The sequence below is a fragment of the Notolepis coatsorum genome, assembly GCF_963971535.1.
Source record: "Notolepis coatsorum genome assembly, contig: SCAFFOLD_1326, whole genome shotgun sequence".
Taxonomy (NCBI): Eukaryota; Metazoa; Chordata; class Actinopteri; order Aulopiformes; family Paralepididae; genus Notolepis; species Notolepis coatsorum.
Genome location: NW_028172999.1, coordinates 1 through 55,608, shown reverse-complemented (window position 1 = coordinate 55,608; position 55,608 = coordinate 1). Strand labels below are relative to the sequence as shown.

Sequence of the window (55,608 nt, the reverse complement as noted above, 5' to 3'; positions counted from 1 at the left end):
GTGTTTGCAATTTGTGGGAAATATATGTCTCTGATGTCTTGGTATAGTGGGCACTGGGCAGGTTGTTAAGAAGTGGAGCTCGAGGGCGGTCAGGTGGCGTAGCGGAGATTGCGTTCGTCACCAACACCGGAGACGCTGGATTCGCCTGTTCGAATCCAGCTCACAGCTCCGCCGTTGTCACCAGCTTGGCTGGCCGTTCACACTAATACAATTTACTGTATTAGAGGGTGGGAAAGCTGGCGGAGTGGGTCCGGGTCGTTGGGGCGCCTGCTCAGCGCGGATAGGATCTAAGGGGGGTAGTGTGATCCTTCCACACGTTACACCCTCTCAGTGAGAGTCCGCGCTGCCAGGTGAAAAGAAGCGGTTGATTGGCTAGACGTGTGTCGGAGGAAGCACGTGATAGCCTCCACTCTCCCAGACCGACTGTGGGGGGTAAGTGCGCAGCGACCAGGAAGGGGATTGGGAATTGGCATAACGACTAACATTGGGATGGGAGAAAATCGGAGGAAAAAGGAGGGGGAAAAAGATCAATAAAAAAAATAAAAATAAGTGGAGCTCTTCTTGTGTGCAGTGGGTGCATAGTCTGTCTTCTTTTGGGAGCCAGGTCTGCCTATGGCGGCCTTTCTCAATGGCTAGGCTGTGCTCGCTGAGTCTGTACCTAGTCAAGGATCTTCTTAGTTTTGGGTCAGTCACAGTGCTCAGGTATTCTGCCACTGTGTACTCTCTGTTTAGGGCCAAATAGCATTTCAATTTGCTCTGGTTTTGGGTTGATTCTTTCCAATGTGTCAGATAGTTTTCTTTTTGTTTTCTTATAATTTGGTTTAGTCCAGTGTGTTTTCTGTCTGGTGGCTCTGCTTGTGTTTGTGAGCAGAGTCCCAGAACCATCTGGCTGAGCGGGCATCTCTCTGTAGGCGAGGGCTTTGTTATGGAGTGTGTCTGAGTCTTTTTCTTTTAGGTGATTATAGAATTTAAATGCAATTTTTGGGGATTTAGATAATTAGTGGGTATCTTCCTAGTTCTGCTCTGCATGCATTATTTGGTGTTTTCCGTTGGGTGCGGAGAATGGATTTGCAAAATTCTGCATGCAGAGTCTCAATTGGGTGTTTGTTCCATTTTGTGAAGTCATGGTTTGCAAGTGGGCCCCAGACTTCGCAACCATACAGGGAAATGGGTTCTATGACGGAGTCTAATATTTTGAGCCAGATTTTGATTGGAATGTCTTGCTTGATGTTCCTTTTGATAGCATAAAAAGCCCTTCTTGCTTTGTCTCTCAGGTCGTTCACAGCTTGGTTGAAGTTCCCTGTAGCACTGATGTTTAGGCCGAGATAGGTGTAGTTTTTTGTGTGTTCTAGGGCAATTGTGTCTAGGAGGAATTTGTGTTTGTGTTGTTGTAGGCTGGGCCTTTTTTGGAATATCATACCTTTAGTTTTGGTTAGATTTACTGTCGGTGCCCATTTGTGCAGAAGTTGTTTGTTTTTATGGATTCCTCTATATCCTGTAGCTGGTTTCTAACGTGTTGGTCCCTTTTTTTCCTGACTGTGTTTTTGTAGTGTTTCAGTGTTCACTGTATTGAAGACATGTGTTTTGGCTGTCTTGGTCTCTGTGTTTTTGGTTTGATAGGTTCCTTCATTTCATCCTGAGATTTTTACAATCATTATCATACCATTTGTCATGCATATTTTTTATTTTTCCTCGCTTTCCTATTTGAGGCCTTTAGGTTGGATAAGGAGGCTGTAAGGTAAAATATGTTATTGAGGTTTTCTACCGCCCCGTTTACACTTTTGCTGTTGTGTTGGACGTTTTCTTCCAGGAATTGGTCTAATCGTGATTGGACCTTTTGTAGCTTGATAGCAGTTTGGAATGCTTCTATACTACTTTCTTTACATTTGTAGTGTTTTTTTAATAGTGTGTAGTTTGTTTGGTTTTGATATTTCCTGGTTGGGTGTTGATCTGTTCAGATAGACAGTGGTTTTGCTGTGATCTGACAGGGGTGTTAGCGGGCTGACTGTGAATGCTCTGAGAGACACTAGGCTGAGGTCAGTGATAAAGTAATCTAATGTACTGTTACCCAGAGATGAGCTGTATGATTGTGTACCTACCATAAGAGTCCCCTCGGAGCCTACCGTTGTCTCTCTATCTCTCTATGATAATGTTCCAAAATGATGTGAAAATGCAGTTTCTGTTAACCCTTTCACTACCACACTACAGAAGGTTAACCCTTTCACTACCACACTACCACACGAGGGTTAACCTTCTGTAGTGTGGTAGTGAAAGGGTTGACACTTTGTCATGGGGCAGTGAAAGGGTTAACCTTCTGTATTGTCGCAGTGCAAGGGTTAGCCCTTTGTCGTGTGGCAGTGAAAGGGTTAAAGTAACATCATTTTCTCAAATCCCCCCCCCCAGAGAGCGAGAGAGAGAACACCAGTTATTATGTTTGGCCCGCGGCCGCTGGTGTCATTAGCGGTGAATAGATTAGAGCTGCGTCCTGGATCTGATTGGCTTTATATAGCCGTCTCTGTCTCAGGGCATGTTTTCAGTATGAATCATGGTGATTCTGGGAGTTTTGAACGGGGATAAAAGGGGGTTAGATACCTCAAATTCCTCTACACTGACAGCATTGGGCGACTTAAAGTGTTTGTTTGAATGCAACAACCTTTGGTAACACGCTGAACACTGCTGAAGGCGGAACTACTGGGAACTGAATGAAATGCCTTGTGTTTAAAGGAACTTTTTGGGAAATTAGCTTATTTGCCATCAACCCTGGAGTTAGACAAGCAGATACTCTTTCTTCTCTGTGCATGCATTTGGCTTAGGGAACAGCCGCACTGTTAGCCTAGCTTAGCGTCATTCACTGGAAGTAGGTGTGCCAGTGTAGCCTAGTCCCCAACAGTCACAAAATACACTCCAAATACAACTCCAAAAGGTTCCTGTAAACATGTTGTGACCTGTGTATTTACCACGTGGAGAAATACAAAAAATTATAATAATTAGACATTTTAGTTTTCTAAGCAGATATATACTCTGAACAATTTGTTGCCGAACCACTGCTGCCTGGCCGCAGTGATTTCATCACCTCAAAAGCCCTGTTTTTTTTTTTTTTAAAACAACATACTAAATAAATTACATGTTTATAGAAATATTAGACTTGTTGAGTGATGACTAAAGCCTGTTGACATCTATCCCCCTGGATATCATCATCATCATCCTTTATTTCTACTCAAAGACAATTTAGGTCACCCATTTTCATTTCAATGCACACATTTCTATATAATAATAATAATAAATATGAATAACTATCTATATATTATAAAATGAACATAGGCATAAAATCAGCACACATATTGACAGAATAAAAAACAATGCATAAATTGCAGACATAAGAATAGGTATAAAAGACAATAAAAGTTGTGCAATGTAAACGTGCAGAATTAATAATGGCCTAAAATAAGTACAAAAGTACAATGCAGGTGTTATTTGAATGTCTTTGATATTTATGGAAAAATTTGCAATTTACTCAAACTACTTTGTACAGTTTGTATTACTACGGCCATTCTAATCCTATGTATCCTAGATGTCTTGGGACGTGTAGTCAAACACAGCTATTTCAAGAGTTGATATGAATCCCACATTATTATCTTTCAGGATTACTTGTTTACATGTAGGCTGTAGGCTAGCCCCTTTCGTGACTTTCGGTTTGCAAGCCTGTGGCTTTTGTGACCGGAGTCACTTGCCCACCCGCCCCGATCACCCAGTAGCGAAACGACCAAGCGTCGTCAAGGGGCTCGCGGTGTGTCAAGAATACATCAGATCTGAATTTCAAAGATACCCAGCGTACAATATGGGTCTAACACAGCTTCACGATGGGTCTGGAAGCTCGGAGTTGCTAATAAACAGTTTAAAACATTGTTACTCGACGAGTGGTATTTACAGACCGAACGTCCATCTCCGCCGTTGGTGTCACAGCGCATGCGCACCATGCCGCGTTCACGTTACTGGGAAGAAGCGGAAGAACCAGAGGACATCTCGTTGCTACAACTAGGAAGCCTTCACGCTTTGACTCTATATATATCTATGGATGAAACGCCCACATCCATACTTCCGCAATTCGTGACGCGAAGTGGGAGATATGGGGTCTATAAAAGAATCCCATATGTCCTAGTAGGAATTACCACTAGGAGGCTGACGTGAATGGTTTTTCCCAGTCGGAAACTGGTTCTTCCGCTTCTTCCCAGTAACGTGAACGCTGCTTGGTGCGCATGCGCTGTGACACCAACGGCGGAGATGGACGTTCGGTCTGTAAATACCACTCGTCGAGTAACAATGTTTTAAACTGTTTATTAGCAACTCCGAGCTTCCAGACCCCATCGTGAAGCTGTGTTAGACCCATATTGTACGCTGGGTATCTTTGAAATTCAGATCTGATGTATTCTTGACACACCGCGAGCCCCTTGACGACGCTTGGTCGTTTCGCTACTGGGTGATCGGGGCGGGTGGGCAAGTGACTCCGGTCACAAAAGCCACAGGCTTGCAAACCGAAAGTCACGAAAGGGGCTAGCTGTAGGCTTAATTAGCATTACAAACAAGTAGGGCTGGGCGATATGGCCTAAAAATGTAATCTCCGATTATTATTTTTTAAATCCGATTTACGATTTTAATCGATTTTTTTCTCTTGAAAACTAGAAATCATTCAAATAACCTTTGTTTTTATTTGACACAAAAAAAATAAAACCAAGATGAATTTCCCTATTGGGATTGAAGTGCAAACCTAGCTTTCACCAATCTTCACTTAAAAAAAAATAATAATAATTATATATAATAAAAGGTTACTCTTGATCAAACAAAGATGAATGTCCCTATTGGTATTAATAGTGCAATAACTTGCTTTTTCACCAAACTTCACTTAAAACAAATAAAAGGTGCCTCTTTATCATCGAACAAGAATGAATTTCCCTATTGGGATTAATAAAGTGCAAATCTAACTTTCACCAAACATAACCTTTTGTGAAATAAAAGGTGACTCTTAAAAAAAAGATTTTTTTTAAATCATTCATTCGAATTAATCGATTAAATCGATGAATCGCCCAGCCCTACAAACAGGTTCCATACAGTACACACTAGTAAGATATTGTAAGAGGGGGCAGCCCTACCCACTCAATGGTTTGAGTTGAAGGGACATCTAGAGGCCTTCTAGAAGAACATGGTTTCTGTTGTGTGCTGTTTGCCTTCTGTGTGTTCGCTTCCCTGGACAAGAGACTTAATTTCTTGTTTTAGTTTGTGTATTTTTATTCTTATTCTTATTTGTGACTTTTGACTAACTGAATGTTCATTGTGAGGATCTGTGGTGCTGAATTTCCCTCGGGATCAATAAAGTACTTATATTCTATTCTATTCTATCAAGTTTGATCACTTCCTCGTTTCTCCTGAAGAGGGTAGCATTTCCTTGTGCCATAGAGCCAGCTCTCTTCTCCTCTCTCTCTCTTCTCTTCTCTTCTCTTCTCTTCTCTTCTCTTCTCTTCTCTTCTCTTCTCTTCTCTTCTCTTCTCTTCTCTTCTCTTCTCTTCTCTTCTCTTCTCTTCTCTTCTCTTCTCTTCTCTTCTCTTCTCTCTCTCTCTCTCTCTCTCTCCTCTCTCCTCTCTCCTCTCTCCTCTCTCCTCTCTCCTCTCTCTCTTTCTCAAGTCTCAACCCATGCATTCTATGTCTTTTCCTTTTTTCAAGGTCGTTGTTGTAATGTTTCTCATGTGGCTGAGCCTGAGAATCCATCCTCATATATAAATGACACCGATTGATTTATGTTGTGAGACTATTAATTATGTTTGCCGTGGGTTTTTGAGCTACTATTGTTCATTATGTAGGAGAAAAGTAGAGGCACTGAACCCAGAAACATGACGTTCAAGCTGAACGCTGCCGCGTTGGAGAGGAACTGAACCCAGAGACGGAAAGGAAGGAAGGAGTAGGAAAGAAGGAAGAGGAAGGAAAGAAAGAAGGAAGGAAGGAAGGAAGGAAGGGAAAAATAAAATCAAACAATGGTATAATTTTCACAACTGAATAAACAAACAGATATCTGAAGCTACAGAGCTACCAAGTTATTGTTACTGTGTTGTTTACATGTTCTGGGCCTATAGTTCAGGTTACAATACATATTTTACTGTAAAAGGAAGTATCTTCTAGGCCAGTGGTTCTCAAACTACGAGTCGCGACCCCAAGGTGACAGTGGGGTGGCAAGAATTTTTTTTTATAAAATACATTTCTTTAATTTTTTATTTTTTTAATGTTGTGGCAACATATTCTGGCTAAATATGCCTTGTTTTATAAATGTGTATGATAACATAGTGCTGTAATAACATTTTCTAATAAATATGCATGATCAAGTTCAACAACGTGTGCTTTTATTTCGATATTCCTTAATTTCACGTTGAAATTACGCGACACATTAAGTGTGGGGTCGCCAAAGCAAATCCTAAATAAAATGGGGTCGTGGTATGAAAAAGTTTGAGAACCCCTGATCTAGGCTTATCTTTGGTGCACTCTATACCTCGACACCATTTAGTTGATTTGATTTGTGGACGCAAGAGAGGAATTCTACGTATTTTCAAATGGTTGTTCTGTGAGTCATTTCTCCGTCCCGGAATGACACCGTGCAGCCTAAACCTCATTGGCCGATATTGTCAGAATAGGATTCAGTGAATTCCATGATGTTTCCATTCTGTTTTTCACACGTTTCTGGAAGCTTGTTCTTCTTGGGGTTAAGTTGGCCCACTTAATCTTCCTCATGTAGAAGAACAAAGCAGAGATTAACCTCACTATTATTATTATTATTATTATTATTATTATTATTATTATTATTATTATTATTATTATTATTATTATTATTATTATATTATTATTATTATTATTATTATTATTATTATTATTGCCTTTATTTTTTTTCTGAAGAAATCATTGAGGACAGGCCTTCATTCACAATGACGTAGAGACCTAAGATGAACCTTTTTTAGGCTCATATGTCTCCATTATGTAGGGGGAAATAAGGACTGTTATGAATGAAGAAAGGGTATTGATTGATGCAGTAAGAACAGTCTCTTATACGTAGTTTTCAACAACTTGTTCTTTATTTTTTTTATAAACACCGTTTTTTATTCAAAGATTACATTTACATTCATATCTTGCATACAGATGTCATGTCCTTTGTTTTTTCCTTACTGAATATCCCTCCCTCCCGCCCCACCCAGAAAAATTAAAAAGACAGTACAAAAGTAAATAAATACATACAAAATAAAATAAGACAAATACAAAATGTGAAATTAGGATCCACTTAAACAGCATATGGTACTCTTAAAGGATAAGTCTATTTGCTATGGATATAATGAAACATAAGTGCAACTCCAGGTCCGATACACAAGCCAGGTCGTGTGACCCTAAATACGTGAGGTGGAAGATTAAATAAATACACGCCCACTGTCCCCAACAACCCCAATCAACAGGTAAGCCCACTCAGTGAAAATTGTCCCTCCCCTACATGGCACTCGACATAACTTCAGTCAGGAGGTAACGGATCTATTCTATCTACATATGAGATTAACGGTTGCCAATGTGTGTAGAATTTATCAGCTGATCCTCGAATTGTAAATTACATTTTTTCCAGTTTTAGGAATGACATCACATCATTCAGCCATAATCTGGATGATGGGGGAGGTTCTGCTTTCCAATGCAAGAGTATCCTCCTGCGGGCAACTTGTTCTTTTTGGTGTATTTATCTATCCATGTAAGGAAAATGCATGGACTGGGTAAAATAAAAAATTATAAAAAGACAATAAAACCATTGCTGATCGATATAGAATATTGTCCAGTTTATAATAACGTCACCGTCCTGTTTTTCCAGATGTTTCCAGCGGTGGACCCTGGTGAGGACGTGTCTCCGCTCCTCTGGTAGTGCTCCCTGGATCAGCTGAAGGGCCCTTAGAAGTGCATACTTGTCCGAACGGCACTTCTGGACCTTTTTTGTTTGTTTGGGAAGTAAAATTTGAGCATCCCAGAACCAGAATCCCAAGTTCTAGAACCCGAATTCTTGTTCTCCACAAGAAGCATTCTGTTCCCCATCTCCACTAAACAAACAGCATGAAAGTAACGGGTTATAATAAGCAATAGCCTGTATATTGTAGTCGGGACAAGAGAGGAGACGTTACGAAGAGGAGCTTCCGCCGAGAACACCGGGAGCATCGAGGAACTAGAAGTGTCGCGTCCTCCGGCCCCGAGATGAGCGTCTCTCAGCCCGGCGAGGGCCTCTCTGTCGGGGGGAAGAGCGTCTGTCGCATGAGGCTCCCCCTCCACGGCGCTGGAGACCCCAACGGGAACGCCTTCCCCGTCTCCTCCTCCTCCTCGTCTTCCTCTTCCTGTCCGGGAGAGTCCTCTCCTGATTCGTCGAGGAGCCTGAGCAGCCTCAGTGGAGGCGGGCGCACAGACAGCCCGCTGGACGTGGACATGTTTGAGATCACCACGACGGCAACGGACAAAATGGCGTACGTCGTCGTCGCCTCGAAATGGCCGCCGGGGGGAGGAGGGGAGAACGGCGCAGACGTTGTGGCCGGAAAAATCCAATCGGTGCCCGAGCCGTCGGAGTCCAACGATAACTCCCTGTCGGTTTATCTGGACGCCAACAGCGGCGACTACGGCGATGACACCTGGAACCTGACGCGGGCCGTCTCCGTGGCGACCACCAGCAGCAGCAGCGGCAGCACCCGCGCCCACAGAGACACGGTGGAGAGCGACGACCTCGGCAGCGGGCGAAGGAGGCGGGGTTCCTCCACGCCCGACTCGGAATCGACGGAAATCCCAGACGATGACGAGGATGACGAAGATGAGACGTTTCTGTCTGTGAGCTCCAACCTGAGGACAAGCACCAGCAGCGTGATCCTGACGGACCGTCGACCCCGCGAAGGCCTCTTGCTCCTGGGTGAGGCTGACGCCCGCACCCCGTCTTCTACCACCACCACCTCCATAATGACCCCTACCGAGGTCCTGATGCCTGCCTCACTATCGGACGCCTCTGTGGGGCGTGAAGGTTCCAACGACGGCGCGGAGCTCCAGAGGGGGCGCTGTAGGGCGGTGAAGACGCCCGCTGACGACCTGCGCGAAGAGCTGGATCTGTGGGAGCTGCCGGCGGAGACGCCAGACGGAGCCGCCTGCTCCGGAGGACCCAGCCACGAGGACCTTAGTGAACCCACCCAAAAGACATCCTCCACGTCCAGCAATCCGCTTCCAGAGCCCGAGGAGTCCACGGTGAAAGGTGCTCTCCCCCGAGAGGGGGACGGATCTGTGGGTGGGGGCGCTAACCCCCCCACCCTCCCAAGAACCAGACGGACCACCGGAGCGGCCAGGACCAGACCAGCCGCCGCGCATCCCGCTGTTAGCAAGCCGCCGGTCTCCACGGCGACCAGACCAGCCGATCCAGAGCCCAAGAGGGTTTCCAAACGGGATCCGAGGAATGTCAAGTTCAAGGTTGTGTCGAGGCCCGCCCCCTCCACACCTAGAGCAGCCAATCAGGTAGTGTACACTGTGACTGTGAAGATTCTTGATGTATTGTCTTATATTGATACTGTTTTTAACTTTTTTCTTGTGTTCTGTTCTGTTCTATTGTATTGTAGATTTGTCTGCTGTATTCTGTTCTGCTCTGTGGTGTTCTGCTCTCGTGTCGTGTTGTGTTGTGTTATCAAGTCAAGTCAAGTCAGTTTTATTTATATAGCACATTTCCAGGCAGCGGCAGCTGGCACCAAAGTGCTTCACAAGCAAGTTGATAAAAACAAAATAGTGTGATGCAAGGTATAAGATAAAAAAAAAACATAGCAAAGCAATGAAAGCAACAAAAACAAAACAATATGGTGCAAGATATAGGATTAAAAACATAATAAAGCAATGAAAGTAATAAAAACAGGTAGGACACAGTAAAACAAAGAGGATAGAAGGGCCAGGGGTCTAGTGGTGATAAAGTAGGGGGGAAGGCCAAGGAGAACAGGTAGGTTTTCAAAAGTGATTTAAAAGCATGCACGGTCTGGGCGGTCCGTACGCTGTTCCACAATCTAGGCGCTGCGGTGGAGAAAGCTCTGTCTCCCCTAGTTTTGAGCCTGGTTCTGGGTACCACCAATAGCAGCTGGTCAGCTGATCTGAGGGATCGTGGGGGGTGTGGCGGTGCAAGAGCTCGGACAGATGGGAGGGAGCCGTGCCATTTAATGATTTAAAAACATTTAGGGCTAATTTAAAATCGATCCTGAAGCTAACAGGCAGCCAGTGGAGCGAGGCCAAAACTGACCCCGAGGTTCCTGACAGAGGTGGAGAGGTTTGGACCCAGGGGACCAAGTGCGTCAGTGAGGGGGGCCGGGGGGGCACTATTAAAAACAATGACCTCGGTTTTCCCTTCGTTCAATGTCAGGGAGTTTTCGGACATCCAGCACTTGATTTCTGCCAGGCAGTCAAGCAGTGGTTCTATTGACGTCTTCCCTTGGGTGGGCTTTAAGGGGAGGTAAACCTGCACGTCATCGGTGAAGCAATAGAATGAGATATTGTGTTTTGCCAAGATCTGGCCTAGGGGGAGTATGTATAGGAGGAAGAGAGTGGGACCCAATATCGAGCCTTGGGGCACCCCGCAGGTGAGGGGGGCCACAGAGGAAGTGAGATCACCGAGTTGGACAGAGAAGGTCCTATTACTCAGGTAGGACCGGAACCAGTCTAAGACGGGGCCCCTAAGGCCTACGTAATGCTCGAGGCGAGCTATAAGGATGTGGTGATCTACCGTATCAAAGGCGGCTGAGAGGTCAAGGAGTAGTAGTAGGGATGAGTTTCCTGCATCAGCAGCTGAAATCAGGTCGTTTAAGACATGGAGGAGGGCCTTGTTCAAGGTTATGTTCTTGTGTTTTGTGGTGTTCTAATAATCTATTGTATTCTGTTCTGTGGTGTTGTGTTGTTGTGTTGTGTTCTTGTGTTGTGTTCTTGTGTTGTTGTGTTCTTGTGTTGTGTTGTGTTCGTGTTTTGTTGTGTTGTGTTCTTGTGTTGCGTTCTCGTGTTTTGTGTTGTGTTCTTGTGTTCTTGTGTTTTGTTCTTGTGTTTTGTTCTTGTGTTGTGTTCTTGTGTTGTGTTCTTGTGTTGTGTTCTTGTGTGTTGTGTTGTGTTCTTGGGTGTTGTGTTGTGTTCTTGTGTGTTGTGTTGTGTTCGTATGTTTTGGTCTCGTGTTGTGTTCTCGTGTTGTGTTCTCGTGTTGTGTTCTCGTGTTGTGTTCTCGTGTTGTGTTGTGTTCTTGTGTTGTGTCGTGTTCTAATCTATTGCATTCTGTTCTGCAGCCAAAATCTGGCCCAGTCAATGAGAAGAGGGCTGTTGCCAGGAAGGAGGAAGTAGGGGGCGGGGACAAAAGGAAAAGTTCGCCGGCAAGTCGGGCCAAAGCGCCCGCGGTGCTGCCAAGACACAACAACCTCAAAACCAATCAGAAGGCAGAGGCCAAAGGATCTGCCCAATCGGAGAAGAGGACCAAAGGAGCGCCAGCCAATGGGACGCCCTCAAGCTCTGGCAGATCTCTGGGGGCGGGGCTGGCGGCGGGGGAGACGGGGACCCCCAGAGAGGCTGTCCAGGAGGTGCCTGTCCTAAAGGGAGGAGGAGGCGGGGCTGCTGAGGAGCTAAAGAAGGCACCTTGGAAGGAGACTAAGGAGGGAACTACAGGAGAGAGTCCTGTGACGTCACCTGCTCCGAGAGCAAGTAGCCATGGCACGGTGAGGCATGTGTGTGTGCATGTGTGTGTGCGTGTGTATGTGCGTGTGTGTGTGTGTGTGTGTGTGTGTGTGTGTGTGTGTTAGGGTTGGGTACCGTTCACATTTGAACCCATACCGGTACCCAACGGTACCTTTTTTCTGTACTTTAGTCAAAAAAAATGTATCTACCTACCTCAGTTGTAAAAAAATTGTCAACTTCAAAAGATTTATTATCATTATTTATTTAGAACAATTTGTTATTATATATATAATATTGCAGCGAGCGTTGTCTGCATCTAGCTTTTGTAAAGTGTAACCACACTTGCGACCATTTTCGACTTGCCATCGCCCCGACTGCTTTGTTGTTGAATCAAGTCAAATCCTAGGTAAGCTGTATTGTGGCGTGAACGTTGACGTGAACGTGCGGCTCACTTCATAGGTTTCTTTCACGGTAAACGAAACGTTGACATCATCGGACTTAAAAAAAAAAAGGATTCGGTCGGTACCCTTAAAAGTACCGGATTCGAGGGCGGCTACGTGGTACAGTGGGCAAGGCGCTCACCACGAATACTGGAGGCTGGGCTCAAACAGATCATCTCCCTGTTCGAGCCCAGCGCTCCACATTGCTTTCAGTTTAGCTGGTCGTCCGCACTAATACACATTGGCAGTATTAGGGGGAGGGAAACTGATGGGTGGGGATCGGGCGTTGTGGACAGCGACTCCTACAGGTCGGTTGGTGCGCCTGCGCAGTAGAATCAGGAAGCGACGGGGGCGGGGCCCCTCCAAAGCCCAGACCCCCGACGCTGAAAGATCGAGCTGCGCAGGTGGAAAGATGCGACTGCTGTTACCTCGAGTACCGGAGGGGACTCGTGCTATGTATGACTTAGTCCACATTGCAGCCGGCTTGTGGGAGGCAAGAAACAGCGTTCAAAGACAGGGGAGGGTTGAATTGGACGATACGAAATTGGGATGGGAGAAAAATAGAAAATGGGAGAAAAAGTGGATCAAAAAAAAAGTACCGGATTCGGTACCCATCCTTAACAGTGGTGTAGAATATCCTGTGAACAGTGGTCATGTAGGCCATGTGAACAGGCCTAGTTTGAGAGTTGGGGCTGTGACATCACTCCTAATGCCGTGTGAGTTGGTGGCTCACTTTCAGACGTATTGAAACAAGCCTGCACGTGTTTAATCATCTTCCCTTCCCTATTCATTTGCTTAGATCTTTTGTACACATGATCTCAAGAAGGTGCTGCATTTTTCATGTCTGGTACATTTTTGCATGGTGTTATTCACCGTCAAAGATGAAAAAAGAAAGAAAATTTATATTCTCCTTTGGTTCATTACAATTTAACATACTCAATATTTCTGACACTGGGGAATACATTCCCTGAGATCCATAGATGTCCCTAGATACCAAGAACATGCAAATGGACCTTGTAGAAGTGGAGCAATCTTCCATTTACTTAGGTATCTATTTTAGGCGGATTTTCTGAAAATAGGGCTCAAGAGGTTAAGAGGCATTAGGATGTGATCTGAAAGACATTCATGTAGACGGGATCCTCTGAACAGCATCCACTCAAACGATATTTATTCTTCATGTATGAGGTGACTGGTGTCACTAGGGCTGCAACTAACTATTATTTCGATTAGTCGACTAATCTAACGATTATTTCTGTCACACCCTCCATTTCTGCTTCTCCATTTCTAATGGCTGGTAGCTGTGTGAATACTTTGGGTGTAATAATAATAATAATAATAAACTGTATTTGTATAGCACCTTTTGTACAAGAATTGCAGCTCAAAGTGCTTCACAGGAGAAGAAATACAGGCGCAAAATGAGCACATAAAGTGCAGACATCACAGTTTCTCACATTCACTAACATTGGAATCAGGCCACCTTGTTTATGGATTGATTCTATGGTCGTTTTAATAGACAATAATAAAAAGAGTAAAATAGAACAGACAAGAGTAAAATAGTGCAATGGTGCAGTGCACTAAAATAGTAGAATAGAATAGACAGAGTAAAATTATGCAATATATTTCTAAATCCTTTGTACAGAGTATCCGCTTAGTTTTAATGTGATTTTAATGTATATATGTTTTAAATCGCTTGATTTCTAAGCATTGTACCTTGATTTTTATGCAAACTGTTCAGCACTTTGTCAACTGCTGTTGTTTAAAATGTGCTACAAATACAACTGACTTGACTTGAATAGTGCAGTGCAATACAATTGTTCTGAATTAATGTTTAACAGTTTAAAACGGTCTTTACCTTCCCTGTTTGATATGCACAGTTTAAAACCTGACTCTTCTTTCCACTTTGACCCTTCGAACCTCTCAGGGCAAACCTCCCTCTCAGGGCAAACCTCCCTCTCAGGGCAAACCTCCCTCTCAGGGCGCAGTTCCCTCTCTCAGGGCAAACCTCCCTCTCAGGGCAAACCTCCCTCTCAGGGCAAACCTCCCTCTCAGGGCAAACCTCCCTCTCAGGACAAACCTCCCTCTCAGGGCAAACCTCCCTCTCAGGGCAAACCTCCCTCTCAGGACAAACCTCCCTCTCAGGGCAAACCTCCCTCTCAGGGCAAACCTCCCTCTCAGGGCAAACCTCCCTCTCAGGGCGCAGTTCCCCCTCTCTCGGCGCAGTTCCCCCTCTCTCAGGGCAAACCTCCCTCTCAGGGCGCAGTTCCCTCTCTCAGGGCAAACCTCCCTCTCAGGGCAAACCTCCCTCTCAGGGCGCAGTTCCCTCTCTCAGGGCGCAGTTCCTTCTCTCAGGGCGCAGTTCCTTCTCTCAGGGTGCAGTTCCCTCTCTCAGGGTGCAGTTCCCTCTCTCAGGGCGCAGTTCCCTCTCTCAGGGCGCAGTTCCCTCTCTCAGGGCGCAGTTCCCTCTCTCAGGGCGCAGTTCCCTCTCTCAGGGTGCAGTTCCCTCTCTCAGGGCGCAGTTCCCTCTCTCAGGGCGCAGTTCCTTCTCTCAGTGCGCAGTTCCTTCTCTCAGGGCGCGCGCAGTTCCTTCTCTCAGGGCGCAGTTCCCTCTCTCAGGGCGCAGTTCCCTCTCTCGGGGCGCAGTTCCCTCTCTCAGGGTGCAGTTCCCTCTCTCAGGGCGCAGTTCTAGGCCTGGGACCCCCACACAGTTTTAATACCCGACAGTCTTTCTTCCTGCTTGATACCCACACAGTTCAATATCTGACCGTTTAGAAACTGTAATAAAAGAGTAAAATAGAATGGGCAGAGTAAAATAGTGCAATCAGCAGCAGGGTGTAGATAGTAAGTACACACTGTCTTTGACAGCCACACACTATAGCATGAAGTACACACTATAGCATGAAGTACACACCATGAAGTACACACTATAGCATGAAGTACACACTATAGCATGAAGTACAGACTATAGCATGAAGTACACACATGAAGTACACACTATAGCATGAAGTACACACATGAAGTACACACTATAGCATGAAGTACAGTAGCATGAAGTACACACTATAACATGAAGTACACACTACAGCATGAAGTACAGACTATAGCATGAAGTACACACATGAAGTACACACTATAGCATGAAGTACACACATGAAGTACACACTATAGCATGAAGTACACACTATAGCATGAAGTACACACATGAAGTACACACATGAAGTACACACTATAGCATGAAGTACACACTATATCATTAAGTACACACATGAAGTACACACTATAGCATGAAGTACATACATGAAGTACACACATGAAGTACACACTATAGCATGAAGGACACACATGAAGTACACACTATAGCATGAAGTACACACTATAACATGAAGTACACACTATAGCATGAAGTACACACATGAAGTACACACTATAGCATGAAGTACACACTATAACATGAAGTACACACTATATCATGAAGTACACACATGAAGTACACACTATAGCATGAAGTACACACTATATCATGAAGTACACACTATAGCATGAAGTACACACATGAAGTACACACTATAGCATGAAGTACACACTATAGCATGAAGTACACACTATAACATGAAGTACACACTATAGCATGAAGTACACACATGAAGTACACACTATAGCATGAAGTACACACTATATCATGAAGTACACAAGTACACACTAGGGCATGAAGTACACACATGAAGTACACACTATAACATGAAGTACACACTATAGCATAAAGTACACACTATAGCATGAAGTACACACATGAAGTACACACTATAGCATAAAGTACACACATGAAGTACACACTATAGCATGAAGTACACACTATAACATGAAGTACACACTATAGCATGAAGTACACACATGAAGTACACACTATAGCATGAAGTACACACTATATCATGAAGTACACAAGTACACACTAGGGCATGAAGTACACACATGAAGTACACACTATAACATGAAGTACACACTATAGCATGAAGTACACACTATAGCATGAAGTACACACATGAAGTACACACTATAACATGAAGTACACACTATAGCATGAAGTACACACATGAAGTACACACTATAACATGAAGTACACACTATAGCATGAAGTACACACTATAGCATGAAGTACACACATGAAGTACACACTATAGCATAAAGTACACACATGAAGTACACACTATAGCATGAAGTACACACTATAACATGAAGTACACACTATAGCATGAAGTAGACACATGAAGTACACACATGAAGTACACACTATAGCATAAAGTACACACATGAAGTACACACTATAACATGAAGTACACACTATAGCATGAAGTACACACTATATCATGAAGTACACAAGTACACACTAGGGCATGAAGTACACACATGAAGTACACACTATAACATGAAGTACACACTATAACATGAAGTACACACTATAGCATGAAGTACACACTATAGCATGAAGTACACACATGAAGTACACACTATAGCATGAAGTACACACTATAACATGAAGTACACACTATAGCATGAAGTAGACACATGAAGTACACACATGAAGTACACACTATAGCATAAAGTACACACATGAAGTACACACTATAACATGAAGTACACACTATAGCATGAAGTACACACTATAACATGAAGTACACACTATATCATGAAGTAGACACATGAAGTACACACTATAGCATAAAGTACACACATGAAGTACACACTATAACATGAAGTACACACTATAGCATGAAGTACACACTATATCATGAAGTACACAAGTACACACAAGGCATGAAGTACACACATGAAGTACACACTATAGCATGAAGTACACACTATAACATGAAGTACACACTATATCATGAAGTACACACTATAGCATGAAGTACACACATGAAGTACACACTATAGCATAAAGTACACACATGAAGTACACACTATAACATGAAGTACACACTATAGCATGAAGTACACACTATAGCATGAAGTACACACTATAACATGAAGTACACACTATAGCATGAAGTACACACTACAGCATGAAGTACAGACTATAGCATGAAGTACACACTATAGCATGAAGTACACACTATAGCATGAAGTACACACTATAGCATGAAGTACACACTATATCATGAAGTACACATGAAGTACACACTATAGCATGAAGTACACACTATAACATGAAGTACACACTATAGCATGAAGTACACACTATAACATGAAGTACACACTATAGCATGAAGTACACACTATAACATGAAGTACACACTATATCATGAAGTACACATGAAGTACACACTATAGCATGAAGTACACACTATAGCATGAAGTACACACTATAGCATGAAGTACACACTATAACATGAAGTACACACTATAGCATGAAGTACACACTATAACATGAAGTACACACTATATCATGAAGTACACATGAAGTACACACTATAGCATGAAGTACACACTATAGCATGAAGTACACACTAGGGCATGAAGTACACACATGAAGTACACACTATAGCATGAAGTACACACTATAGCATGAAGTACACACATGAAGTACACACTATAGCATGAAGTACACACTATAGCATGAAGTACACACTATAACATGAAGTACACACTATAGCATGAAGTACACACTATAACATGAAGTACACACTATAGCATGAAGTACACACTATAGCATGAAGTACACACTATAGCATGAAGTACACACTATAGCATGAAGTACACACTAGGGCATGAAGTACACACATGAAGTACACACTATAGCATGAAGTACACACTATAGCATGAAGTACACACTATAGCATGAAGTACACACTATAACATGAAGTACACACTATAGCATGAAGTACACACTATAGCATGAAGTACACACTATAGCATGATGTACACACTATAGCATGAAGTACACACTATAGCATGAAGTACACACTATAGCATGAAGTACACACTATAGCATGAAGTACACACTATAGCATGAAGTACACACTATATCATGAAGTACACATGAAGTACACACTATAGCATGAAGTACACACTATAACATGAAGTACACACTATAGCATGAAGTACACACTATAGCATGAAGTACACACTATATCATGAAGTACACATGAAGTACACACTATAGCATGAAGTACACACTATAACATGAAGTACACACTATAACATGAAGTACACACTATAGCATGAAGTACACACTATAACATGAAGTACACACTATAGCATGAAGTACACACTATAACATGAAGTACACACTATATCATGAAGTACACATGAAGTACACACTATAGCATGAAGTACACACTATAGCATGAAGTACACACTAGGGCATGAAGTACACACATGAAGTACACACTATAGCATGAAGTACACACTATAGCATGAAGTACACACTATAGCATGAAGTACACACTATAGCATGAAGTACACACTATAGCATTAAGTACACACTATAGCATTAAGTACACACTAGGGCATGAAGTACACACTAGGGCTGACCCCTATTAGTCGACTAATCGGTCGAAAGGAGCCGTAGTCGACTGCCAACCTCTTAGTCGAATACAAACAAAATTTAATAACAAATTTAATAAAAGATTTATAAAATGTATTTATTTATATATATATTTTTGTATCATTCTTTCCAAAAGAAAAGAGGCCTCTAACGCTAATGGCACGCATACCAGAGGCTAACTGCCTATGAAAACAGGCACAGAGGCACTGAAAGAGGATTTCACCCATCTAATGAACACACTAGACTAGACAATGGACCAATTGCATGCTTTTGCAGAGGACAAGAAGCCTTCAGTCGACTCCTTCAGACATTAACACTTTGGCTGCCGGAGGTTAAATTCATGATATACCATCTGTTGCCAGCTCTATTTGTCTATGGATAAGTTCCCCTTCTTTGCAGGGCTATAACCTTTTAAATCCTATTGCTAGATTGCCATTATTAGGGCCCATTCAAAGTCCTATATGTATTGTTCATTGTGTAGCAACGTTAAACTTTTTCATTCACATATTCATAGTAAAATATGGTCTAAAGTATAAGTATGTTATCGTTTTCTGCAGCTTTCTTCAGAACGTGATTTATAGCTCCAAATGCATTATATTGATGATGAAATACAGTTTGGTAGGAATCTGTGCGAGATGAAAAATGTCAACTGGATGTACTTCTAGAATGATCTACGTATGATCTGATGATGACCGGATGGGCGGGGGATCGTTTATAATTCCGTGGGCAGCGTTAGATGATTCATCCAGAGTGGGTCATATGTTCATCATAGCAGTTTATATGGAACACGTTAGAATAAAACGCTGAATCTTACCGTATGTTCCTCGCGCCGTTGGACGATCAGCGTGGTGTAGACCGTTTTCGATTATGGGATGTTTTTCCTGATGAACCATTTCCAGGTTGTATAATGGTATATACGTCCAAATCATGTTGTTTATCGAGTTATTGGCAACGGATCGCTGTGTGTTGTGACGAGCTCGAGTCCTGGGACATGTACCGAGTGCCCGGAAGTGGTGTGGGTGAATAGCACATCGTCCAAGTAACTTCCTGTTGGGCGATTGCGCCGATCGGCCACCAGATGGCGCTCTTGAACCGCTGGAGGGTTCGGTGGGGCTTTTTGGTGGGTCTCAGGCCAGCGGATGGAAAATATGAATCCGATCACAGATTTTTGAAATATTGATATCAAAGACGAGTTACGGCGTCTTCGGCACCTTGAGCATGGCGGGGAAGGACGCCTAAAAACGTCTTCTGGCAGTTAAAGTGTTAAGCACCCCCACAGCCCAAATGGAATGAAAAAATATATATATATACATATATATATTTTTTTGTCGACTAATAGCCGACTAACGGCAGATTTTGACCAATCATAGTCGACAAATCCTTAGTCAGGGACAGCCCTAGTACACACTATAGCAGGGGTCAGCAACCTTTTTGACATGGAGTGCCTGTTTGAAATATAGTTGTAACTAGTGTGCCTCAACAATATTCCATGTATCGTAATTTTTTTTTCTCATAATCGGGTCGTTTTAATGATAATTTTTACATTATTACATCATTATTGTTATTATTAACAATATTATTATGATGGTTGTATCAACCCTAAATCTGAGTTGGGGGGGGGGGGGGGGGGGGTGAATGCAATGCAGACAAACAGCTGCATACAGTGCGACCATTTCACTCACATTTGCCCATTCATTTTTGGACACATCACACACCATCGGTGTGTGTACTGTACGTGTGCTGTCATAGCTCCACCTACAGGCCTAATGGAGAACACCAGGAGAACACCAGGATGTGAATGGAGGGTGAATGTGAGGTATATCGTGTAAATAAGTTTTGATTGATCGCAAGACTAAAAAAATAAATAATAATAAGTTACCAGAACTTAAAAATATTGAGTTCAGTTACTGTGCCAGGGTTTCCGCTAGAAAAAATTGTTGCCGGTCTCCGTGACCTGCAAGATTTCAATCTACCGGACAAATGAGATTAATTCCGGTCATAGTTTATTGAGCTTTAAAACAATTGATAGGCAGGCTATATAAAGAATGTCATCCTCAAGGCATGTAGATTTATAATATTATTACTTAAAACTAGGCTACTTTTGCGTATACAGTCATTAATATATTCCAAATAAAATAAGTCCCTCGATACTCCGTGCTGCTGCTGATTTGAAATAAAATAGACCGCGTATGTGGGCAGTCGGTCTGACACTAAACAGCAGTCTGTTATAATCACATTTTTATGAGCTAACGAATTCCGTTATATTGGACATTTGTATTAATTATATCAAGCGAAGAACTGAGAAAGCAGAGAGACGGCAACATTATCGTGGTTTGCGTGACGACTCTCTCCACCTCGCAACGACTTATTTGCAAAGAGTATGGCGCTGCAGAGCAGCTGATTCGGCTGTTATTGGCTCTTTTCTGGGAACCGCACAGCAGCGCCCCCCACCCAACATTGGCTGAAAATGGCTGAATTGGAGTACTGCTGGAATACTGCATTGTGCTGCTGCTGCTCCGGCTCTGCAGCTTCACAAAAGTTCGCACACCCAGCACTAAGCTCTCGCTGACAACGTCGTTGTCATTATTAGAAGCAACAAGGAAACAAATGTAATGATCGTTTCGTTCATCGCATAGGCTATTTAATTTTAGCCTATTTTAATACAATTCAAATAATCAAATTGTGCTTAGACTCAGGGAATTATTTTCACCGGACATTAAGACCGGAGAGATTAAATATGTCGGACTTCAACAGATTTTGCCGGTCAAATACCGGTAAAACGGAAACGCTGTACTGTGCATTAAGGTTTTCAGTTTTCAATCTATAATACGTTAACAGAAAAATAAGTACACAACCACATTATTTCAACCTAATAAAACTATGTTTATTGTCATTGTTTTAAGAACACAAGTTGACTTGGTAATACTCACATTTTGAGTAAAAAAAATGGCTTTTAACATGTGCAATGTTCAATGAAATAGAAAAATAAATAATACAATTTGTTGATTAATCCCACTGGTCACAATGGTGACCGTAATAATGTTTTTGTTATAAGGCTCTGCAAATGTTACTGAATGATGTAGCAATGTATTTCCAGCTAAATTGAAATAAACAAATAAAGGGTCTCAATTAAATATGTGGTAGTAAAAAGAACCTGTGGGAGGATTTCAACAAGATAAATGCAGTGCAAAATATTTCACTATAATATTTCAAAGCAAAAAAAATTAATAAATAAAAAAATGATATATATATATATTTTTTAATGCTGCCCCCTGTGCCTATGAAAATGCCCCTGCGTGCCTATGCAGGCACGCGTGCCTAGGGATGCCTACCCCTGCACTATAGCATTAAGTACACACCGTCTTTGACAGCCACTTACTGAAGCATCGTGATCACCCATCAGTCGTAATGAGGGGCCTCATAACAGCGGCTCCGCCAGACCAGACATGTCACAGCTCTTTGCCATAATGTCACGTAATTAACACGCACTGCTCACCACCTCTGCCAATCCTAGTTCCCGGTCGCTAACCAGCCTGAATAGAATTCACCCGATCTTCCTTCTGACATGATAGTATCCTCAGCGAAGCAGCAGTGCTGCGGAGCAATACTGTGACCCGGCACAGTCCAACCCGACTTGTTAACACATTGGACGCCAACAACGTGATAATTCGTTATTGCCCGCCATGCGTTGAACGGCAACAACGAATAAACACGTTTTTGGGATAAATATTTCATTTTTTTGCCATGGCATTCATAATTCATCCAGCCTCCCTCCGGGACTGCAGCTGGACCCTGTCTGATATTGCAATGCCTCAATACCGCCGCCTGGTGGATGTCCGGCGAGTTACACTCCAAGCCAAACCGGAAGTGGCGCTCGGTGCATCGAGGAAATCCCTCCGGCAGTAATATCTTGTTACGTGGATCCAGACAAACACTCGAGTGCATGGGATCGCTTTCGAAACGCAATAATCAATATGATTTCGGCGTTTATTGCGTCATACAAACGGGAAATGGATCTAGCAGATCAACGTCAAATAATTGAAAAAAAGTTCCTCCAGTCTCATCGGTGAACGGTAAGAGGAATATAACGTTATTTTCAGCCCGATTGTTTATTCATTTCACGGCAATCCATCTGATCAACATATCAACCCATACTAAATAAAGCCATTACTGACGATCAAGGAATTATAAACGACCCCCCCCCTTTCCTTCACGCATGATGAAGCATAATGTATACCGATCATATCCATTTGAATTTTTTAATATAGCGTGTATAGGAAAGAAACGCCAATCGATAATCTATCATATGCGTCAGGGCCTATAACTCGCGTTTTAGGAATTACTGCAGAAAACCTTAAAAACATACTTATATTCTCGATGGTATTAACACGACAATGTATGAATGAAAAAATATAACGTTCCCACATCCGGAACGATAGATACCCAATGTTGAATGGGCCATAGTAATTGTAACTGAGGGGTACAATTCCCTGACTGTATTGTTAGATATGATATTTAATACCACTACCTCTTGTACTTTAACTTCTGGCCATCCAGTACATGATATAAGTATGATGAACACTTTCCCACCTGATGAAACGAATCCACACAAATTTACCAAATCGAATATTTTATATAGCAAAAGGTATATACAACGTTCACTTAATTACATTTATGATTTGAAATATGAAATATGCACTTTTATGGCAAATGAGTATTCGTAGGCAAATCAACATTGAATGTCCAATCTCTGGTTACGCAGGGAGTAAGTATACAACCTGGAATATTTAGGAAACGATAGCGATGGTACTTAAATGATTATAGCTGGATACACTAAGGGGGGGGGGGGGGGTCCCGCTGGTTGTAAGACAGTAGGAGGGGGGGGTTAGAGAAGCCGCTGGCGGTATCCCATCTGGCCGACGGTGTCTTGGGAGAATCCAAAGTCTTGGACACGGTGCCCACAGAACCTCGGGCCGCAGACGAATACAGCTGGACCCTCTGTGGACGGTATCTGCCGGTCCACAACGGAGAGACGTGAGGCGACCTCACTGGTGTAGAGCGCCGTCTCACCTGGAGTCCTCTCCGGGGGGTAGTTCCAACACTCCGCAGTGTTGGCCTTTATCCATGGAATAATCAAAGCACCCAAAGCATAATCCAAGCCGTGGAAGGCTCGCCGTCGTCCGGGTAGAGTAATCCAATATACAGGTCCAGTCGCTCTTGGCCCGGAGCTCCTCGGATGCAAGCACCACTAGGGGTCTGCTCAGCCTGGTTAAGCGTCCAGATAACGTCAGGAACGATGGGGGTACTGATAACTTTAGAACTCTAACCGAACGATGCACCATACATAAATAGACTATTATTAGCTTAATAGAATACGTCCAACTCAACGGTATAGTGCCAAACTATGACTATTCAACTATTAATCTACACGATATCTCAATGCCTATTCTGGGGCCAAGTAGGCCTTACTACACCGCACGTGCGTCGTGGGGAGGCTTTGCGTCTGTCACTCTGTTGGAGGGTAAAGAACTGGACTAAAAGAAAAGTTCTACTTTACTTGCGCCATATATATATGCGCTATGAACAAATAGTACCATTCGTATTTCGCCCGACATATTCCTGCGCGGAACCGGGGCTTGCCACGACATGTTAGGCGGCACGATTGAACTTGGACCTAGGGGTATGGCAACCTGGCGCCAGGTTCTCGTCCAATGGTAGAATGAAACTATTATGGGCTGTTTAGTAGACTAAAGGGATATTCAATGCATATTGTACAAGGAATATACAGGGGATATCAAACGATATACAAATACAATTAAATATATATATATAAATAAATATACATATTCGGTTTAATCTGATCCTTCACAACAGCCGCCCCCTAATTAGTCCCACCTAATTAGCTAAGCAGAGACAGATTAACCGCACTGTCTACCACTCAAGGTCCGCTGTAAGGGTCAGTCAACTCACAAAGTCATGGGGTCATGGTCATCATCGATAGTATCTGGGAGTCGGGGCAGTTCTATGAGCCTCGCCACGGGACGTGTGTAAGTGCGTCCTTGGACGAGTACTTCAGCTGCTCGGACCTTGCCATCGGCACCGGTGATCACTTTGCTTACGCGGCCAGCCGGCCACATAGCTCTGGGTAGTGACTGGTCAATAATCATGACGACTGTTCCTTCTGTCAAATTGTCTCTCTCTTTTACCCACTTCTGGCGGGTCTGTAGAGACGGTAGGTAGTGGAGTAGGAAGCTGCTCCAAAACTTGTCAGCTAGTACTTGGCTGTACCTCCACATTCTTCGGCCGTTCGCTTCTTCAGGCCTGTACATTGTCTGGGGTAGCGCGGGGTCCAGCCGCCCCATTAGGAGTGTGTTGGGGGTGACTGGGTCGACATCTGCTACATCACTGGAGACGTATTTCTTTATGATCAGCTCTGTGACCTTGTGTCGGCTGTTCAAGACGATCGGGTACTTAATGTCATCTGGTAGATCGGGGGCTCTCCGCAGGCGACCACCCACTCTGATGAGATTATGGGCGTCACTCTCGGGTGCCAGGTGAAGCAGTCTGCTGTCTGATGGGACGGGGTTTCCTCCCTGTAGACAGTCTAGCTCATCGGGGAACGAGTCTCTCTGGGCTCGTTGTAGTAGAAGAAGTTCTGCTTCTTCGTAGTCAGCTGCTGACATGTCAGTGGTAGACTGAATCTCTGGGTGGTGCCGCAGGAATGTCCTTTGCTGCGCACTCTCTAGGGTAATGCAGTCATCTATGTTGGGGTCTGTGGAGGCGACAGTGCTCAGTCCACAGAACATAGGTTTCTTGTTCTCAGCCTCCTCGTTACTTGCTTCCCTCGGGGTGGGCGTAGGCCAATCTCCTTCCGGGAGCTTGAGGAATTCTGGTCCGTCACTGTAGATGTTGCGACGGGTTAGGTCATCCAGAGACATTCCCCGGGTGATGACGTCAGCTGGGTTGTGTTTGGTGTCCACATACCTCCAGCTCGCTTCTTCTGTTAACTCTTGAATCTCGGTGACTCGGACTCCCACGAAGACTTTGTATCTGCATGAATCAGACTTGACATGAATCAGTGTGTATCTTTCCTCCCATCTCTTGGGCACGCAAGTAGGCCACCGATCCGTAGGCTACTTCGGAGGCGTCGCTGAAGACGTGTAGCATGTCTCGCATGTCTCGCATGTCTCTGGCCTCACTGTGGATGGGAAGTAGCTGCGGCGTATATTGACGCCTGGGAGTGAGCGGAGTTCCGTCTCCCACTCTCTCCATGTTGAGGCAAGGTGTGCAGGTATTGGGTCGTCCCAGCCCTGGTCCTTGTCCCATAGTGCTCGTACAATCATCTTTGCCCTGGTGGTGTAAGGTAGAATACATCCCAACGGGTCATATTGTCTGTCGAGTGTTCTGTACACACTCCGTCTGGTGGTCGGTATCGCCGCCGACCTTCCCTGCTCTGGAGCCAAGGGTTTGTGTCTATAGTGGAGCGAGTCTGTCTTGAAGCGCCAGACTAGTCCTAGTGTCATTTCTTGGGCTTCTCCTGGGATTGTCGCCATCCAGGTCTCGCTGCTGGCAGCCTTGTCCGCGGAGGAGAGGCTGCGCAATACGTGCGGGTCACTGCTGGCCCACTGCCTGAGATCAAAGCCGCCTTTGATCAGGGAGGCGCGTAACTTGATTAGGAGAGCCTCGGCTTCTTCTTGAGTCGAAACGCTTTGTAAACAGTTGTCCACGTAGAAACTGTTCTTCACACTGTGTTGGACCTCTTCATCTGCTGCTGGGTCCTCTGTGACGTGTTTCTGTAGTGCAAATGTAGCACAGCACGGGCTGCATGTGGTTCCGAAGGGGAGTACTTCCCACTGGTAGATGGATGGGTTCTCATCTCCGATCTTCTCTCTCCATAGGAACCGTAGCAGAGGCTTGTCCTCCTCTACTAGTCTCACCTGCAAGAACATCCCTTTGATATCCCCGCTGATAGCCACCTTGTCCTGGCGGAAGCGCAGTAGCACGCCTAGTAGGGAGGGGCCGAGTGTGGGGCCGGGCAAGAGCTCTTTATTCAGATTTTGGGATCCGATCTGGTAGCTGCAGTTAAACACAATGCGATCCTTGCCGTTGTGATGGACCTTGTGATGCGGCACGTACCATGATTCGGTCGTCTGATCGGCCTCTTTAATGTCAATCTTTGTTACGTGTCCCGCTGTGATTAGCTTCTCAATCTCAGCGCGGTACACACTCTCTTGAGCGGGGTCTTTGGCTAGGCGCCGCTCCGTGTTCAATAGATAGCGCTCCGTGGCGTCTTTCTTTGCGTGAAAGGTGGGCATTCCCTCTCGCCTTAGGAGTGGAGTTGCGTATCTCATCACTCCGCCGACTGTGACTCTCTTTGTCCCCTGCTCGAGTAGGTTGATGGCGTAAATGTCTTCTTTAGAGCGAATGTCTTTCTTTTCGTTCTTAAAGGGCATTGTCTCTAGGGTCCATAGCCTCTCGACATGCTGCAGGAGAGTGGTGTCTTCTTCTGTCGTTCGGGAGTGGAAGCAGTTAGTGGCTGCTGTTCGGTTGAGAGATTTAGCGAGGGGGCCTTGTAGGGTCCACCCTAGGCGGGTCTCGACTGCTGCAGGACAGCCTCGGGGGCCTGTATGGACCCGGTCAATCGGGACTATGAGTTCTGCATGGTCGGAGCCTATCAGCAGGGTCGGGGTAGCGCCGTCTATGAGCGGGATAGGTAATTGGCGCAGGTGCACATATTTATCCATCAACTTGGTGACAGGGTAGGTGTACTGCGATAGTCCTATTTCTTGGCTGGTGAAAGCATTTGTAATCTTGTACCGTCGCTCTGGCTGCCCGTTTGCTGCGATGGTGAAGGAGACATTCTCGCCCTTTGTCGTCTTTAAGTCTCTTCTTATTGTCCGAATCGTCATTTCGTTCTTGCTCCCCCGCAGTCCTAGCTGGGCCGCAGCGGATGCGAACAGAAGGGTCTTCTCTGACCCGTCATCAAGGACGGCGTAAGTGTCCATGACTTTATCTTGGTAGCTCAATGTCACACGGACTACCTTTAAGAGCACTTGGGCTCCGCTGCTGCTGGCGGGGTCAATGTACATGACACTTGCCTTGGTGCCGCTCCGTGGTGCAGGTGTAGGCCGTCTTCCGTTACTTTCGTGTAGTATATCTAGATGGGCTCCATCGCACCGGCTGCACCTTTTCTTTAGGCGGCATTCGGCTGCCATGTGGGGCCGCGCACATCGATAACAGCGCCGGTTGGACTTTATCCATTGACTCACTTCTTCTGCATTCATCTTTGTGAATAGGTCACATTGTGACAGCCAGTGTTCTTTCTCACAGTAGGGACACGCTATCTTCCACTTCTCTTTTCTCGAGGGGGTGCTGTGACTCTTACTGCTCGGTACTGACTCTGATTGGTGCATGACAGTCACCGATCTTCTTCCATCATTTATTCTCCTGGGTCCCTCTCTGGAGCTTGGCGTGCTCCGCCCGAAGGTATCCAGTCGTAAGCTGCTGACTTCTCTCGCCAGGAAGTCGGCTAGATCAAGGAGGGATGGCTCGGGGCCGTTGGGATCCCGGTAATCCCTCTGCCGCCTAAAGCGCTCCTGTCTTGCGGGTGGCAGCTTCTCCAAAATCCTCTCGACGTTAGAGTTGGCGTATAGCTCATGCATGCCCTTCTCCCGTTGCGCTCCCAGCATCCCTACCAGGGACTGCACTTTGATTGACAGGTCGTCTAGTGAGCGATTGTCTGTGGCTGGGGGTAGGCGATCAATATGCCTTATCTCTTGGATTACGTAATCCCATATACGTCCATATCTCTGATCCAGCGCTGCAAGGGCCGCTGTGTATGGGGTCGAAGAGGTAGCATAGGCTAGCGCTATATTGTGCGCTCGCGGTACTTTCAGGTGCTTCAGTAATATTGCATACTTGTGGCGTTCATCAGCGACATCCACCATCATTGTCTCTAAGCACATCCGGAGCTCCGTGTACTGTGCTCGACTCTCATAGGCGAAGTCTGGGAATGACGGTGTGGCATTGTATGACGCCGTGGATGGCTGATACATCGGCGAGCGTTGGGGGAGAGACCTCCTGGGCGAGTCCCCTCTTGCGCCTCGCTGTGGGCTGGTACTGGCAGGGTACCATGGCCCGCTGGTCCAGGTGCTATTCCTCGGGGCTGGTCGTGCGTCGTGCTCACCCGTGAATAGAGTCGGGGGTCTGTAGCGCAGCGCCGCGGGGGTATAGCCTGGACTGTATGGGACCTCCTGGTCCGGTGGAGTACTGTGCTGTCGTCGGGCTTGGTTCTCCTCCTCTCCCTCTTCTTCCTCTATCAGATCTTCCAGATCCTGTAATCGTTTATTTAGCTTCTCCGCAGTGTATGCCGCTCCTTCCTTGTAGCTGGGCGTCGGCCCGGTCTCTTGCCATATTCTCTTCTGTCTGGAGGCGTCTCATCTCCAGGCGTGTGCGCTCTTCTTCGCTCCGTTGCTGCGCTTGGAGGCGTTCTCTTTCAATAGTAAAATGTTCGCGCTCGCTAAGCGCCTGCGCTTGGAGTCGATCGCGTTCGGTAGAGGCTGTCAGGCTGACGAGGAACGCCTGTTGTAGTATCCTCTCCGCTGGGGGAAGGCGGTTGTGGAGGTGAGCCGCTCCTGCGTGAGCCGCTCCTGGGGGTACTCGTTGGGGAGTCCTGGAGCTCTATCTCCTCGGCGCTCTCCTCCTCTTCTTCCGTGCAGAGTTCTCTCTCTGTAGGGTTGTCTTCCTCCCGGGGCTGGTCGGGGACTACTTCTTGGGTAGTGGCGGGGGGTAAAGGCATGTCAGTTCCCTCCTGGTCCCCACCGTGAGCTTGGTCAGTTACATTAGGACCTACTAGGGCCTCTGTGGTCGGGGAAACCTGGTCGTTAAGGTCAGACATAATTTTACTTTCTACTTTTACCGCGTTTACCGTTTGTCGAAGGCTAGGTAGTTGACTGACAGTGTAAGCCTCTAAGTACTGAGGTGTCTGTCGTCTGCGCCGCGGGCGTTCTAGGTTAGGAGGATCGTTTCGTGGAGTGTTCATCATAGGCCATTTCGATATTAATAACACTATATTAATATTACACTAGTTACCCTCCGGCTCGAAGGATCAATTGTAACTGAGGGGTACAATTCCCTGACTGTATTGTTAGATATGATATTTAATACCACTACCTCTTGTACTTTAACTTCTGGCCATCCAGTACATGATATAAGTATGATGAACACTTTCCCACCTGATGAAACGAATCCACACAAATGTACCAAATCGAATATTTTATATAGCAAAAGGTATATACAACGTTCACTTAATTACATTTATGATTTGAAATATGAAATATGCACTTTTATGGCAAATGAGTATTCGTAGGCAAATCAACATTGAATGTCCAATCTCTGGTTACGCAGGGAGTAAGTATACAACCTGGAATATTTAGGAAACGATAGCGATGGTACTTAAATGATTATAGCTGGATACACTAAGGGGGGGGGGGGGGGTCCCGCTGGTTGTAAGACAGTAGGAGGGGGGGGTTAGAGAAGCCGCTGGCGGTATCCCATCTGGCCGACGGTGTCTTGGGAGAATCCAAAGTCTTGGACACGGTGCCCACAGAACCTCGGGCCGCAGACGAATACAGCTGGACCCTCTGTGGACGGTATCTGCCGGTCCACAACGGAGAGACGTGAGGCGACCTCACTGGTGTAGAGCGCCGTCTCACCTGGAGTCCTCTCCGGGGGGTAGTTCCAACACTCCGCAGTGTTGGCCTTTATCCATGGAATAATCAAAGCACCCAAAGCATAATCCAAGCCGTGGAAGGCTCGCCGTCGTCCGGGTAGAGTAATCCAATATACAGGTCCAGTCGCTCTTGGCCCGGAGCTCCTCGGATGCAAGCACCACTAGGGGTCTGCTCAGCCTGGTTAAGCGTCCAGATAACGTCAGGAACGATGGGGGTACTGATAACTTTAGAACTCTAACCGAACGATGCACCATACATAAATAGACTATTATTAGCTTAATAGAATACGTCCAACTCGACGGTATAGTGCCAAACTATGACTATTCAACTATTAATCTACACGATATCTCAATGCCTATTCTGGGGCCAAGTAGGCCTTACTACACCGCACGTGCGTCGTGGGGAGGCTTTGCGTCTGTCACTCTGTTGGAGGGTAAAGAACTGGACTAAAAGAAAAGTTCTACTTTACTTGCGCCATATATATATGCGCTATGAACAAATAGTACCATTCGTATTTCGCCAGACATATTCCTGCGCGGAACCGGGGCTTGCCACGACATGTTAGGCGGCACGATTGAACTTGGACCTAGGGGTATGGCAACCTGGCGCCAGGTTCTCGTCCAATGGTAGAATGAAACTATTATGGGCTGTTTAGTAGACTAAAGGGATATTCAATGCATATTGTACAAGGAATATACAGGGGATATCAAACGATATACAAATACAATTAAATATATATATATAAATAAATATACATATTCGGTTTAATCTGATCCTTCACAACAGTAATGTCGATATTGCTATAATATTTAAAAAGTTATAGCCTTGCAAAGAAGGTAAACATCTCCATAGGGTTACAGCACTGGCAGACTGGGCATAAGGATGGGCATACTGCGTGTATATCGCCCTTAAACAGGCATACAAAAATTATAATACCCACTCAAAAAAATAAAATACTGACTAAGGCAAAAGTGTGCGACATGGGTCCAGTGACCCTCCTTGAACTTCTTTCCTTCACCCTTTCTATTTTTTTTTAAACAAAAATTTTCTTTGCATTTTGATTCACCCACATACAAACAACATCATCCCTGAATATTAATCTCACATCAGTTGGTCTTCCAGGCACATAATACAAAGACGGAATGTACATCGCCCTTAAACAGGCATAGACAATAAAGAAAAAATTATAATACCCTCAAAAGTACTGACTAAGGGTTTCAGTGACCCTCCTCGAACCTCTTTCCTCCCTCATCCTTCGCCTTCTTGTGTTGCATTCGCTTCTCCCTCTGTGATGTCGTTCCCGTCCCCCTTATAGTCCTCCCACTTTCCCCATATTTCCCCAAAATTCTCCTCCTGTAGCCTCAGCATGTGCGTTATCCTCTCCATATCCTGTATCTCCTCTACTATTCCTTCCCATTGTGTTATTGTCGGTGGGTCTTCCTTGTACCACAGTCTCGTTATTGCTTTTCTGGCCGATATCAGCATTATCTTTATAAAATATTTGTCTCCCCCTTGTATACCCTCGTGCGTCAAGTCCCCTAAGTATAGCACCAGGCCCGTCTGGGATATCCCGTATCCTATTATTCTGGTTATTGCCTCCCCTATCTTTTCCCAATACCCCTTCAGCTTCTGACAGAATACGTGTGTGTGATTTGCCCCCTCCTTCCCACACATCCTCCAGCATGCCTTTTGTGCTGGTGCATACTTTCCCTTCAACTCCGGGGTTATAAAGAACCTGATTATGTTCTTCCATCCAAATTCCTTCCATACCCTTGACCCCGTTGTTGAGTGCTGCACCTCGCATATGTTGTCCCATTCCTTCTCTGTGATTTCTATCTCTAGTTCCCTCTCCCATTTCTCTTTTATATAGTTGGTCGTGTGTCCCTTGCTGGCCATTATAGCCCGGTACAGTGCTGATATTACCCTTCCTTTCCCCCCTTCGTACGCCCTTACTATCACCCTAATTATTCCATTCTGTTCCTCGTCTTTGTCCCCTCTTATTTCTTTGTTGTAGTAATCTCTAATCTGTAGATACCTGAAGTGGTCCCTGTTTTCTTTTTTTTTAAACTTAAATTTTTATTAACATTTATAGACAAACAACACTTACACAAAAATGGATCCCATAACACAATGTGAAAGAATGCAGTGAACATAAATGGTTACATGAATAGCATTGTTGGTTATATGTTTCCACTACATTTGTTTTCCCAGGCACTTAATACAAAGACTGATTGTATACCGCCCTTGAACAGGTATAGACAAATTTAATACCTACTCAAAAGGATTAGATACTGACTAAGGCAAATATGTATGGTATGGGTCCAGTGACCCTCCTTGAATTTCCTTCTCTTATCCTTCGCCCTTTCTATTTCTTTTATACTAAATTCCTCTTTGCCTTTTGATTCACCCATTTACAAACCACATCTTCCTTGATTATTAGTACAACATTGTTAAACAGACATAAATAATAAAGTACAAAAAATGTAATACAATTGTAATGCCCAAAAAAAAGAAAAAGAAAATCAGAAAATACTAACTAAGTCAAAAGTGTGTGACATGGGTTCAGAGACCCTCCTTGAACCTCTTTCCTCCTTTACCCTTCGCCCTCTTGTGACTGTGGTCCCTGTTTTCTAATCCAAATTTCTCCTTCAGTTGTTGTAGGGTCTGCATTTCCCCCTTCTCTATCATTTTGCATATCGATGTTGCCCCCCCCCCCCCCCCCCCTTTCCCACCTCCTGAATCCATGGTCCATCCTCCCTGGCTCGAACCTCTTGTTGTGTGTTACCCATCTCAGAACCCCTGACTGCTTCCCCAACTTGTGTGTTTTTACTACTCTGTTCCATATAATCAAAGTGCACTTGGTGATTAGATCTAACAGTTCCTCTTTTTCCTTGAATAGTTCCCTATCTCCTACCAGAACCTGTACTTTGTATCCCCCCCCCTTCTTTTTCAATGTCGTTCCATCTAGCCTCATAGTTGTCGTTGCACCAGCACGCCACTGCTCTCAGCTGTGCTGCATAATAATAGTCTTGTAGGCTGGGTACTGCCATTTCCCCCTTCTCCTTTGGTAGTTGTAGCGTTTTATATCTGACCCGTGGTCTTCTCCCTGCCCATATGAACCTCGACACCAGTCTGTCCCACTCCCTGAATTGGTTCTGTGGTATCTGTATGGGTAGAGACTGGAACAGGTATAGTAACCTTGGTAGTATGTTCATCTTAATAACCTCTATCCTTGAGTTGAAGTCCAGGGGCATTACTGTCCATCTCTCTAAGTCTCTCTTGATGTTCTGATTGATCTGTGTATAATTCGCCTCAAACAACTTCCCAACCCCTCTCGTGATGTTTACCCCTAGGTATTTCATCTTGTCCATGTCCCACCTTATCCCGTACTCCTCCCTAATTTCTGTCGTTGGAGTATAGTTCCACGCTAAGGTCTGTGTCTTTGTCACGTTTAGCTTGTATCCTGAGTAGTGGCCATATTCCTTCAGTAGATCCATCAGTGCCGGGAAGCTCGTATCTGGTTGTCTCATGTATACTATCGCGTTGTCCGCAAATAGGCCTAATTTGTGTTCCGTCCCCCTTATCTCTATCCCCTTGATGTCCTCGGTCTGTCTGATCAGTTGTGCCAATGGTTCTATGAAAACGTCGAAGAGTGTCAGCGATAGACAACAGCCCTGTCTGGTAGCCCTCTCCAGTCTGATTCTATCCGTCAGGCTGCCATTCACCTTAATTCTCGCTGTCGGCTCCTGATATAGTGCCTTGACCGTCTTCATTGCCCTTTCGTTTAGTCCGAATTTCTCTAGTGCCTTATATAAAAATACCCATCTAACACTGTCGAATGCCTTTTCTGCATCTAGGCTAATCAGTACCGCACTCCCCCCCCCCCTGCTTTTGTATTTCCTCCACTATGTGTAATGTCTTTCTTACGTTGTCCTGCGTCTGTCTCCCTTTAATGAATCCAGTCTGATCTTCATCTATGATGTCTGGCATAAACGTCTCGAATCTCTTTGATATTATTGATGTATACATCTTATAATCCACGTTGAGTATGGACACAAGTCTGAAACTACTACATAATTCTCTATCCTTCCCTTCTTTCGGTATCGTGGTGATTATGGCTTCCTTCCATGAGGGTGGCATTTTGCCCTCTTCCATCGTGTGTCTGAATGCCACTCCTAACATGGGCGCTAGTTCTACTCTAAATGCCTTGTAGAATTCCGATGGGAATCCGTCGCTCCCCGGAGATTTGCTGTTCTTTGCTCTACTAATTGCCTCTTCCAGTTCCCGTTCTGTAATTATTTTATTTAATTCTTCATTCTGTTCTACCCCTATTGATGGTAACTCTAGCTTCTCCAGAAAAGCGTCTATTTCCTCTTCTCCCGCTGCCATTGGCTGTGTGTATAGTGTTTTTCAGCTGGGTCTCTCAATATTTCGTTAGTCTTTGTATCTCTTATCGTGTGTATCGTGTTTAACTTCTGTTGCGTCCTGATTCTCCTAGCTAACAGTCTAGTCGCCCTTGGTCCCCCCTCATAGTATGTATGTTTCATAAACCTCGCTTTCTTTTCTATTTCCATCAATAATTCCCTATTTATCCTGGCCCTTACTAGTTTGATTTCCCTGAGTGTTTCCTGTTCTTTTGAGATCTGGTGCTTCCTCTCTAAATCCTTCACCTCTCTCTTCAGTAGTGCTGCTTTCTCCATACATTTTCCCCTTATTACCGCCTTCAGTGTGTCCCATAGAATGTTCGGGTCGACCTCCCCGTTGTCATTTTCCTCCTTATATCTGGCTATCTCCTCCTTAATTCCACTCACCAACCCCTTATTATTCAATAGTCCCACATTCAGTCTCCAGACCGTGTTCCTCCGTCTTCCCTCCAGATCTACTGTCCGATATGTCGCACTGTGGTCTGATATGTCCGCTACCCCTATTCTGCATTCCTTTACCCTGTAGCTATCCCCCGTCGTCATAAGGAAATAATCTATTCTCGAATATGTCGCGTGTGGATGTGAGTAGTGCGTGTATTCCCTGTCCAAAGCGTGCATCCCCCTCCAAACGTCTGTAATTCCCATTTCTGCCATTTGTATATTCATATACCTACTGATTTGTGGTCTCCCTTTCCTAGTACTTGTAGTGCCCATGTCATGATTTAATACCACATTAAAATCCCCCGCACATATCAATATCCCTTCCAATTCCATTGCTATCATGTCATAAATGGTCTCAAATAAACATCTCTCACTCTCCGGGGGGGCATATACATTTACTAACGTAACCATCTGTCCCTCCATTTTCCCCTTCACCAGAACAAACCTCCCCTCCTTGTCCCTTATTTCTTTGACCATTTTAAATTTTACAGTGTTCTTGATTAATATGGCTACTCCTCTCCTCAGGGTCCGTTTAAAGGAACTATAATATGCATTCTCATATCCAAATCTTTTCAGTTTCTCGTGTTCCTGTGCTATAAGATGCGTCTCCTGCAAAAATACCACTTGCATCTCACCTTTTCTACATTTCAACATCACTTTACTCCTCTTTATCGGATTATTCATTCCATTTACGTTCAACAACATCATTTTTATACCTTTAACCTTTGCCATATTCCTTCTTTGTTCGTCTGTCAGTCCCACCCATGTCACATACAATTTTACCTTCAGTTGTAGCTAGAGCTGCCGCGGTATTGATTTTTTCCTTACCGCACAAATTTGCTAAATATTTCCGACTGCGGCGATAACCGGGCTAAAAAAATTCAATAAAAATTGAAAGCATTTAAAAAAAAATGTTGTCTACTCTTTATAGAATATAGCCTGCCTCTAGTCTAATGGCGCTTTTCCACTGCATAGTACCTACTCGACTCGACCCGCTTTAGGTACCTGGTACTTCGTTCCTTTTCCACTGCAGGTGCTACTCCGTTTGTCTCCGTGTGGGGATGCAGGCGGGGCCGCTTGTGTACACTGAAATCTCTGTGAGCATAGCTATGTCCGAGGGCTTGCAGCAAGCCAGAGTTTAACACAGTTTCAATCAATCAATCAATCAATAACAACATTAACCAGACTCTCGTTGTGTCTATTCTGCTAAAGCTAACGTTACCTCTCATTGTGTCTATTCTACCAAGCAACCCGGGTTTAACACATCAGCGATCTTTGTGTGACACTAAACTCTCCGCTCGGTGGTAAATTGGGTTGATGTCGGTTTTGTTTCATCAATAAATGAGGCAGAATACACAGTGAATCCATCCTTTTTTGTTTATTGCACTTGGTCGTCCTGTTGCAAACAAATCCTGAATGAAATTAATCTTAGCGAGGCAGTAAAGATGGCGGCTTTCTGCTTTTGTGCAGGAAGCTCCAACGTGTGACGTGTCTCTCTTCTGACCAATCAGTGGTCTGCAGTGTTTCACGTGACTTTTCTGGTACCACTTCTACCCAATAGGGTCTCTTGGAACTGAGTAGGGTATATCTGCAGAGCCGCAAGCCCAACGTCTGGGTGGTACTTTATTATTATTATAAAAAACAGCTGTGATGCGGTATTCAGCCTAACTCTGTGGTGGGCGTGATCTAACAGCGATACCGCGGTAATGCGGTTATCGCAGCAGCTCTAGTTGTAGCCTCCGCTCTCTTTACCGTATACCCATAATAGTTAACAAAAAAGAAAAACATAAACCCTACATAAAGTGCTCCCAAGGTGTTCGGGGGTTCCCTGTGTCCCCCCCTCTCCCCTGCTGGCGGATGAAGAGTAACTGCTCTCTTAGTGAGAGGGCTCTCCCTAGCGCCGTGGGGGCCTGAAGCCCTGGCCCCCATCTTATCACTATAATTGTCCAGCATTCGTGCTGTTTAGTGAGTTCGAGCTCCCGGTCAAAGTGCTCTATATGTCCTTCCTCCTGTCCAAAGATCCCCACCTCATAGGTCTCTCTTAATGTGAGTCACACGTTCCATCGCCTCTCCTTCCACCCAGTCAAACGTGTGGTATCCTCTGTGTGCGCCCATGTATTTTTTATTTTAAATCTTTTTTAATCTATTTCCTATGTGCTGCATATTTATCTTCTTAATTACTTCCATCTGTGATACTCGCAATGTGTGTTCATGTATGTGTTTCAGTAGGCATTATGCATTGTCTATAGCTGGGGCATGTCTGTTCGCCCCTGTAATTATCCTCATTTGTAATGTCTGCGGTCTCATTGTGTTTGTGTGTCTGTGTGTCCCCTCTGGGGCATCCCTCCTAGGCCTTCGCTGGAGCGACGGCTCCCTCTACCGGCCACTGTTGGTATACCCTCGTTTCATGTGTTGTTGCCTAATTATATTCTCACTTATTTACCTCTGCAGCGTTTGTAGTGTGTGTTCATGCATATGTTTCGTCAGTTTTTATACAGTGCTTCTATCTGGGCTGCTTATTCCATTCCTTGTGTGTACTCATCCCGTTCGTTTCCCCGTGTCTCCTCTCCGACTCCATCTCTTGCCTCCTCGTCTGGCTCCACCTCGTTCCTCCCATCTCCTTCCTCCGCTACCTCCATCCCCCTCCGTCTCATCTCCTTCGCCGCCTCCAGCGTCGTCGCGTATGTCACGGTCCCCTCCTTCCAGTGAATCCGTAGCGAGATCATGGGCGATTGGAACTTTATTCCACTGTCCTTCAGAGTTCTCTTAAGCCCCGCGTAGGTCCGGCGTGTCATTGCCACCGCTGTTGAGTAGTCGTGGTCAAACGACAGCCTTTTCCCCTCGATCTCTATTTTCTTGCTCCACGCGGTTCTGAGTACCAGTTCCTTTACCTCGAATCTCAGAAAGTTAATAATCACCGCTCTCGGGGGTCTGCCCGCGTGTGGCTTCGGAGCAAGCGCCCTGTGGGCCCTCTGAATATCCATCTTGTCCAGTCCCGTCTCTTTCAATTCCTTCTTGATAAGCGTTTCCACATATAGGGCCATCGATTCCCCTTCGACTCCTTCCTTCAGTCCCCATAGCCTGATGTTATTTCTCCGTGATCTCCCTTCCATGTCCAACATCTTTGTCTTCATCTTTTCTTGTTGTTGAATTGCTATCGTTAATACCTCGCGTATCTCCGTGTTCCACTCCTCTGCTTCCGCCATTCTTATTTCCAGCGCGGTTACACTCCTACCCTGCTCCGCCATCTTCTCATTGACCGCTTTGAGTCCTGTATTTATTTCACCTCTGAAATCCTCCTGTTCCTTCCTCAATTCCTCCCTTAACCTCCCGATATCGGTCCTTATCGTGTCCGTGCTCGTTTGTATATTCGCCATTGTCGCCAATATTCCGGCCTGCATGATCACGGCCCAGCCTGGCATTCCCCTGTCGGTCGCGGCCGATCCTCCCTGTAACTGAGGGGTACAATTCCCTGACTGTATTGATAAGTATGGTATCATTAAACCACTACCGCTTTATGTACTTTAATTACTGGCCATACAGTACATGATATATAAATATGATGAACACTTCCCACAATGAACCGGTTCCACACCAAGGTGTAATCAAGTATTTATTGCAGCAAAGTGTACATAATATACTTCTCTCTTTACTTTGGATGCGCTTATAAGGCAAAGGAATGTGCGTAGGCAAATCAATAATGAATGTCCATTCTCTGGTTACGCAGGAGGTAATTATACAACCTGAATCTTAGGGAATTATATCTATGGTACACTAGTAATATATAGCGGGAGATACTGGAAGGGTCCCCCCGGTTGTAAGCCAGCAGGGGTAGAGGATCTGTCGGTAGTAGAGAGTCTGGTCAACGATGACTAAGGAGACTCCAAGTACAGGAGACGGTGCAATAGTCTCTTGATCCACAGACGAATACAGCTGTTCTCCGTAGACTGTAGCTCCACAGTGAAGAAAGCTAGCCGGCCTCAGGCTCTCTGAGGCGCCGACTCGACCTGGCTCCTCACAGGGTAAATCCCACACGTGTAGGCGTCAGCGATTCTCCGCTCCATAAATCACAGGACCAAAACAAATATAATCCAGCCGCAAAGGGCTATGTAGTCGTCGGGTAGATTAATCCAGTGTACATGTCCACACGGTTCTCGTCTAGGTCTCCTCGGGTGAAAGCGCCATGAAAGCAGCCCAGCCTGGATAAGCACTCTAGCTGGTACGAGGAAGCGTTGGTGATGCTGGTCACTGTAGAACTTTAGCCGCACGATACACTATACACAAATAGACTATTACTGACTTAATAGAAATATGTCGCACTCGACGGTATAGCGCCAAACTCTGACAATTCAGTTATTAATTCGCACGCGGTCTCAATGCTCTATTTTGGGGCCAAACAGGCCATACTTCACCGCACGGAGTATCGTGGGTGAGGCTTCAACTTATTGGGTAACTCTAAGACTTCTGACTAAGTGCTTCTGTATTCACCTGCGCCGTATTTATACGTTAGGCGAACAAACTAGTGCCAACCTCATTTCTGTCTCGTAGTCCTGGGCAAGGCCGGGCATGCACAGACATGTCTTGACGGTGACTTTGAACCTGACTCCGGAGGCATGGCTCTGGCGCCTGTGGACCGCTGTCCAATAGGAGAATGAAATATTATGGTCTGGGCTAAAGGGATATTCCGTGTATATGTACAAGGAATATACAAGGGATATCAAACGATATACAAATACTATGCAATATATATCAATCAATAAATATATATATTCGGTTTAATCTGATCCTTTGTAACAGCCGCCCCCTAATTAGTCCCACCTAATTAGCTAAGCAGAGACGGATTAACCGCACTGTCCACTACTCAATGTCTGTTGTGAGGGGTCGGGCAGTTCACAAAGTCATGGGGTCATGGTCGTCATCGATAGTATCGGGGAGCCTTGGCAGTTCTATTAGCCTCGCCACGGGTCGGGTGTAGATCCGTCCTTGGACGAGCACTTCGGCTGCTCGGACCTTTCCGTCGGCACCGGTGATCACTTTGCTTACGCGGCCAGCCGGCCACATAGCTCGGGGTAGTGACTGGTCGATAATCATGACGACTGTTCCTTCTGTCAAATTGTCTCTCTCTTTCACCCATTTCTGGCGGGTCTGTAGAGACGGTAGATAGTGGAGTAGGAAGCTGTTCCAAAACTTGTCAGCCAATACTTGACTGTACCTCCACATTCTTCGGCCGTTCGCTTCTTCAGGCCTGTACATTGTCTGTGGTAGCGCGGGGTCCAGCCGCCCCATCAAGAGTGTGTTGGGGGTGACTGGGTCGACATCTGCTACATCACTTGAGACGTAACCGAGGGGCTTTGAGTTCAATACTCCCTCGATCTCCGTGAGGACTGTCATTAGGACTTCTTCCGCCACGGTCTGGGCCCCAAGCACGGCGTACAGGGCTGTCTTTATTGAACGTACTTCTCGTTCCCAAGTTCCACCGAAGTGAGGTGCGTTCGGGGGATTAAACTGGAAGTCAATCTGGGATGGAGCGAGGTGGGTCTTAAGTTCTGGGCCCATAGCTTGGAAGCTCTCTCTCAGCTCTCTTTCTCCGCCTTTGAAGTTTGTCCCGTGATCAGACAATAATATAGACGGTTTGCCTTTCCGCGATGTGAATCTTCGGAAGGCCATAAGGAATGAGTCTGTGCTCATGGTTGGAAGGAGTTCTATATGCATCGCTCGGGTGGTCATGCATTTGAATACAATACCCTACCGCTTCTCGGTTCCTCTTCCTTTCTTTATATACAGCGGGCCGAAACAGTCCATACCGGTGGAGTGAAAAGGCTTGTCGCCGAGTCGGAGGCGACAGGGAGGTAGGTCAGCCATCCGGGGTATACTGGGCTGCGCTCGCCACTTACGACAGTCTAGACAGGTTCGCTGGAAGCGCCGCACTGCTTCTCTCCCTTGCAGTATCCAATAACAACGTCTGATCTCCGCGAAGACTCTCTCTGCCTTGCGTGATGCACATCCTCATCGTATTTCTTTATGATCAGCTCTGTGACCTTGTGTCGGCTGTTTAAGACTATCGGGTACTTGACGTCATCCGGTAAGTCTGGAGCTCTCCGCAGACGACCACCCACTCTGATGAGACCATGGGCGTCGCTCTCGGGGGCTAGGTGGAGCAGTCTGCTGTCTGATGGGACGGGCTTTGCTCCCTGTAGACAGTCTAGCTCATCGGGGAACGAGTCTCTCTGGGCTCGTCGTAGTAGAAGAAGTTCTGCTTCTTCGTAGTCAGCTGCTGTAATGTCAGTAGTGAGCTGGACCTCTGGGTGGTGCCACAGGAATGTCTTTAGCTGCGCACTCTCTAGGGTGAGGCAATCGTCTATGTCGGGGTCTGTGGAGACGAGTGTGTTCAATCCACAGAACATAGATTTCTTGTTTTCGGCCTCCTCTTTACTCGCTTCCCGTGGGGTGGGTGTAGGCCACTATTCTTCCGGGAGCTTGAGGAACTCTGGCCCGTCACTGTATAGGTTGTGACGGGTGAGGTCATCCAGGGACATTCCCCGGGTGATGACGTCAGCTGGGTTGTGTTTTGTGTCCACATACCTCCAGCTTGCTACTTCTGTTCAATCTTGAATCTCTGTGACTCTGACTCCCACGAAGACCTTGTATCTGCACGAATCAGACCGGATCCATGTGAGTACTGTCGTGGAGTCTGACCACAAGATTGTTCTTTGCACCGGAATGGTGAGTTCACGTTGGATTAACGTGGCGAGTTGCGCTCCTGCTAGGGCTGCGCAGAGCTCTAGACGCGGGATAGATTGTTGCTTTCGTGGGGCTATTCTTGAGCGAGCCAGGATGAAAGCAGTATGTATTTCTCCTCCCTCCTCTCGGGCACGCAAGTAGGCCACCGAACCGTAGGCTACTTCGGAGGCGTCGCTGAAGACGTGCAGGTCCATCTGGCACGTCTCCGGCCTCACTGTGGGTGGGAAGTAGCTGCGGCGTATGTTGACACCTGGGAGTGAGCTGAGTTCCGTCTCCCACTCTCTCCATGTGGATGCAAGGTGTTCGGGTATGGGGTCGTCCCAGCCCTGGTCCTTGTCCCATAACGCTCTTACAATCATCTTTGCCCTGGTGGTGTAAGGTAGAATACATCCCAACGGGTCATATTGACTGGCGAGTGTTCTGTATACACTCCGTCTGGTGGTCGGTAGTGCAGTCGACCTTCCCTGCTCCTTGGTCAGGGGTGTGTGTTTATAATGGAGCGAGTCTGTTTTGAAGCGCCAGACTAGTCCTAGTGTCATTTCTTGGGCTTCTCCTGGGATGGTCGCCATCCAGGTCTCGCTGCTTGCTGCCTTGTCCTCGGGGGAGAGGCTGCGCAATACTTGCGGGTCGCTGCTGGCCCACTGCCTGAGATCAAAGCCGCCTTTGATCAGGGAGGCGCGGAGCTTGAGTAGAAGGGCCTCGGCTTCTTCTGGCGTCGAGACGCTTTGCAGACAGTTGTCCACGTAGAAACTATTTCCTACACTTTGTCGGACCTCTTCATCAGCTGCTGGGTCCTCTGCGACGTGTTTTTGCAGTGCAAACGTAGCACAGCATGGGCTGCATGTGGTTCCGAAAGGGAGGACTTCCCATTGATAGATGGCTGGTTGCTCATCCCCGATCCTCTCTCTCCATAGGAACCGCAGCAGGGGCTTGTCCTCCTCCACTAGTCTCACCTGCAGGAACATCCCTTTGATGTCGCCGCTGATGGCCACCTTGTCCTGGCGGAAACGTAGTAACACGCCTAGTAGAGAGGGGCCGAGTGTTGGGCCGGGCAAGAGCTCTTTATTCAGATTTTGTGATCCGATCTGGTAGCTGCAGTTGAACACAATACGATCCTTGCCGTTGTGGTGGACTTTGTGGTGCGGCACGTACCATGATTCGGTCGTCTGATCGGCCTCTTTAATGTCAATTTTCTTTATGTGTCCCGCTGTGATTAGCTTGTTAATCTCAGCGCGGTACACAGTCTCTTGAGCGGGGTCTCTGGCTAGGCGCCGCTCTGTGTTCAATAGATACCGCTCCGTCGCTTCTTTTGGGGCGTGGAAGGTAGGCATACCCTCTCGCCTCAGGAGTGGAGTTGCGTATCTCATCACTCCGTTGACTTTGACTCTCTTTGTCCCCTGATCGAGGAGGGCTATAGCGTAAATGTCTTCCTTGGAACGAATGTCTTTCCTTTCGTTCTTAAAGGGCATTGTCTCTAGTGTCCATAGCCTCTCGACATGCTGTAGGAGGGTGGTGTCTTCTTCTGTCACTCTGGAGTGGAGGCAGTTAGTGGCTGCTGTTCGGTTAAGAGACTTAGCGAGGGGGCCTTGTAATGTCCATCCTAGGCGGGTCTCGACTGCTGCAGGACAGCCTCTGGGCCCTGTGTGGACCCGGTCTATCGGGACGATGAGGTCTGCATGGTCGGAGCCTATCAGCAGGGTCGGGGTGGCACCGTCTATGAGCGGTATAGGTAGTTGACGCAGGTGCACATATTTATCCATCAGCTTGGCGATGGGGTAGGTGTACTGCGACAGGCCTATTTCTTGGCTGGTGAAAGCGTTAGTAATCCTATACCGTCTCTCTGGCTGCCCGCTTGCTGCGATAGTGAAGGAGACATTCTCGCCCTTTATCGTCTTTAGATCTCTTCTTATTGTCCGAATCGTCATCTGGTTTTCGCTCCCCCGCAGCCCAAGCTGGGCCGCAGCGGACGCGAGGAGAAGGGTCTTCTCTGACCCGTCGTCAAGGACGGCGTAAGTGTCCATGACCTTATCTTGGTAACTCAGTGTTACGCGGACCACCTTTAAGAGCACCCGGGCGCCCCCGCTGCTGGCGGGGTCAATGTACATAACACTTGCCTTTGTGCTGCTTGAGGGTGCAGGCTTTCTTCTGTTACTGTCGTGTAGGACATCTAGGTGGGCTCCGTCACACCGACTACACCTCTTCTTTAAGCGGCAATCGGCTGCCATGTGACTGCGCGCACATCGGTAACAGCGTCGGTTGGACTTTATCCATTGACTCACCTCGTCGGCGGTCATCTTCTTGAACGTGTCACATTGTGACAACCAGTGTTCCTTTTCGCAGTACGGGCACACCATCTTCCACTTCTCTTTCATCGAGGGGGTACTGTGGTTCTTGCTGCTCGGTACTGATTCTGATTGGTGCATGACGGTCACCAATCTTCGGCCATCGTTTGCTCTCCTAGGTCCCTCTCTGGAGCTTGGGGTGCTCCGCATGAACGTATCCAACCGTAGGCTGTTGACTTCTCTCGCCAGGAAGTCGGCTAGGTCTAGGAGGGATGGCTCGGGACCGTTAGGATAACGGTGGTCTCTTTGCCGCCTGAAGCGCTCTTGTCGGGCGGGCGGAAGCTTCTCTAAAATCCTCTCGACATTAGAGTTCGCGTACAGTTCGTGCATACCCTTTTCTCTTTGCGCCCCCAGCATCCCTACCAGGGATTGTACCTTGATAGACAGGTCATCTAGTGAGCGATTGTCTGTGGCTGGGGGTAGGCGGTCAATATGCCTTATCTCTTGTATTACGTAGTCCCATATGCGTCCATATCTTTGGTCGAGTGCTGCTAGAGCCGCTGTGTATGGGGTAGTAGAGGTGGCATAGGCCAGCGCTATATTGTGCGCTCGGGGCACCTTGAGGTGCTTCAGTAGGATAGCATACTTGTACGGTTCATCAGCTACATCGGACATCATTGTCTCTAAGCACATTCGTAGCTCCGTGTACTGTGCTCTGTTCTCGTGGGTGAAGTCCGGAAACGTCGGTGTGCCAATGTATGATGCCATGGATGGCTGGCACATCGGTGAGCGTTGGAAGAGAGGCCTCCTAGGCGAGTCTCCTCTTACGCCTCTTGGTGGGCTGGTACCTGCTGGGTACCATGGCCCGCGTATCCAGGTGCTGTTCCTCGGGGCTGGTTGTGCGTCAAGCTTACCCGTGAATTGAGTCGGGGGTCTGTAGCGCAGAGCCGCGGGGGTAGAGCCTGGGCTGTACTGGACCTCCTGGTCCTGTGGAGTACTGTGCTGCTGTCGGGCTTGACTCTCCTCCTCTCCCTCTTCTTCTTCCTCTGGCAGGTCCTCTAGATCCTGTAGTCGTCTATTTAGCCTCTCCGCGTGTAGACCGTTTCTTCCTTGTAGCTGGGTCTCACTTGGACCGGTCGGGGAAGGGGTTCGGAGGGGGGTATAGGCTCTCTCTGGTGGTCGGGCTCAGGGTCGCTTGATCGGGTAGGGGAGGGTGCCCTTGACCCTTGTCTTGACGAGGCCCTGGAACCCCGTGCGGAGGGAGGGGGTGTTGCCCTGGTGATCAGCTGCTCCATTATCTGCGCTTGTAATCGGTCGCGCTCGGCTTCGCGCTTGGTGAGAGCGAGGTCGCACTCTGCTTCTCTTTGGGCACCGGCAGCGGCGCGCTGGGCTTCGGCGGCGGCGCGCTGGGCTTCGGCCCGGTCCCTTACCATATTCTCTTCCGTCTGAAGGCGTCTAATCTCTAGACGTATACGATCTTCGTTGCTCCGTTGCTGCGCCCGAAGGCGTTCTCTTTCCATGGAAGAATGTTCGCGCTCACTAAGCGTCTGTGCTTGGAGTCGATCGCGCTCTGTTGAGGCTGCTAGGCTGGCGAGGAATGCCTGTGCCAGCATCTTGTCCGCCTCGCTGGGGGAAGACGCTGGTTGAGGTGATCCGCAACTGGCAGTACTCGTTGGAGATCTGTTCTCCGGTGGCGAGTCCTGGAGATCCATCTCCGGGGTGCTCTCCTCTTCTTGTAGCGGGTAGAGTTCCATCCCTGGAGAGCTGTCTTTATCCTGGAGCTCTCCGGGGACTACTTATTTGGTCTTGGCGTGGGGTAAAGTCATGTCGGGTCCCTCCTGGTCCCTACCGTGAGCTTGGTCAGTTACGTTAGAACCCACTAGGGCCTCTATTGGCGGGGTAGCCTGGTCGATAGGGTCGGACATAATTTTACTATCTACTTTTTCCGCGTTTACCGTCTGTAGAAGGCTAGGTAGTATATTGGCAACGTAATCCTCTAAGTACTGAGGTGTCTGCCGTCTACGCTGCGGGCGATCTACTTTAGGAGAACCGTTTTGTGGAGTGTTCATCATAGGCCATGTCAATATTAATACTACTATATTAATATTACACTAGTTACCCTCCGGCTCGAAGGACCAATTGTAACTGAGGGGTACAATTCCCTGACTGTATTGATAAGTATGGTATCATTAAACCACTACCGCTTTATGTACTTTAATTACTGGCCATACAGTACATGATATATAAATATGATGAACACTTCCCACAATGAACCGGTTCCACACCAAGGTGTAATCAAGTATTTATTGCAGCAAAGGGTACATAATATACTTCTCTCTTTACTTTGGATGCGCTTATAAGGCAAAGGAATGTGCGTAGGCAAATCAATAATGAATGTCCATTCTCTGGTTACGCAGGAGGTAATTATACAACCTGAATCTTAGGGAATTATATCTATGGTACACTAGTAATATATAGCGGGAGATACTGGAAGGGTCCCCCCGGTTGTAAGCCAGCAGGGGTAGAGGATCTGTCGGTAGTAGAGAGTCTGGTCAACGATGACTAAGGAGACTCCAAGTACAGGAGACGGTGCAATAGTCTCTTGATCCACAGACGAATACAGCTGTTCTCCGTAGACTGTAGCTCCACAGTGAAGAAAGCTAGCCGGCCTCAGGCTCTCTGAGGCGGCGACTCGACCTGGCTCCTCACAGGGTAAATCCCACACGTGTAGGCGTCGGCGATTCTCCGCTCCATAAATCACAGGACCAAAACAAATATAATCCAGCCGCAAAGGGCTATGTAGTCGTCGGGTAGATTAATCCAGTGTACATGTCCACACGGTTCTCGTCTAGGTCTCCTCGGGTGAAAGCACCATGAAAGCAGCCCAGCCTGGATAAGCACTCTAGCTGGTACGAGGAAGCGTTGGTGATGCTGGTCACTGTAGAACTTTAGCCGCACGATACACTATACACAAATAGACTATTACTGACTTAATAGAAATATGTCGCACTCGACGGTATAGCGCCAAACTCTGACAATTCAGTTATTAATTCGCACGCGGTCTCAATGCTCTATTTTGGGGCCAAACAGGCCATACTTCACCGCACGGAGTATCGTGGGTGAGGCTTCAACTTATTGGGTAACTCTAAGACTTCTGACTAAGTGCTTCTGTATTCACCTGCGCCGTATTTATACGTTAGGCGAACAAACTAGTGCCAACCTCATTTCTGTCTCGTAGTCCTGGGCAAGGCCGGGCATGCACAGACATGTCTTGACGGTGACATTGAACCTGACTCCGGAGGCATGGCTCTGGCGCCTGTGGACCGCTGTCCAATAGGAGAATGAAATATTATGGTCTGGGCTAAAGGGATATTCCGTGTATATGTACAAGGAATATACAAGGGATATCAAACGATATACAAATACTATGCAATATATATCAATCAATAAATATATATATTCGGTTTAATCTGATCCTTTGTAACACTCCCCCTTCCTCCACCTTTCCCCTCCTGTCCTCGTTTCGGGGGCTCTGTTCCTTCAAATTCACCTCTTCTCGTGAGTCCTCCATTTCTCTCTCCTTCGTATTTATTGTTTACTCCTTGCTTCTCGTGTGCATCGTTATTTTTATTTCTTTTCGGGTCCTTATTTATCAGTTTTTTTGCTCATTTGACCAGGAGCTCCACCGCACGTGTGCTATCCGTCTGCTCTCATACCGGAAGTCCCCGCAGTCGCATCTTTTCACCTGTGCGGCCCGATCTTTCAGCATCAGGGGTCTGCGCTTTGGAGGGGCGCCGCCCCCATCGCTTCCTGATTCTACTGCGCAGGCGCACTAACCGACCTGTAGGAGTCGCTGTCCACAACGCCCGATCCCCACCCATCAGTTTCCCACCCCCTAATACTGCCAATGTGTATTAGTACGGACGACCAGCTAAACTGAAAGCAATGTGGAGCGCTGGGTTTGAACAGGCGAACCCAGCGTCTCCAGTATTCGTGGTGAGCGCCTTGCCCACTGCACCACGTAGCCCCCCCCCCCCCCCCTTTTTTTATATATAAATTTTGCTTTTGTTGCTGGTTGATTCTCCTCAGCTTCTCTCTGGTACTATAAGAGAAGATAAATATAACACTTTTAAAACCCTTTGTTTATCTTTAGATCACACATTTAAAAATAACTGTTCATCTCACTTCAATAATTTTTATTGCAGAACATGGTATTTTCTCAAGCAGACAGATGTAAACACTGTAATCTGTGTTGCATGTACCTGACAAACTTAACTGTTTGTATCATGGTTTAATAATGCAAACATATTTTGCAGGGACTTATTATAATTATCATATTGGCGTGACTGTATGCATCAAAGGGTTAAATCAAGCATTTTTAAGTGCTTTAGAGGAAATGTCAAAATATCGCGATATATATCGTGTATCGTTATATGGCCAAAAAATATCGCGATATCATTTAGAGGCCGTATCGCCCAGCCCTAATGCAAGGCTTCGTCCATATTGCAGCCGACCAGTGGGAGGCATGGTCTAGCAACGTTCAAGACAGGGGAGGGGAGAATTGAAGGGGAAATTGGATAATACGAAATTGGGATGGGAGAAAAATTGAAAATGGGGAGAAAAAGTAGATAAAAAAAATAATATATGTGCGAATTGGCTATAATAAGGTCATGCTATTCTATAATAATATTTCAAATTGCATTGGTCCGGATGGGAGAATTCAGTACTGTATCTACAAAACCTTCTGTTTAATCATCTTTCCTTTATTCATTTCCTTAGATTTTTTTTACACATGATCTCAAGAAGGTACTGAATGAGATCGGTGGCAGTTTTTCATGTCTGATCATTATTAGCATGGTGTTATTCACTGTCAAAGATGCAAAGAAAAATCATAATTCATATTCTCCTTTGTTTCATCACAATTTAAGCAAGCCTAGTAATAGACACAATATTTCTGACAATGGGAATACATTCACTGAGGTCCATAGATGTCCCTAGATACCAAGAATATGCAAATAGCCTTGTAGAAGTGGAGCAATAAGTACACACTAGTGCATTTACTTATGTATTTTAGGCGGATTTTCAGAAAATAGGGCGCAGGGCTTAAGAGGTTAACAATACCCCATTATCTGTGGCTGATCCCTGACGAGGAGTCGTGATTCTGTGTCATTAAAAGACTATAAGCCCAAATACACCTTTTGAACAGCTTGACAGTGACGTGTGTGCAGTTTGCAGGGTGTGTGTAGTTTGCAGGGTGGTGCGTTAGGGAGTGGCGTCTGTCTCTGTACAGAAGCTGGCGTGTTGTGGTATGTGTTTTTATTGTTAAAGCCCCAGTCAAAGGCAGTGGCAGATTTTGGAACGTGCCCCCGGCGTTACAGCGTCCGACATGCACCTTGAGCCCCGGGGTCTGTCTCCATACAGGGTGTGTTTTCAAACAGGTCCTCTGTTCAGAGTGTGTTAACGTGGACAGATGGCCCCAGGGTCTGTCTCCGTACAGGGTGTGTTCAAACAGGTCCTCTGTTCAGAGTGTGTTAACGTGGACAGATGGCCCCAGGGTCTGTCTCAGTACAGGGTGTGTTCAAACAGGTCCTCTGTTCAGAGTGTGTTAATGTGGACAGATGAACATGCAACACAGGGGACAAAGTTTGAGTGGCTGTGCAAACAGGTTACTATTGACCCTCTATTGAGTGGGACAGAAATGTTGTAGAAAGAAACTTTGTGGTGAAAACGCTTTTTTAGAGAAATGTAGGTAAAAGGTAACATTGATTGTGTGTTTTTCTTCCTTTTTAAAGGCACAATCAGTGATCCTAATGTAGACAAATCAGTAGCCCCTCCAACAACAGAATGAACAGGAATGGAGACGTGTAGTTGAGCTCTTGATACAAAGATGGAACGGTATAAGTCTTAAACTGTATTGTGTAATGAACTCGCCAAGAACACTGGGTCATTACAATACGATCATTGACTAATCCATCACATACAATAATAAATAAGTCACAATACCATACGATCATTGACTAATCCATCACATACAATAATAAATAAGTTACAATACCATAAGATCATTGACTAATCCATCACATACAATAATGAATAAGTTACAATACCATACGATCATTGACTAATCCATCACATACAATAATGAATAAGTTACCATACCATCATTGACTAATCCATCACATACAATAATAAATAAGTCACAATACCATCATTGACGAATGCATACAATAATAAATAAATTACAATACCATACGATCATTGACTAATCCATCACATACAATAATGAATAAGTTACAATACCATACGATCATTGACTAATCCATCACATACAATATTGCATAACTTCTATTGTGGGCTAATTTTCTTTAGATGGCATCAATGCAAATATGGATTATTAACAGTTTAGTGATATAATGATAATGATGATAATAATAATAATATATAATAACAATAATAGTACTAATAATAATAATAGTAAGAAGAATCACGTCCAATCTTTCGCCGTCGACTAAAGACGCACTTCTTCAACCATTATCTGAATAAAAAAAAAAAAAAAAAAAAAAAATCTAACCCTAACTAACCGTACTGTCATGCACTTGTCCTAATAAACTAACCTACACTGTAGCACTCAACACTTTGATGAACATTGTTGCTCAGCTGATAGAGTTGTGCCCTTCCTGATGGCTTGTCGTACAGAACTTGTAAGTCGCTTTGGATAAAAGCGTCAGCTAAATGACTAAATGTAAATGTAAATGTAAAGAATAAAAATATATAATAATAATAGTAGTAATGAGGATAATAATAAGAAGAAGATATATTAACCCATTCCCTGCCACCACTTTGATCATCTTATACCATTCTCTGCCAGTACTGTAAGTCTATGGAGACTTTGCAGGGCTATAACTTTTTAAATTGTATTGCTAAATTGACATTACTATGGCCCATTCAACATCGATTACCTATCGTTCAGGATGTAGGAACGTTTTACTTTTTCATTCACACATTTATACGAAAATACCGTCTAGAGTATAAATATGTTTTTATCGTTTTCTGCAGTATTTCCCAGAACGTGAGATATAGGCACAAATGCATATATTAGATCAGTGTAGTATGGGTGATATATTGATCAGAGCAGTTTGTATCGAAAATTATAAACAAAAACGCTGAAACTCACGATCCATTTCCGGTTTGTATATTACTAATACACGCCCAAATCATGTAGATTATTGAGTTATGGCAAAGATCCATATCCACGGTGTGTGTATTGAGTCCCGACACTAAAACGAGTGGCCGGACGGAATTAGGGGACGGACCGAGCTGCAACGGGCATTTCCGGTTTGGCAACTCGCCGATCAGCCACCAGGTGGCAGTATTGAAGCGTTGCAGAGTTGTGCTTGCAGAGAGTCCATCAGCATCTGACAAGGCTCTGTGAGTGGAATATGAATACCATGGCGAAAATATGAAATTATGATCAGAATCACGTCGTACGCCGTTATTGGCAGAATTCGCATGAACTTGAAACCCGTCGTACGACGTTATTGACGGGAAAAGGGTTAATAATCTATAATTAGCTTAGCTTAACACATTCAGGGCCATTCGATTTCCCCATCTAGCTATAGCACGGCCAGGTTTTCATTACATAGTTTCACTGTGCGTCACGTTGTTTGTAGAGCTAAATCTATATTTTATATTATAGCTATGGATACAATACCATGGTCATTTGACAGTAACTATTCTGTCCAAGATGCAAAAAAGAATACATTTTCATGAATACATTCATGCGTTATTCCGTGGTGAATATGAGTATAATTTCGGAATGATCCGGGCTAATTCCTTGGAGGCTGCCTATATGGCGCAACGTGGATTCTACTAAATCCATTGCCGTTTCGTCCCTGGACAGTGGACACGCTATTATTTTCAAATCAAATGCATATGATGGGTATTATGTTTCATCATGAATGCATGAAAGGGGGGGGGGGTCGTTTCTGATTAATGGATTGTCAATAACGGCATTCGTTATTACCACAACACACGGCGATCAGGGGGATGGGTAGGAAAACCATGAACGTCAAGCTGAAATTTATGTCAGATTGTCTTTACCTGTGGTCGGTGGTATTCCAAAAATAATATTCCAATTATTTGATCGCCATCTGGTCCATCCTATGCCCATCTGGTCCACGACATAACCCACCACAACATATGGATCGCGGTCCTGAAAACGATTCAATGCGATCGAGTGAAGCCCTAGGTTTCCCATTACTAGAAAAGTCCGTCCGGAGACATTTGAGTGTAGCACCCGGTCTGGAACAGGGTTTACTGCACTCTCGATACTGCCTACTAGCAGGATCGGAGTCCCAGTATGCCTTTTAACGTTTTTGGCCGTTAACCGTTGGCGCCCAATAACGTATACGTGAATGGCCCCGAAAGGGTTAAGAGGGGGGGAAATAGCATTGCACTGGTCTGGGACGTGATGAAGTGGTGTTGAGTCTGGAGCCATTCATGTTGGTGAGTAAAGCGGATTTATATTCTGACCATGTACGTAAATCACAAACTCTTTCAAAATGTATGGGAATATAACCCTAAACTATATGGTAAAAAATAAACCCCTATTCGACCATATAATTCAGTAACATTCACACTGAAGGTCTTATTGACGTTCTCTAAATGAAGCTAGTCTGATGGACGCGAAAAAACCCAACCCACGTGATGAGTGGTCGCCTTCCAGCGTGTCTCTCATCGTCCTATAGAGCAGGGGTTCTCAACCTTTCTGCTGCCAAGGCACCCCTGCACTGGGGGGGGGCCCAAAAAAAAATAAAAAATTTACTAGACATCACTCAGGTGTATTATTGATGCTCTCATTGATACTATGTTTCTTTCTGAAGTGTGTGTGTGTGTGTGTGTGTGTGTGTGTGTGTGTGTGTGTGTGTGTGTGTGTGTGTGTGTGTGTGTGTGTGTGTGTGTGTGTGTGTGTGTGTGTGTGTGTGTGTGTGTGTGTGTGTGTGTGTGTGTGTGTGTGTGTGTGAGATATATATAGAGAGAGGGGGGGCTTTGGTAGACTATTGCAGTGGTTCCCAAAGTCGGGGTCGCGACCCAAAGGTGGGCCGCGAGCAGCCACGGGTGGGCCGCGAGATGATTTAAAAAAATAATTTTTTTTTTTTTTTTTTTTTTTTTTTTTCTCAGGCCACTGAACTTAGAAGCAGGCCAGGACAGTGTTTCTAGTTGTATTCTAAAATTCTATTCTATTGTATTCTAAAATGTGACTATATGGTTTTATATTAACTTAATAAATAAACAAAAACGAAAAATCTACTTATTTCAACGAACATTTCAAACTAAATAACAGATTATGCACATAAAATGCTGAAAACAACCGAAACAACAATAGTATTTTAATGAGGCTATTATTATTATCATTATTATTTTGCAACAAGTTAGCCCTCTCATAAATAGCACATATAAATGAATAACTAACTTGAAGTGATATTTGGCTTAAAAGATCGGTCACCTGGCAAAAAAAAAGAAAAAAAAAGCCTGACGATGTCCATTGGGCCGCGGCTCTCTGACGCCTTATTTTCTGGGCCCTGGCCTGAAAAGTTTGGGAACCCCGGGACTATTGCATTGGTCCATTCATTGAAGATGAACGCAATGCGACATCCTTTACTAGGCTCACCCACCAACAGTGCAGGTGCTGAACTGCTGATCCGAATGTATAGGTGAAAACCATATTATGCGTTTTCATCAATAAAAAAATTGCCAAAAAAAATTTCGCTCGCGCGCTTACGCGCGCTCGCATTCACTGGGGGCCTACAAATACATTCTTTCATGGGGCCCAGAATCTGGAGCTGCACCCCTGCCCCTACATACGATAAAGACTTTTGCGGTCCTGTCTTTTTTGCTACAATGATGACAAACGTGCTTGCTTTCAAAATAACGTTTATTTAACCCATTGAAACCGGGAAACAAACTGAAAATCATGTATTTTATTTTTAAATACAGAAAAATATCAAAGTGCTCTGTTGCAGCTGCACTGTTTTCCATAAAAATAACATAGTGTGACCATTTATCAAACAGAAAATCATGTATTTATTTTTTTAAATACAGAAAAATATCAATAAAGTGCTATCTGTTGCAGCTGCACTGTTTTCTATACAACATATAACATTGTGACCATTTATCAAACAGAAAATCATGTATTTGTAATGGCCATGTTTTGTCTGTAAATGTCTGATTAACTTGGAGGGTGCCAAAGACTTGTTGGACAGCACTTGAGAACAAATGACACACTGTGGTTGTGGTGAGCTTTTGCTCCCAGGGAATACAACAAAGCCATAATTAAGGTATCCATCTTCATATTTCCGACATTTTGCCAGTTTTGGTTTAGCCGAACATTTTAGCTTTTTGTTATTAACAGCTTCTGTGTCATCATCTTCTGTGTCCAAGACTGGGTCAATCTCAGCAGTCGAATTGGTAATAGAAGGTACTGAATTGGTATTGGTAACTGTAACCTGTTTCGATGGACGAGTCAGAAACTTGTCCATTTTGTGTGAAAATTCAGCTTTGCGTTTCACGTTGGAAATATTATTCTAGTGAGGTGACGCTTGTTTATGACATCACATCCTGCCATTCTTTGTTGACGGCCAGGGACACAATGTTGACTTATAAAACAGCTATATATAAATGTAATCTGCAGAGTGCCTTTTACTGTTTATCTGTTAAATACAGTTTTCATTCATTCATTCATTCACATTTTGTATCATAATAATAACAGCAGCGGATACACTCACTTTGTCTGCACTTGGCGAGTAGCCCATCACCGTAGCCCAAGCGTGTAATTAGCACGCTTGTGATCCGGTCTTGAACTTTCCATAACGTGTCTCGATAAATCCATTTGATTAGATCCAGCACTGAATGCATTTAGTAATTATTATCACGACAGCCGCCCGCTTTGCAATTCATTGATAACGGATCAGAGCCGGCTCTGTAACGGAGATAGGACCCGCGATGTGACGTCACACGAATGCGACTTCTCTGGAAATGCGTTGGAAAATCTGTTGGTAAAAGCAATGACGCCTGACGCGGACGTTAAGTTGTTTCTATAATAACTTTACGAAACGTGTGAAGACATTTTGATCGATTTCTTTTTTAGTTCATGTTATTAGATTAGGCAATTATTGTATACACATGAAGCACTAGATAGACTATTTGTTTAGTTAATAGTTGTCATTCTATATTCTTAAAGAAACATTCCCATCAGGCATCTCGCGGAACCCCAGGCAGCTCTCCGCGGAACCCCTGTGT

At 45.3% G+C, this 55,608-nt stretch overlaps 1 protein-coding gene across 1 annotated transcript; it reads left to right on the top strand.

Moving 5' to 3' along the window:
* Positions 1-8,253: 8,253 nt before the first annotated feature.
* Positions 8,254-33,225, top strand: LOC311247924 (uncharacterized protein; the record flags this gene model as incomplete). The annotated part of the gene is made up of 3 exons (XM_084338904.1): positions 8,254-9,540; positions 11,328-11,750; positions 33,217-33,225. The coding sequence occupies 3 exons, from the start codon at positions 8,254-8,256 to the stop codon at positions 33,223-33,225; spliced, it is 1,719 nt and encodes a 572-aa protein (XP_084195030.1).
* Positions 33,226-55,608: the final 22,383 nt, after the last annotated feature.